At 44.3% G+C, this 72089-nt stretch overlaps 2 protein-coding genes across 3 annotated transcripts in view; both read right to left on the minus strand.

Annotated features, from left to right (window-relative positions):
• Nucleotides 1-2899, minus strand: part of LOC106603127 (stress-induced-phosphoprotein 1) — a 16533-nt gene extending 13634 nt beyond the window's left edge. Inside the window, exons 1-6 of the mRNA XM_014196401.3 lie at nt 2609-2899; nt 1415-1624; nt 1176-1317; nt 915-1056; nt 511-676; nt 67-193 (exon numbers count right to left, since the gene is read on the minus strand). Of these exons, the coding sequence (XP_014051876.3) occupies nt 67-193; nt 511-676; nt 915-1056; nt 1176-1317; nt 1415-1624; nt 2609-2617 (796 nt within the window). The 5' untranslated portion in view covers nt 2618-2899. The remainder of the gene's footprint in view (nt 1-66; nt 194-510; nt 677-914; nt 1057-1175; nt 1318-1414; nt 1625-2608) is intronic.
• A 14500-nt stretch (nt 2900-17399) lies between these two features.
• On the minus strand, nt 17400-51820 carry flrt1a (fibronectin leucine rich transmembrane protein 1a). 2 transcript variants are annotated; one of them, XM_014196399.3, is made up of 2 exons: nt 50824-51820; nt 17400-23084 (listed from the first exon to the last, which is right to left on the minus strand). In XM_014196399.3, exon 2 carries the CDS (start codon nt 22945-22947, stop codon nt 20866-20868), a length of 2082 nt encoding a protein of 693 aa, XP_014051874.1. In that variant the 5' UTR covers nt 22948-23084; nt 50824-51820; the 3' UTR covers nt 17400-20865. The 2 variants fall into 2 exon arrangements, 1 of the variants encoding a protein (XP_014051874.1); XR_014392152.1 differs by lacking the exon at nt 17400-23084 and adding an exon at nt 28835-30629.
• Between the last annotated feature and the right edge of the window lie 20269 nt (nt 51821-72089).

A 72089-nucleotide genomic window follows, 5' to 3' on the forward strand; every position in this document is an offset into this window, starting at 1 on the left:
GTTGTAGAAGATTCTAGAATTCACTCACACACTATCGTCTCTGTGTGTGTAGTGATGATTCTATACCTGCTTGATTTGAAATATATGTCATGTTGGTTGGGTCGTGCATGAGGGCTTCTTCATAATGTTTCAGTGCAGTGGCAAAGTCTTTCTTCTTGTATGCCTCGTTCCCCAGGTCCTTCTCCTTCAGAGCCTGTGAAAGCAGAATGGACATTTAAGCTGTAAAAGACAGTGCTGAGAGGGCAATAAATATTGCAAATCTGTCTGGGTGCAGAGGAGATGCATGCATGAATTACTATTTCCCCCAGACTGAAGGTCTACAGCCCTCAAACTCAACTCTGGACCCCGAAGCTAGTTCCACTAGGTTTTTTTAATTGTTCCCCTCTAATCAGGGACTGGTTTAGACCTGGGACACCGGGTGTGTGCAATTAATTATCTGGTAGAACAGAAAAGCAGCAGGCTCCGGAACTTGTAGGGTAGGAGTTGAATACCCCTGGTCCATCTATTTACCTGTCTCTTGTTCTCGGGTAAGTCTTCCTCCTTGGGAGGAGGTGGCTGAGTCTCTTTGGGTTTGGGAGGAGGGGGTGGAGTGGGCTCGTCGTCTTCATCCATGCCTGCCAAGTCTAACCCCAGCAGGACTGACAGGGTGGTCATTACTCTCGGGTCCTGGAGCTTCCTACGGGAAGAGGGACAGAGGCAAAGAGTGTATTTGATTCAGATCACAGAAAAGTAATAGGAGATACAAATGAATTTAGTGTTCTGGGGCATATTACTAGAACCAGACAGTCTGGCATGATGATCTTTGTGCCGAATTAATTTTGCATTAGGGAGGGGACTGCATGAAAGTATGCAGTATATTTCTAAATGTACAGATGTAGTGCAACAAGACCAGTGGTATCCATGGAAACACTCACGAGCCAAGCTCAGACGGTTTATCCCTGAGCTGCTCCAGTAGCGCTCTGTACTCTGGATCTTTCATCAGGGCATGGGTTCGAGAGTCACTCTCCAGCTTCGCAAACATGTTGGGCATGGCAAAGGGGTTCATCATCTTTTTTTCTGGTGAGTCAAGATGAGGTGAAATTCACCACAGGCCAAATAAAGAATGGTGCGCAAACAAGATCCCATTGTGTTTCCTTATAGTCATGTGAGGGAGTGTGATGTTCAAATGTTTCTACCTGCTAGCCGGGCTTCTATGTTCTGCAGTCCCTCCTTGAGCTGCTGATTAGTGGGTTCTTGTCTGAATCCCTCTTGGTAAGTCGCTTTGGCATCCTCAAACCTTCCAAGAAACTCCTGGGCTGCTGCTTTCCTTGAGTAGCCCTGTGCAAGCAAAGATCATGGTAATGGAGGCATGTCACTTTTGACAACAGCTAGTGCAAATCTAAGACACCCTCTCTGGACAACTGTGCTGTCTCACCTTCCCCCAGTCAGGTTTGATCTTGATGGTCTGACAGGCGTCCTCCAGAGCGCTCTCGTAGTTACCATTCTTGGCATGGGCAGCCGAGCGATTGCTGAAGAGGACATGGTTTGAGGGGTCGAGGGCCAATGCTTCGGTGTAGCAGCGTATGGCCTCGTCAATTTTCCCTGCACTCAGTGCCTTGTTGCCCTGATCTTTCAACTGTGACACCTGTGAGTGGAAAAAGCGACTTTGATTAATTCACTTTAGCAAAATTGTAAACATATTGCCTGGTATAGTACTTCTTTACTTGTGAGTTTAGTGAAAAAAACGTACTTGATTTGGCCTATATGAGATCTGTAAACATCAATCTGATTCCTAAAGCAGACAGGGTCTGTAGGAACTAAGCCGTCCCAAGTCAGTCACCTGTTCCTGACACTTATATGCCATGAGGATGAACGCAGAAACCTATCCTTTACCATGATGCACATTAGCCATGTTTCAGCTAAACCATGTAGGTTAACGCACATTTGAAAGATGATTTACTGAGGTGAACTGCTGCTATGATAGCTAGCTAGTAAATTTGATTTCTGACTGTCTTGTAGTCCTGCCCAAACGCGAACTGTTAGCTAGTTAGCTGGTTAACTTGTCAGCCATGCCCTCTTGCTAGCTAACCAGTACCCTAGCTAGCTTGCTAGATAGTCATGTTAACGTTAGTAAACTTGAATTAGCGAGCTACCTAGCTAGCAGTAATATTAGCAATTTCAGAGCATAAAGTCATCGTGACTGCACCGGATCGACAGAACAGGCCTATGTTAGCTAGTTAACGTTATATTAGCTAGGTACATATATAGCTACCAGTAACGTTGGTTAGCTAACTATATAATCGGCTGGCTAAACTGGCTGGTAATACTCACTGTAAATTACATCCGCTCCGGACAAAAATATTTGCCGTCTAAATTTGATTCGATTGTAGATACAATTGAACTCGATTGTTAGCCGCCTAATATTATAGTAACATTACCGGTTAGCTAGCTAACAATAGCACTTGAGTCCGCATAGTAAAATATCTAGCTACTGCTTTCTGTCAATCGTAAAATAAGTCAAACACCCCTTATTGACCACCAATACCGTTATAAACGGTGCGGAAATACTGTAAATATCGCAGAGAAAATAGTTTGACCATAACATTGATGACAATTGCTAGATACTCACTTTCTCCATGTTGTAACCATGAGGTTCCAGAAACTACTGTGAGACGACAGGATGAGAGCTCCACCCCCTGCAGAATATGAATCAAGGTTGCCAGAATCTTTGCAAGAAAATCTTTACTTGTCTAAATCCAACAATCTGTTTGTGTTATTTATATGGTATGTATTAGAAAATGTATCAATATAAAAAGTGTTACTAAAGATGAGGTTGAGAACCAAACTGTGCTCATACACTAATCTTATGATCACTCCGGAATGCATTGCAACGACAGTGCTTTGCCATATATATATATATATATCCGAAATATTGCGTTACGATGTATGATTGGTTCAGTTTCGTTACTCGAGGAAATCTCAGCAAACCAGAGGCTAGTTCGCGTTGAGTACGATGAGCAAAACAAGCATCAAGTTACATTGTTCTAGAAGGCTCTAGGTTTTTTTATTTAACTCGGCAAGTCAGTTAAGAACACATTTTTATTTACAATGACGGCCTACCCTGGCCAAACCCGGATGACGCTGGGCCAATAGTGCATAAGTGTTTAAGTATTTACTAAATAAACTAAAGTAAACAAATAAATGATTTAAAAAAAAATATTAAACGAAAAATACCATTAAGGACTGTTCACTACATGTTTTCTATTGAACTTTTATTTAGGGATCTGGAACCTCTTCATTAGATGTGCCGGATAGGAGGGAGGTGAAATATGGCACATTTTTGCTTTCTGGTGTTTTTTAATGTTCCCTAAATGGGTTAATATCCTAAGAATGATCTAGAAATAATATCTAGACATATTGCTAAACACTTGTGGTTGTTCTTATCAGTCATCAGTTGAGTGTGATATGTTGTCAGTTGTCCTGATATGACAAATGGACAAAATTATTTAGAGCCAAATCTCCTCTTAGAAAGCCCTGAGTATATAATAAAGAATGGAATACAGATGTGATGCAGGAAAACTTCAATTCGTTTTATCTAATTTCTACGAGCATGTCACATGTGCAACCAGAGTAAAAAAACTCTAGACCACCTTTACTTCACACACAGAGACACATACAAAGCTCCCCCTCGCCCCCCATTTGGCAAATCTGACCGGAATTCTATCCTGACTCCTGCTTACAAGGAAAAACTAAAGCAGGAAGTACCAGTGTCTCGCTCAATACGGAAGTGGTCAGACAACAGGACTGTTTTGCTAGCACAGACTGGAATATGCAGTGGTGTAAAGTAAATCATTTCAAGTACTACTTATGTCGTTTTTTGGGATATCTGTACTTTACTATTTATTTTTTTGACTACTTTTAATTGTACTATACTACATTCCTTGAAAATAATGTACTTTTTACTCCATACATTTTCCCTGACACCCAAAAGTACTCGTTACATTTTGAATGCTTAGCAGGACAGGAAAATTGTAAAATTCATGCACTTATCAAGAGAACACGTGGTCATCCCTACTGCCTCTGATCTGCTGGGCTCAATAAACACAAATGCATAATTGGTCGATTGTGTCTGCATGTTTGGGTGTGCCCCTAGCTAGCCGTAAATTTTAAAAACAATAAAATGGTGCCATCTGGTTTGCTTAATATAAGGAATTTGAAGTGATTTATACTTTTCCATTTGATAATAAGTATATTTAGAACCAAATACTTTTAGACTTTTAATCAAGTAATATTTTACTGGGTGACTTTCTATTAAGGTATCTATACTTTTACTTAAGTATCACAATTTGTTACGTTTCCCACCACTGGGAATATGTTCCGGGATTCATCCGATGGCATTGAGAAGACTACCACATCAGTCACCTGCTTCCTCAATAAGTGCATCAATGACGTCATCCCCACAGTGACCATACGTACATATCCCAACCAGAAGCCATGGATTACAGGCAATATCTGCACTGAGCTAAAGGCTAGAGCTGCCACTTTCAAGGAGTGGGACTCTAATCCGGACGCTTATAAGAAATCCTGCTATGCCCTCCGATGAACCATCAAACAGGCAAAGCATCAATACAGGACTAAGATTGAATCCTACTACATCGGCTCTGACTCTCTTTGGATGTGGCAGGGCTTGCAAACTATTACGGATTACAAAAGGAAACCCAGTCGCAAGCTGCCCAGTTACACAAGCCTACCAGATGAGCTAAATACCTTCTGTGTTCGCTTCGCGGCAAGCAACACTGAACCATGCATGAGAACACCACCTGATCCGGACGACTGTATTATCACACTCTCTGTAGCCGATGTGAATAAGACCTTAAAACAGGCCAACATTCACAAGGCTGCAGGGCCAGATGGATATCCAACATGAGACATGTTGACTGAAAATGGCGCTGACAGAGAAGAATTCCGTGCATACAGCTCTTAGGAAACTTTGCAGTATTTAGTTTTTTATGTATTATTTCTTACATTATTAGCCCAGAATTTTTTTTGTGTTATTACATATAGCTGGAAAGAACTATTTGATATCAGAGCGGCGATAACTCACCAGCACGACCAACATTACGACCAGGAATACGACTTTCCCGAATCAGATCCTTTGTTCGCAACCCCCAGGGTAATTGAACTGATTCCAGAAGCCTACTCAAAACACTGCCAGTGGAGGAGAGGTACTCGGAGTGGATTTCTAGTCCGACTTAGGAGGCGTGCACACTACCCACCGCTTCCAAGAATAATACTCGCCAATGTTCAGTCTCTGTTTCATGGAAACATGGTTCTTTCGGGATATACTGTCTGAGTCCAACCAGCCAGTTGGGTTCTCAGTTCATCGCGCAAACAGGAATAAATAGAGAAGAAGGGTGGGGCTGTATGTTTCATGGTTAACGACTAATGGTGTTATTGTGATAACATACAGGAACTCAAGTCCTTTTGTTCATCCGACCTAGAATACCACACAATCAAATGCTGACCATATTATCTCCCAAGAGAATTCTCTTTGGTTATAGTCACAACCGTGTATATCCCCCCTCAAGCCGATACCACAACGGCCCTCAAAGAACTTCACTGGACTTTATGCAAACTGGAAACCACATATCCTGAGGCTGCATTTATTGTAGCTGGGGATTTTAACAAAGCAAATTTGAGAAAAAGGCTGCCGAATTTCTATCAACACATTGACTGTAGTACTCGCGATGCTAAAACACTCGACCACTGCTACTCCAACTTCCGGGATGCCAACAAGGCCCTCCCCCGCCCTCCTTTCTGGAAATCTGACCACGACTCCATTTTGCTCCTCCCTTCCTATAGGCAGAAAGTCAAACAGAAAGTACCCATGCTAAGAACTATTCAATGCTGGTCTGACCAATCGGAATCCACACTTCAAGATTATTTTGATAACGCTGACTGGGATATGTTCCGGGTAGCCTCTGATAATAATACTGACGAATATACTGATACGGGGACTGAGTTTATCAGGAAGTGTATAGGAGATGTTGTACCCACTGTGACTATTAAAACCTACCCTAACCAGGAACCGTGGATAGATAGCAGCATTCGCGCAAACTGAAAGCACGAACCACCGCATTTAACCATGGCAAGGTGACTGGGAATATGGCAGAATACAAACAGTGTAGTTATTCCCTCCAAGGCAATCAAACAAGCAAAACGTCAGTATAGAGACAAAGTGTAGTCGCAATTCAACAGCTCAGACACGGTTCAGGCGTATGTGGCAGGGTCTACAGACAATCATGGACTACAAAAGAAAAACCAGCCACATCCCGGACACCGATGTCTTGCTTCATGACAAGCTAAACACTTTCTTTGCCCGCTTTGAAGATAACACAGTGTCACCGACACGGCCCGCTACCAAGGACTGTGGGTTCTCCTTCTCCATGGCTGACGTGAGTAAGACATTTTAAGCGTGTTAACCCTCGCAAGGCTGCTGGCCCAGACGGCATCCCTAACCGCATCCTCAGAGCATGCGCAGACCAGATGTCTGGTGTGTTTACGGACATATTCAATTTCTCCCTATCCCAGTCTGCTGTCCCCACATGCTTCAAGATGGCCACCATTGTTCCTATACCCAAGAAAGCGAAGGTAACTGAACTAAAAGACTATTGCCCCATAGCACTCACTTCTGTCATCATGTAGTGTTTTGAGAGACTAGTCAAGGATCATATCACCTCTACCTTACCTGTCTCCCTAGACCCACTTCAATTTGCTTACCGCCCCAACAGATCCACAGAAGATACAATTGCCATCACACTGCACCCTGCCCTATCCCATCTGAACAAGAGGAATACCTATGTAAGAATGCTGTTCATTGACTCCAGCTCAGCATTCAACACTATAGTACCCTCCAAACTCATCATTAAGCTCGAGGCTCTGGGTCTGAACCCTGCCCTGTGCAACTGGGTCCTGGACCCAGGTGGTGAAGGTAGGAAACAACACCTCCACTTCTCTGATCCTCAACACTGAGGCCCCACAAGGGTGCATACTCAGCCCCCTCCTGTACTCCCTGTTCACCCATGATTACGTGGCCACGCAGGCCTCCAAATCAATCATCAAGTTTGCAGACGACACAACAGTAGTAGGCTTGATTACCAACAATGACGAGACGGCCTACAGGGAGGAGGTGAGGGCTCTGGGAGTGTGATGCTAGGAAAATAACCTCTCACTCAACATCAACAAAGCAAAGGAGATGATCATGGACTTCAGGAAACAGCTGCTGGAGCACTCCCCTATCCACATCGACGGGACTGCAGTGGAGAAGGTGGAAAACTTCAAGTTCCTTGGCGTACACATCACTGACAAACTGAAATGGTCCACGCACACAGGTGTGTGGTGAAGAAGGCGCAACAGCAACCTCAGGAGGCTGAAGAAATGGGGCTTGGCACCTAAAACCCTCAAAAACTTTTACAGATGCAGAACTGAGAGCATCCTGTCGAGCTGTATCACCACCTGGTACGGCAACTGCACCGCCCGCAACCACAGGGCTCTCCAGAGGGTGGTGCTGTTTGCACAATGCATCACAGGGGGCAAACTACCTGCCCTCCAGGACACCTACAGCACCCGATGTCACAGGAAGTCCAAAAAGATCATCAAGGACAGCAACCACTCAAGCCACTGCCCGTTCACCCCGCTATCATCCAGAAGGCGAGGTCAGTACAGGTGCATCAAAGCTGGGACCGAGAGACTAAAAAACAGCTTCTATCTCAACTCCTTCAGACTGTTAAATAGCCATCCCTAGCACATTAGAGGCTGCTGCCTATATACATAGATTTGAAATCACTGGCCACTATAATAAATGGAACACTAGTCACTTTAATAATGTTTACATATTTTGCATTACTCATCTCATATGTATATACTGTATTCTATTCTACTGTATCTTTGTCTATGCCGCTCTGACATTGCTCGTCCATATATTTCTATATACTTAATTCCATTACTTTACTTAGATTTATGTGTGTTGGGTATATGTTGTGAAATTGTTAGATATTACTTGTTAGATATTACTGCACTGTCGGAGCTAGAAAACACAAGCATTTCGTTAAACCCACAATAACATCTGCTAAACACGTGTATGTGACCAATAAAATGTGATTTGAAGTGTCTTCCCTGACGTTTTCAACATTTTCAATGTTTCAAGCAGACCACCATAGTCCCTGTGCCCAACAACAAGGTAACCTGGCTAAATGACTACCGCCCCGTAGCATACATATCTGTAGCCATGAAGTGCTTTGAAAGGATGGTCATGGCTCACATCAACACCATCATCCCAGAAACCCTAGACCCATTACAATTCGCAATGAAGCAATCTCTATTGCACTCCATACTGCCCTTTCCCACCTGGACAAAAGGAACAACTACGTGAGAATGCTGTTCGTTGACTACAGCTCAGCGTTCAACACAATAGTGCCCTCAAAGCTCATCACAAAGCTAAGGACCCTGGGACTAAACACCTCCCTCTGCAACTGGATCCTGGACTACTTGACGGGGCCGTCCCCAGGTGGTAAGGGCAGGCAACAACACATCTGCCACACTGATCCTCAACACGGGGGGGCTCTTCAGCGGTGCATGCTTAGTCCCCTCCAGTACTCCCTGTTCACCCATGACTGCATGGCCAAGCATGACTCCAACACCATCATTACATTTGCAGACGACACAACGTTGGTAGGCCTGATCACAGACAACGATGAGACAGCCTATAGGGAGGAGGTCAGAGACCTGGCAGTGTGGTGCCAGGACAACCTCTCCCTCAACGATCGTGGATTACAGGAAAAGGAGGGGCGAAGACACATTCACATCGACGGGGCTGTAGTGGAACAGGTCGAGAGCTTCAAGTTCCTTGGTGTCCACATCACAAACAAACTATCATGTTCCAAACACACCAAGACAGTCGTGGTAACCTGCCTAAATGACTAGCGACCCATAGCTCTCACATCTGTAGCCACAAAGTGCTTTGAAAGGCTGGTCATGGCTCACATCAACACCATCATCACATAAACCCTAGACCCACTTCAATTTGCACACCCTCCCAACAGATCCACAATCTCTATTGCACTCAAAACTGCCCTTTCCCACCTGGACAAAAGGAACACCAACACCATCATTACGTTTTCCGACGACACAGCGGTGGTCCGTCTGATCACCGACAACGATGAGACAGCTTATAGGGAGGAGTGTGTGGTGCCAGGACAACAACCTCTCCCTCAACGTGATCAAGACACAGGAGATGATCGTGGAATACAGGGAAAGGAGGGCCGAGCACCCCCCCCCCACTCTCATAGACGGGGATGTAGTGGAGTTGAGAGCTTCAAGTTCCTTGGTGTCCACATCACCAACAAACTATTATGGTCCAGAAACACCAAAACAATCGTGAAGAGGGCACAACCACGCCTATTCCCACTCAGGAGACTGAAAAGATTTGGCATGGGTCCTCAGATCCTCAAAAAGTTATACAGCTGCACCATCGAGAGCATCCAGACTAGTTGCATCACCGCCTGGTATGGCAACTGCTCGGCCTTCGATCGCAAGTCGCTACAGAGGGTAGTGCATACAGCCCAGTACGTCACTGGGGCCAAGCTTTCTGCCATCCAGGACCTCTATACCAGGCAGTGTCAGAGGAAGGCTCTAAAAATTGCCAAAGACTCCAGCCACCCTAGTCATAGACTGTTATCTTTGCTACCGCACGGCAAGCGGTACCAGAGCGCCAAGTCTAAGTCCAAAAGACTTCTTAACAGCTTCTACCCCAAGCCATAAGACTGTTGAACAGCTAATCAAATGGCTACCAGGACTATTTGCATTGACCCCCCCCCCCCCTTTTTTTACGCTTCTGCTACTCGCTGTTTATAATCTATGCATAGTCACTATACCCCAACCTACGTGTACATATTACCTCAATTATCTCGACTAACCTGTACCCCCGCACATTCACTCGGTACCGGTACCCCCTGTATTTAGCCTAATTATTGTTGCTCTTTTATTTTTTACTTTAGTTTATTTAGTCATATTTTTCTTAACTCTTATTTTTCTTAAAACTGCATTGTTGGTTAAGGGCTTGTAAGTAAGCATTTCACGGTGTTGTATTCGGCGCATGTGACAAATACAATTTCATTTGAAGAGTGCACGGCAACGCCTATACCCCCTCAGGAGACTGATTTGGCATGGGTCCTCAGATCCTCAAATAAGTTCTACAGCTGCACCATCGAGAGCATCCTGACTTGTTGCATCACTGCTTGGTATGGCAACTGCTCTGCATCCGACACCAAGGCACTACAAAATACTGTGTGTAAGCTTCCTGCCATCCACAACCACTATACCAGGCGGTGTCAGAGTATGGCCCTAAAAATGTTCAAATTCTTCAGCCACCCAAGTCATAGACTATTCTTTCTGCTACCGCATGGCAAGCAGTACCGGAGCGCCAGGTCTATGTCCAAAGGCTCCTTAACAGCTTCTACCCCCAAGCTAAACAGTTAATCAAATGGTTACCCTATTTGTATTGAACCCCTTTTTTACGCTGCTGCTACTAGCTGTTTATTATGTATGCATAGTCATTTAACTCCTACTTACCTACATGTACATATTACCTCAACTAACCTGTACCGACGCACGTTGACTCGGTACTGCTATCCCCTATATATTTAACCTCATTATTGTTATTTTATTGTATTACTTTTTTTTAAGTAGCAAATATTTTATTCGTTTTTTTTTTTTAAACTCTGCATTGTTGGTTAAGGGCTTGTAAATAAGCATGTCACGGTAAGGTCTACACTTGTTGTATTTGGCGCATGTGACAAATTCATATTTGATTCCTTTCCTATTGATATAACTAAATACATTCATTAATAGCAATGAACATGAGAAAATATTGATGTACCGATAAACTATTTTAGAATAGTGCTATAAATATTCTAGTGTTATAAAACATTAAAGTTGTTTAATTTCATTAATTAATCTGAATTTATACTTAAAATAGCATTATTACAAGTCTATTAATATTATCATACTGTCTTCAGTATTTCTGATGGGTGTACAATATATCCTATTTACACTAGATATGAAATCCACAGTGACATGGAACTCACAGTATGTTCAACTTGAACTCAAAGGGTTAAGGATTTTGTATTTTGGTGTCACATAGACATAATAGGTAAACAAGTAGCCTACATCAATATTTAATGTAACATGCTGACCACACTGCTCGGGTCGCGTGCACGAGCTTTGCAAATTAATTGTACACACAAATGTTATTCAATCATTGCACCCACACTTCTCGCGCGTAAACGAGCGTCTGCGTTGCCAGGCGCTAAAATAGAACTTGGTTGCTAGGCTTGATGCGCTACAAGTCCCGCCTCTCCCATCTCCTCATTGGTTTTTAGGAGCATATACCCACGTGGGTGATTGAAAGATGAACTGAGGTACACACTCCAGTCCAATAACAACCCAAATGTTTATATCCCAGGACAAATTAGCTAGCAACAGCAAGCTAGCTAATTTGCCATAAATGTTTAATGCTTTTCGACCTATCCCCAAATTCATATAGTTGGTTCAGAGTTGGTTTTGATATTTCAACCTGCGTGTTCTGATCATGTCTGGTGTGGGTGGACAAAATCAACATGGGCACGATTGCGCACGCACGCGAGAGGTCTGGCCAGCTTGTAAGGGTTATTAAGGTGATCTTCCCATTATTAAACTCAACCCTGTAATGGTCATATCCTGATTCCTCTTCCATATTCACATCATGATGATTGTGATTACCCACCCTTATAGGAGACCACTGCAGCACCAGAGATGCCTGATTGAGCTGCAGCGTTTCTCATACTGCTTACAGGCCTTTCATTTCACCCGTGCCAATCAATACTATAGGCACAGTGGCTCCTTACATGCAACCTATTCTGCTTGAATCAGACTCATCTCCAGGAGTTTCGGGACATGTTGATGAGCACATTTAAAGTAATGTTGATATGCCTTATTTCACTAAATGTTTAGAATGTGTATGTTTTGGGAGGTTATCATCTGATCATAATACATATCATGCCTTCATTTATATGCTTGCCATCAAAGTTCAGTGATTTTATACGGCACCTGTTGCTGGGCTGCAACCTGGACTCAGGACTAGACGTGACACTTTAATTAGTATGATATGTTACATTTTGTATGGTATTAATTGATTTGTGGATGTCCATCATCCATTTTGTATGATATGTTATGAATTATAATTCATATGATATGTTCTTTATATTTAAAAAATTGCAATCCATACAATATTCTATGAATTTGCTAAACGTATGATGTGTTATGAATTCCAATTTGTTGTTGTTAATGTTAGCTAGGTGGATACAGTGAGGGGAAAAAAGTATTTGATCCCATGCTGATTTTGTACGTTTGCCCACTGACAAAGAAATTATCAGTCTATAATTGTAATGGTAGGTTTATTTGAACAGTGAGAGACAGAATAACAACAAAAAAATCCAGAAAAACGCATGTCAAAAATGTTATAAATTGATTTGCATTTTAATGAGGGAAATAAGTATTTGACCCCTCTGCAAAACATGGCTTAGTACTTGGAGGCAAAACCCTTGTTGGCAATCACAGAGGTCAGCCATTTCTTGTAGTTGGCCACCAGGTTTGCACACATCTCAGGAGGGATTTTGTCCCACTCCTCTTTGCAGATCTTCTCCAAGTCATTAAGGTTTCGAGGCTGACATTTGGCAACTCGAACCTTCACCTCCCTCCACAGATTTTCTATGGGATTAAGGTCTGGAGACTGGCTAGGCCACTCCAGGACCTTAATGTGCTTCTTCTTGAGCCACTCCTTTGTTGCCTTGGCTGTGTGTTTTGGGTCATTGTCATGCTGGAATATCCATCCACGACCCATTTTCAATGCCCTGGCTGAGGGAAGGAGATCTCACCCAAGATTTGATGGTACATGGCCCCGTCCATCGTCCCTTTGATGCGGTGAAGTTGTCCGGTCCCCTTAGCAGAAAAACATCCCCAAATCATAATGTTTCCACCTCCATGTTTGACGGTGGGGATGGTGTTCTTGGGGTCATAGGCAGCATTCCTCCTCCTCCAAACACGGCGAGTTGAGTTGATGCCAAAGAGTTCCATTTTGGTCTCATCTGACCACAACACTTTCACCCAGTTGTCCTCTGAATCATTCAGATGTTCATTGGCAAACTTCAGACGGGCATGTATATGTGCTTTCTTGAGCAGGGGGACGTTGCGGGCGCTGCAGGATTTCAGTCCTTCACGGCGTAGTGTGTTACCAATTGTTTTCTTGGTGACTATGGTCCCAGCTGCCTTGAGATCATTGACAAGATCCTCCCGTGTAGTTCTGGGCTGATTCCTCACCTTTCTCATGATCATTGCAACTCCACGAGGTGAGATCTTGCATGGAGCCCCAGGCCAAGGGAGATTGACAGTTCTTTTGTGTTTCTTCCATTTGCGAATAATCGCACCAACTGTTGTCACCTTCTCACCAAGCTACTTGGCGATGGTCTTGTAGCCCATTCCAGCCTTGTGTAAGTCTACAATCTTGTCCCTGACATCCTTGGAGAGCTCTTTGGTCTTGTCCATGGTGGAGAGTTTGGAATCTGACTGATTGATTGCTTCTGTGGACAGGTGTCTTTTAAACAGGTAACAAGCTGAGATTAGGAGCACTCCCTTTCGCGGTCTGCAATGTTGTCGAGACATTCCCTAGCGGAACGCCTAGCTATAACAGGTTTTAAGAGTATGCTCCTAATCGCAGCTCGTTACCTGTATAAAAGACACCTGGGAGCCAGAAATCTTTCTGATCGAGAGCGGGTCAAATACTTCTTTCCCTCATTAAAATGCAAATCAATTTATAACATTTTTGACATGTTTTTCTGGATTATTTTGTTGTTATTCTGTCTCTCACTGTTCAAATAAACTTACCATTAAAATTATAGACTGATATTTTCTTTGTCAGTGGGCAAACATACAAAATCAGCAGGGGATCAAATACTTTTTCCCCTCACTGTATCCACCTAGCTAACATTAACAACAACAAATTGGAATTCATAACACATCATACGTTTAGCAAAATCATAGAATATTGTAGGGATTGAAATTTTTTTAATATAAAGAACATATATGAATTATGAGGTGTCTAACATTAGTTAGGCTAGGGGTTAGGGTTAGCGGTTAAGGTTAGGTTAAAAGGTTAGGGTTAGGGGAAAGACTAGCTATCGTGCTAAGTTGCAAAGTATCTAAAAAGTAGTAAGTAGTTGCAAAGTTGCTAATTAGCTAAAATTGTGCATGATGAGATTCCAACACGCAACCTTTGGGTTGCTAGACGTTTGTGTTATACACCCACCCATCCATCCCAACCAACCTAAGTAACCTGCTGTTTTATGTAACCATACCAAATGTAACATATAATACTCATTTAGGTGTCTCAGATGAACATTTACTATGGTATGTCTAGTCTATGAGACCAGGCTGGTCCTGATCAAGGATCTTTGATCCTTTGTGAAGCCTTGCTGCCGAGTTGCCCCTGTATGTCAGCAGATGGCAGCAAGAGCTCAGCATACACACTGCCTTGCTGAATTAATTCATGATGGCCGAAAGAGATTGTGTGTGTGTGAATGTGTCTGTGCGAAGTTGGTGCGAGGGGGACATAAACCATGAGCGAGGCTGTCTCCTGCTGCTATACGTCAGTAGTCTAAATGATCCCATCCTAAATGTATTGTTGTGTCATTCCAAGCACTTTCAAAAAACCTACTGAATAGCTTGTCAGAAAAAATAACTGACAATGGCAATTACAGAACTGCAGAGATGAAGAATACAGACAGGGTATTGGGTTTGGCTCTGCATGAGATGAATATTGTAAAAAAAAAAGCTTGACATGTCCATGACTCACTGCATATTCATCAAAATGTCATATGTCCCATCACTCCGATGCCCCAAATACTGCTGAATCAACCTACAGAACTGCACTTTGCAGGGAGGTAACATTTCCTTTCAAAATGTTTTCCCATAAACCTTATTCAGTCACCTCTGAATCACATTATTTGTATGCGATAGTCGATGAATTTGTAGAGCATACTGTACGCGTGTGAGAGTGTCAGCATAAAAGTGTGTCTATATATACATATTCCTGTATGTGTTTGCACGTGCGCATATTGATGTGCGTGTGTTTGTGAGTGATGGAGAGTGAGGGGAGAGTCTTTCACAGCTCACTGCACAGCTAGATTGCCTGCAGAAGAGGTGACAGCAATGAGAGAAAAATGAGAGCGGCAGAGCCAAAAGAGAAGAGGGCAACACCCTAAGAAGGGGTAAGTATGGGAGGAAAGATATGTGATATGTATACCTCGTTTTAGACAGAGAAACAGTACGTGTTAGAAAGACACAACAGCAATTGTGAAATTACATGGCACTTGATGTGGTGCTATCTAATGACATGAAGCAAACACATGAATCACTAAGAGAGGAGGACAGAGGGTGAATAGAGGATTTTGAAAGAGTGGCGCTTTCGGGGTTGGAGGAGGGACTCTAAAGACTAATGACAAAGGGGTAGAGGGGAGGTCATTCTGAGAGCTGGGGAGAGGAACAATAACAGGGAAGGTTGTGGGTAGGGGACAGGGGACAGGGGTGGGGGGGACGGAGAATCAGTTTGTGTGGCGGAGGCATCGATTGATTTATTCCGGCTGTATCGATTAACCGACAGCCCTGTCCCGTGAAGGAAAGCATGAGGATTAAGGCACTGGCTTGTGTAATGAATGGGGTACCTGGAGTGGGGAGAGAGGGGCTGGCACTAAATCAGTGCGGTGTTGAGCATCCACATGGGCCCAAGACACATGAACTAGGTATAACAAGGTGTGTGTGTGTGTGCTTAGGCAGTAGCAATGAGCTGTCTAAATCAGTGTGCAGTCAGATCAGGCAACAGCAGTCGCTTCCCAATGAGTCAGTCCCCATGCAGAGACTGCCTGCTTGTGCCGGGTGGCCTTAACCCACAATAGAGACAAACACAGAGCTGATTGCATGCTTATTATGACAATCGCATTTGATGCGGTTGAGAACTTGTACCTGCGCTTCATTTCTCCTAACTGGACTTCTTTACACCTAATTGGCTGCATTGTATCTAAGAATCAAACAGAATTATACATCTTAATTCAATCCACAATGACTATCGTAAAGTGATTTGGAATGTAATTAGACAGCGGATTCCGTTACTTTTCCAGGGCTATGGCTCGAAGTCGAGTCCGTTGGGCTTTGAGCAGAATGAAATTGGATTGACTGATTGATTTATGTATGTCAAATGAAGGACACACAGACAGAGAAGTTCCACGCAGAGCAAGAGAAGGAAAGAGGAGGGGAATCACGGATGGATGAACGGATGAAGCAGAGGCAGTGGATTAGGGTGGTGGGGTATAGAAAGAGACAGAGACAAATGGAGTGTGAGAGACACGAGGGAAAGAAAGTCAGACTCATGCCTGCTGACCTCACCTCTACTCTCAGCTAATCAATACAGGGGGGATGGGGGGAGGGCTGTTTGTGTCACTCCCAATAAAGATCGGAAATACAGTGACATTGTGCTCGCCCGTCTCACCCCCCCCCCCCCCTCCAACCTTGTGACATGTTTCTATTTAATATGGTATCCTGGTAATCCTATGAAAGACAAGAGGCCTGGAGCACTTAGTCTGTAGACTCTAGAGGAGGGAGGGGATGGGGGACAAATGATTGTTTCCCCGGGCCTACAAGTCTGTTTCCTTCCTTTCCAGTCAAGTGTGTTCATTAAAATGGACTAAATCTACAGGAATGCATACAGTATATGCTAGCGTACATCTCTGCCTGAGAAGATAAAACCCAAAATGGTTACTTCCTCCTTCGGAGAACTAAGCACAGAACCGAGGAAAGAGACATTCCTTTTTTGAGCTAAATTAGTTCCTTGGAAGGTGCCTACTGTTCTTAGCAGCTTATTGTCCCAGCAGACAAATTCCCTTGTTATTCACGTTCTTATAGTCAGCAGAATTGCTGTGATAATGTCCCTTCAGTATTAGGGTGTCCAGTAGCATTAGACGTAGTTTAAAGATGCTCATAAACAGGCCAGTGAGAACAGGTTAACTGTTCTAGGAGCTGTGTGTGTTTGAACAGAGGAAATAAAGAACAGAAGACCATGAGTAATGGTAATCATTGTGGGTCTATCAGCTGTGTGCGTGCGCACGCGCGTGTGTGTATTTGCCTGTGGGATATGAGGGGGCAGAAGCAGTGGAAATCAAAACATCTATACCACAGCTAACAGAGCTGCTTGGCTTCTGTTGAGAACAACTGTGCTAGGTAGACAACTTTAACAAGGAACACACACACACACACAAAAACCGGGCTCTGGACTCCACAAGGCTTTGCACGTCTCCTTTAATCACATAGAAAAAGAGACATCTTTATACAAAATAGTTAATTGTTCCTCAGTATAACACAGAGTCCAACAAAGGAGGATGTTTCAACAGCAGCAACCTACAAAAAGTACACAGGAAAAATATGTAAGGGCAGACCAAAAAAAAGAACAGAAAACACACTACTGATAACAGTCAAAATAATTCCTCGCTCTGATTCTTAAACCATCAAACCACGGACCCTTGTGTTAGTTGGCGCCTGAAACCTGGATCCACTCAGCATACCAAAGGCATCCACCTCCTGTGTGGGTTGGGTGATGGGCACTCCACGAAGGGAAGGGGCATGAAGAGAGCGCGCAGAATGTGGATTTAAATGTGCAATAAAGGATGATAATTATGATAAATGATGAGAGCACCATTTCACCCGGAAAGCTTAAACAAAAGTGTGCTGGGTGACGACTCCCAAGCTGACCCCGTTTGCGCTCTCTGTTATCATGCGGTTCGCATCGGTCTGAGCACAGACAGAAGAAGTATATTCTTTTGACAGAAACACCGACTCGGCAAACAAGGTCTTTCTGTGAAGCTAGAGCAAGGGGAGGAGACGTCTGTGTTAATGGGCTGCAGGTGGAACAACTGCTACTCTGATTCGTTCAGGAGCCACACGATTTGACACACACACACACACACACACACACACACACTACACACACTACACACACACATACATACAGTACACACACACACACCAACTGCTGGTCCAGTCAGCAGGAGCAGTAAAATATGCAGAGGGTCAAAATAACTAAACAAAATGACCGGAAGTGCTGCCTGCTCTTATGGCAGTGCACACAATCTGCATACTTACTAAGGTTCTGTGTAGCTCAGTTGGTAGAGCATGGTGCTTGCAACACCACGGTTGTGGGTTCGATTCCCATGGGGGACCAGTATGAAAATGTATAAAAGTGTCAGCTGAAATGGTACTTTCTCTCTCTCAATTTTGCCCAAACATACACATCGAGGCATGCAAGCTCAACTAGGAACAATATTTGCACACCAAAGAAATGCAATGTGTTTTATAGAAGAGTGGGGGAGTAATAGAGGTGACAGGGAATTAACAGTGAAATATGCAGGCCTGGTTTCTGTATGTAAGCTGGTTACCTGTGATATGATTCTTCCCCTCACTAATACCCCAATGTGTGGTTACTTTCAGATCAGGAAAACTATATTTTAACAGTTTTTTGTACTCTTGCATGAGGTGAAATGGCGACATTGTTGCTGTAATGTGATCGATTATACTTTAATTGTGACCCCTCTGTAAGAATGGATTTCTAAGCAGGTGTACACTTAATAGGGACACTACCACAAAAAATTGTACACTTTTAAAAGGCTCAGTATTTTTGTTTTTCCTGTAGAGACAGGTGTGGATGGTATCTCAAAGTGGAAATGAGTGATTGTCATGTTAACAGCATAAAATGAATAACATTAAATTGCTATAATTTCTATCAACATTTTCCAAAATATAAACCTGCCACCAACCATGTTGGTTGTTCCAGTTTCACATTTTGTATTTAAAATAAAATGAACACTCCTCAGACATATTGTCTGACATTCGGCCTACTATGAAATCCTATCAGACAGAACAGCCAAGGAAGCACGATTCGTTTCCACCTTGGAAACAGTAAAGTGATAAACAAGCAATGGAAAATATTACAGCAATGTGGAGTAGCAGGGTATGACAAATAGGTTTATGCACGGATGAACTCCGTCGTTCCAGAGCCATCATTTCTGTGCCGTCTTCTGCATTTGAATCTGTCTCTCGCTTTTCCTCTGTGTCTCTCAAGGTCTATCTCTCTGCCCTCCTCCCTCCCTCTTACGTTGCTGTAAGTGCTGATTCATTTACATTTGTAGTGCTACTTGGAAGGAGAAGTGGACTGAGTTAAGGACTATCACTAGTACCTACACAAAGTAAAATAAAACTCCCCCACTGTCGTCTCACCCCCACCTCAGATCCTTCACCTCACTCACCCCCACCTCAGATCCTTCACCTCCCTCACCCCCACCTCAGATCCTTCACCTCCCTCACCCCCTCCCACAGTGCAGGTCCACAGTGTTATGGTTTTGATCATCTACCTGATATATCTCGCTGTTTACACACTCATTTTCCCAATTCATGTTTACGACTGCTGTGTCTGTCCACAGGATGCTCCACAGAAGTCCTCTGTCCTGTTGGGAATCGGCCCACTGGGGAACAACACAGAATGAGTGAGGGAGGCTCCCCTTCTCAACCGAATACCACCACCTTCTAAGGTAACTGGATAAGTACACAGGCACAAGAGGGAGAATGGAGGTTGGACTCTTGTGTCTCAAAAGAGTGATTTGTCAGTTGGGGGGGGGGGGGCTCTATTATTAACCAACTTCTGTATAGTAATCGTACAATGTATCTTTTGCTTCAGATAGTGTCATTAAAAAGAGGTGTACATAAACATTCAAGCTGGTGCAGTCAAGAAAATGTTAACCATCAGTTGGACCTCAGGAGGTGTTTTGTATCTTCTTCTTGCTCAAAAAAAAGAACGAAGGAGTAACTTCCCCATCACAAAAGTCAAGGTCCAGTGTGAGTCATCCCCCCCCAAAAAAAAAATCACAAAAAACAAAACCAATAAATAAGGGTAGCAGTGAGGGACTGATCAAAGAAACAAGCAGGGAACAATGACTTCTCCAAACACAGTCCAGTGGATGTCTATCTAAGTCAAGTATCTACAAGCCTGGGCTGCATTGAATTCAATGCATTGTTCCGTTATAGAACCTTGTGAAAGTCATCAAGGACCCTCACCCCTGACAAGACCCTCACCCTGTGGAACCACTGGATCAGGCCACAACTAGTCTGCTAGTCACAGCTTTACAGAGCCCTGTCTTCATGTAACTGATAGGACAAACTGGGCACATCAGGATAGTTGAGGCATTTAAACGGATGAGAGAAGAGGGCAAAATATGGCCAGTGGGCAAGTGATGCGTATCTAAGAAGTTTGTCTCTCTGACTCTTTCAGGACTTTTTAACCTTATATCTTAGTGTCTCATGAGGCTTGCCATACATAAGCCCTGGAATGGAACTGTACCGTAAGTGAAAATATCCTGCCGTTTCAACACAGAGTGCACATTCTTCTCTCTTGTCTCACTGAGAAAGGGAGCAGTGACAGAAAACATCCACTGATCATTACTAAGGGTGTGAAGAAGCAGTCTGTATCAACACCTGTAATGGGCCGTTCGTTCGCTCCTGCTGCTGTGTACCAACGAGCTGTTTCCTGCAGGCATCCCAGCCAATTATTCAAATAGTGTCAGTGCAGTGAACAGCTGGCTTAGTTGGAATGGGAGACTAGAAGAGGAAGGCACAAAGTGGTTCTTCAGAAGAACCCATGCGGACAAAATACAGTATCCATACAGTACATCTAGAACAGTGTGGAACGGGCCAGGACTATCACGTGTAACAGTAGTCTATATCTGGGATCCCTCTTTCTCTATAGCCACGGTTGGTGCCATACCCTGCATTGGACACTTGGTGGGCACCTTTGTAGAGGCCGGTGCCATTGGAGGGGAATATAGTGTGGATGATGTAATCCTCCCGGAGGGGCTTGGGCGGCTGGTGGGTAACCATGGGCGTCATCTGGAACCCTGGGCCTCGGATCTCCAGGATGGTGGTGTCCTTCTTTGTGCCTGACTCAATGTAGTCATCGTAGTGCTTGCTCTTTCTGGAGCTGCCACGGCTGTATTGATCACGAGAAGACAGGCGTCCGGCCCGATGCCCGTACCAGCAGAAGATGGCGAATATGAGGGCCAGAGAAACAATGACAGTAGCTCCTCCAATGATCCCAGCCAGAGGCAGAGTAGCCATGTGTTCAGGGTCCTGGTTGTCCTCCTGGCCCACATCTGGCTGACTGGGGTCTGACGTCTCAGCTTTAGCGCACACTGGAGCTTCATCTGAGTCAGTGTCTCCGGCTGTCATGGCTCCTTTACCCCCGGAGCTGGTTGCCAGGGGGACCATGCAGATGATGTAGCTGGAGCGGGGGTGCAGGGAGGTGAGCAGGTACTCTCTGCGGTCTCCTCTCACCAGGGTCTCTGTGATGGAGCCCATCGCAGCGCTGGTTCCCAGCCGCAGCCAGCTAAGTCTAAAGGAGGAGGTGGGCTGGGCCACGCTCCAGGTGACACGGATGCTGTCGTGGGCCAGGGGCTTGACATTCAGGGCCAGGCTCTTACCCACTCCACTGCTACCCAGGGTGTAGTCTAGACCAGAGTCTGGGAGCCCCAGGCCGGGCCGCTTGGAGCGCAGGGTGAAGAGAGAGCCCTGTGGAGGGGAAAGGGTAGTGGAACTAGCAGCAACTCCTCCTACTCCACCCACTCTGTCTCTGGTCCCACTGCCTGTGGCTCCAGCCCCGGCCCCAGCAGGCACTACCCCTGTGACTTCACACTCCTCCATCTGGCTGGTCAGGTCCTTGAGGGCCATGTCTCGGACCTTTTCGGGCGCCTGGCAGGTAAGGCCCCTCACCGTGATGGAGTTACCCCTAGCGTGCAGCCAGTCATGTAGCCAGCGCAGGTTACAGCCACAGTGCCAGGGATTCCCCCGCACTAGCAGTTGTCCCAGGCTGTCCAGGTCTTTGAACAGGCCCCGAGGCAGGGTGGTCAGGTTGTTGCCAGACAGGTCTAGTCTCTGGAGCCTCCTCATGCCGTCCAAGGAGCCACGGGGCATGTGGATCAGAGCATTGTCCTGCAGGGAGAGACGTTGCAGATGGGCACTGGGCAGGTTGACTGGCGGGGTCAGGAGGGAGTTACGCACCAGGGAAAGCTCCGTCAGGTTGGAGAGGCGGGAGAAGGTGTCGTCTGCAATGCGCTGATTGGCCAGGAGGTTTCCGTCCAGGACGAGACGTCGCAGGGAGGAGAGGCCGCGGAAGGCGTGGGTGGGGATGGTGGAGATGCGGTTGTCGTCCAGCCTCAGCTCCTCCAGAGAGGCCGGGAGCCCAGAGGGGATGCTGGACAGGTGGTTACGGGACAGGAAGAGCAGACGCAGCCGCGGGTTGTCAACGAAGGCCTTGTCTTCGATGCTGACGGTGGAGACAGAGTTGTCGTCCAGGTGCAATTTCTCCAGCAGTGGCATGCGGGCCAGGGTGGCGCGGGGAAGCGTACGGATGTTGTTATCCTGCAGGTGCAGCTCCCGGAGGGAAGGGGGCAGGTGCATGGGGAAGTCATCCAGCTCGTTATCGTACAGGTAGACCACTAGGACGGTTAGGTGTCGCTCCAGGGAGGTGGGAAGCCCGGCGTTGTCTATGTGGTTGTTCTGAAGGTAGAGCACAGTGGCAGAGAGGGGCAGAGGGGGGATAGAGCTCAGGCCACGGTCGTTGCAGTAGATGAAGTCCTCATCACATCGGCACACTGAGGGGCACACCAAGTCTTCCTCCTCATCGTACCCTGTGGCTGCAGCAACCTCCAGCACCTCGGCCAACAGAGTCAGGCAGAGCATCAGCAGGAACAGCCAATCACGCAGCTCGGCCACTCCCTCCGGCGCCATGGTGCTGATAATCGACTTCCCTTCCTCTCGGTCTCAACTTCCCTTCCTCTCGGTCTCAACTTCCCTTCCTCTCGGTCTCAACGTCTTAGCTCCTTGAATCCTAATGATGAGCTCAAATCAGGTCGGCTCCTTCAGCCCTAGAAAGAATGAAAAGGAGACAGGTTTTAGTTAACAATCCGCTCAAGTGACCAGATTACTAAGGTTTCATTGAAATTCCAAAATCACTTCAAATTGGCAGGATATAACAAGCTTGACAATGTACCCTTATTTAATTCTGCCTAAACCATATCCAACAAATGATTCATGGTCACATGGAAATTGAACTGCTACAGTATACTAATCCCTTTTAATATCTCGACTTCAATCCCCTTGTCATGGTGAAGTGGCAGTATTGTAATCTGCTTCCAGCAGGAGTTGGAGGAGAGTATTTTTCTTGAAATCAATTTCAGTAAAAGAAACAATGAAACATATCAAATATATCAAATCATTTTGAGAAATTGAGTCAGACAGTAAAGGGAAATTACAACACAATCCATACAGTTTTGTGATCTGTCTACTGAAAGAACCGGGCCTGGTTAAATCCAATAACTAGGGTCTGTTATTGCTGGTCTGACCACATGTTCAGGGACATCTCCTGGCCCTATAACATACACAATAGTGTATTTGTTTGAATTCTCCCAGAGCGCACTGGCCAAGCAGATTGTGTAAACAGAACATCCCACAGTTTTTACATGAACTATTCCGTGTGTGTGTGTGTGTGTGTGTGTGTGTGTGTGTGTGTGTGTGTGTGTGTGTGTGTGTGTGGTGTGTGTGTGTGTGTGTGTGTGTGTGTGTGTATATGTGTGTGTGTAAGCATGAGTGTACAGTATGTGTTTGTGGCAGAGTAGAGCGAGGCACTGTGTGTATTTTTGAGTCTGAGCAGCTGTGCAAATAAGTCTATCAAACAGAGTGTATTTGGGTCAGTCCCTTTAAAGGCAAGATTGATTGATGTGGCAGAGAGAGTGGGAGGGATTAGGGGAACATATTGAGTTGTGATTGGGTGGATTATGCAGGCGTCAGAAATAATGGCACATAGTTTATCTATCTTAAGTACTTCCAACAGTTATATTAGTTTGTCCATTCCATGGTTACTCATTTGGCTTACGCTTTCAGGGCTGGTCCAATCCACAGAAAATTACCTAATTTACAGCTATGGTACAGATGCATTAAGGTTGTGAGAGACTGTGTGTGTGTCCGTGTATAATTGTAGGGGTACAAGCTGTGTGGCAGTGTACAGTCACAGATGTCTATAGACGTGTGTGAGCATGAGCCAAGCTGTACACGACACGTACTGCATGTGTCCACACACGTTGCTGCAGTCAAAGTTACAGTCATCTGTATTCGGGAGACGTCGGGCAATGTGGGGCTGCGTGAAGGGAATGGGGAGGGTGTTTGTGTGGAAATGGGCTGGCCAGACAGGCAGTCGCCTAAGGCAGGGTACAGTACACAAAACAGCCCTACACTTTCCAATACTGGAACTGGAGCAAGATGGAGAGGACAGCCGGATCAATTTACATGGAGAAAACGAGAGAGACAGAGAGAGAGAGAGAGAGAGAGAGAGAGAGAGAGAGAGAGAGAGAGAGAGAGAGAGAGAGAGAGAGAGAGAGAGAGAGAGAGAGAGAGAGAGAGAGAGAGAGGAGAAACAGAGGAGGGAGAGAGAGGGAGGGAGGAGGGAGAGAGAGACAGAGGAGAGAGACAGGAGAGAGAGAGAGAGAGAGAGAGAGAGAGAGAGAGAGAGAGAGAGAGACATAGGAGGGAGAGAGAGAGAGCAGTTCTAGAATAAGCGCATTGACTGTTGCTATCTTCACCATGATATCCACCACAGAAACCATATCTAGCAGCACTCACATCCACATATTCATGATAAGGAAAATCTGGGAATGATAACCAAAGACGATGGCAGTGTATCGGGAAATCCCCTCGATTGATGGCAGAGTGGAGATAATACTGGCACGAAGCTTATCTTATCTTACATGCCCATGTCCTTGAATCTAATTTCAAATTTAGGGATTGGTGCAGAGGAAGGCGTGATGCAAACAAGAGATGGCTAAGGTGATGAAGGAAATAAATAAATCAAAGGATGGTCAAAATAGAGGAGGCTGAAAAGAAAAAAAAAGATTCCCCATATACTTTTGCTATGCTACAATGTGGCCCGATTCAGTCATCCTTGTACTATCAACTCTCCAAAATGTAATGCCCATAGATTATTGTTTGTATGCATCTCAATATAGGATGAATGAACCATTCTGCAAGGCCTTGTCTTTGGCAGTAATGTACAGTATATAGTATTTTCTGTGAGAGAGAAACTATTAGAACCCCATTCATTGTGCTTGAGTCAGCAGAGTCCAATCAGTGAGCTTCATTGCTTGTCTGGAAAAGACCCTAGGCCTCTTCAGAGTCATTAGTTCTGAACGGATGCTACTGCTAGTAAATCTGAATCAGCTGCCTTCAAAATGTCCTGTAGTCTACAAACGAACGTGACAGAAACACATGATTGTATTAAACACGTTAAAAATATATCATTATTAATGGCTTTGAAAGATGCACACCAATTTATAAATAATTACATGAACGTATCTAATCCACTCAATTTATAAATTCAGAGCAGATGCTTAAAATCAAAGTAACGTGCAGACGGTACTGTTACCATATCTTACATTTCATCTGAATACTGTCCCTTAGGGCCAAATCCTAACATGGAGATGCGCACATTCAACTTTAAGTCAAATCTCCCAGTGACAGTACTACATGATTTCTGTGAACATTTCAGTAACAGCCATGAATGTTAGGTTAGAATGTTACCCATGAGTCATTGAGGTTAAGTGCCTTGATGTGAGCACTACACCACTATGCATGTTCCACCTGGGATTTGAGACAGTATCCATCTTGTTGCTAGTCCATTTCCCTACCCACTCTGCTGCTGCTGTTACTACTGTCGCTGCTGCTGCTCTATGAATTCATTTGGCTCCATGTCTCTTCCCCAGGAACCCCAGATTAAAAGTAAATCCTGTAAGCATTAACAGAGGAGTCGTGGCCCCCCTGCAGCAGAATGCTGCCACATGGAGTGGAGGGCCACTCTGACACATGAGCAGAGACGAATACCAAATACATCAGATTATATAAAATAGGAATATATGAATATGAAATGGTGCATGTGATTTTCTGGTGCTGACGATTTCAGTGAATTCCTGACTGTGATATGTCCAGGTTGGCTGTTAGATCTGAATTGAAAGAGGTGCTACATCATCATGGACGTTTTGCCATGTTAGCACTTCACTCTCTCTGTTATTGCATTTCCCAGCCAGACTAGAAGTACTGTAGTGGATAAACACACAACCTGCTATAGATTCCACTAGCTTATAAGGCAATACTGCACAAACAAGGGTTTTTAGAAAACTCAATATCTATGCATTAACTTTTTTTTTATCCACTTATGTTACTTGGCAATTACAGGAAAGACTCTAGATTTAAAACTCTCAAGTTCTCTTTCTCTCTCTCTCTCTCTCTCTCTGACTCTATATCTCTCTTTCCGTCTCACATACACTGCTCCAAAAAATAAAGGGAACACTTAAACCACACAATGTAACTCCAAGTCAATCACACTTCTGTGAAATCAAACTGTCCACTTAGGAAGCAACACTGATTGACAATACATTTCACATGCTGTTGTGCAAATGGAATAGACAACAGGTGGAAATTATAGGCAATTAGCAAGACACCCCCAATAAAGGAGTGGTTCTGCAGGTGGTGACCACAGACCACTTCTCAGTTCCTATGCTTCCTGGCTGATGTTTTGGTCACTTTTGAATGCTGGTGGTGCTTTCACTCTAGTGGTAGCATGAGACGGAGTCTACAACCCACACAAGTGGCTCAGGTAGTGCAGCTCATCCAAGATGGCACATCAATGCGAGCTGTGGCAAGAAGGTTTGCTGTGTCTGTCAGCGTAGTGTCCAGAGCATGGAGGCGCTACCAGGAGACAGGCCAGTACATCAGGAGACGTGGAGGAGGCCGTAGGAGGGCAACAACCCAGCAGCAGGACCGCTACCTCCGCCTTTGTGCAAGGAGGAGCAGGAGGAGCACTGCCAGAGCCCTGCAAAATGACCTCCAGCAGGCCACAAATGTGCATGTGTCTGCTCAAACGATCAGAAACAGACTCCATGAGGGTGGTATGAGGGCCCAACGTCCACAGGTGGGGGTTGTGCTTATAGCCCAACACCGTGCAGGATGTTTGGCATTTGCCAGAGAACACCAAGATTGGCAAATTCGCCACTGGCACCCTGTGCTCTTCACAGATGAAAGCAGGTTCACACTGAGCACATGTGACAGACGTGACAGAGTCTGGAGACGCCGTGGAGAACGTTCTGCTGCCTGCAACATCCTCCAGCATGACCGGTTTGGCGGTGGGTCAGTCATGGTGTGGGGTGGCATTTCTTTGGGGGGCCGAACAGCCCTCCATGTGCTCGCCAGAGGTAGTCTGACTGCCATTAGGTACCGAGATGAGATCCTCAGACCCCTTGTGAGACCATATGCTGGTGCGGTTGGCCCTGGGTTCCTCCTAATGCAAGACAATGCTCGACCTCATGTGGCTGGAGTGTGTCAGCAGTTCCTGCAAGAGGAAGGCAATGATGCTATGGACTGGCCCGCCCGTTCCCCAGACCTGAATCCAATTGAGCACACCTGGGACATCATGTCTCGCTCCATCCACCAACGCCACGTTGCACCACAGACTGTCCAGGAGTTGGCGGATGCTTTAGTCCAGGTCTGGGAGGAGATCCCTCAGGAGACCATCCGCCACCTCATCAGGAGCATGCCCAGGCGTTGTAGGGAGGTCATACAGGCACGTGGAGGCCACACACACTACTGAGCCTCATTTTGACTTGTTTTAAGGACATTACATCAAAGTTGGATCAGCCTGTAGTGTGGTTTTCCACTTTAATTTTGAGTGTGACTCCAAATCCAGACCTCCATGGGTTGATAAATTGGATTTCCATTGATTATTTTTGTGTGATTTTGTTGTCAGCACATTCAACTATGTAAAGAAAAAAGTATTTAATAAGATTATTTCATTCATTCAGATCTAGGATGTGTTATTTTAGTGTTCCCTTTATTTTTTTGAGCTGTGTACTTCTATTCCGGGAGTACATCCGGGAGTAAATTTTTTATTAGTTGAGTTGGCAACACTTTTAACCAAAGTAGAAATTAAAAGCAGAGAATACCCATTAATAAATCAAATCCACAATTTAGATTTCAGGATGGGGGGGTGTAATGGTCGGATGGGGGCAGAATATATATTTTAGACGGATTAGTGTACATGAAATCGTTTTTTGCTGCCGTCACTCTGACCCTGCTTCTCAGTTTGAGCATGGTGGTGGTTTGGAGCGGTTGAATTGGACGTGCAGAGGCCAGGCAGAACCAGAGCCCAGGCAGAACCAGAGGCCAAGCAGAACCAGAGCCAGCCTGTATCATCTGTTGAGGCTATAAGCCACCCCCTCCTCCTGCTCATCCTCCCTCCCCATCTCTGTTGGCATACAGTACACTGCCCAATTTAGAGATAAAATAGACATACAAATTACACAGGAAATGACCTGTGTGTATGTCATAGGCTGGTGGGAGGACTTATAGGAGGACGGGCTCACTGTAATGGCTGGAATAGACTCAATGGAACGGTATCAAACACATCAAACATATGGAACACATGTTTTACTCCGTTCCATTAATTCCATTCCAGCCATTACAATGAGCCCGTCCTCCTATAAGTCCTCCCACCAGCCTCCACTGTATGTGTGTCCACATCTGCGTGCACATATTTGCCGTTGTTTATGCATGTGTGGGGAGGACTCAAGCCAATGTTCTAGTGTGCAATATAAAGAGAGAGGTTTGTGTAACATGTCTAATTGAAGACACCGTCTCTCTCTCTCTCTCTCTCTCTCTCTCTTTCCTTTCCTCCCTCTCTTTCTCCCTCTGCCTTCCTTGTCACACTCCTCTCCTGCACGTGCCCTGCGTGAGCAATGAGGTGGCTGATTGAGTCACAATTTCTCCCTGGTTTTCACTCTCTCTCGCTCTCTCTCTCTCCCTCCCTCCCTCTTTCACCATGCTTCCCTGTTTCACAACCTCTCTTCCCTCTCTCCCCTACACTTGCTATTCACACCGTTCCCTCTTCCTCTCCCTACACTTCTATGTATTTATATCAAAACATGTCTTAATCCTTCATTCTCTGTTTTATGAGTAAGTCGCTCTTTTTATCGCCTGCTCCTCGTCTTCCTTTGATTCTTCCATTTCATCTGTCCCTCTTCCTCTCTCTGCATATTTCTATGCATCCTTTGGTGTGTGACCAGTGCACTACTCGCTCCTCTCTTCCCGTACCTCTCTCTCTTTTTCTCTCTCCCTCTCGTTCTGTCTCTTTCTCTCTGGTCTACGCCGGTGGTTCTTTAATCCCGTCTTACACTGTCCCTTTCTCCTTCAGCTGATGAATACCTAAAAGAGAAAGAACATGGAAACCCTCTCTCTGACAAACGCTCTCTCTGACAAACCCTCTCTATGTCAGACCCTCCCAATAAACAAATGCTGGATAATAACCTTCAGCATCTCTTCCAGTCCCGTACACTAATTATTATTGCACCAATCAGGTTACAATACAATTCAATTCATCAATCTGTTAGCCTATTACAGGCTGATGTGCTATCTAAATGCGTTACTTTGAATAAAAAAAGCCCTTTGTGTTGTAAATTATACAGATTTGTGTTAGCGAGAAAGTGCTAATTAAATCCATGGCTAATTGTTAGTGGAGATGATGTGAACACAGCTCTCTCACCTTGTCTTGTCCAAGCTGGAGCTGTGAGTCTGTCTCCCCTGGAGCCTGTGGGTCCTGGTGCAGTGGATATATAGATACAGTCCACCTCCAGGATTCAGACTGCTCCCAGGCAGCCCTACTGTACACTTGCCTTAGGCCTTGGTGTGGGCTTGGATTTTCCCAAGAAAAAAATCCTTCAGAGAAAATGCTGCTGGCTGTGGGAGTAACAGAGTGTGCTCTATCTCAGTAGAGCCCTCGCTTCGATTCCCGGAATGTCTGATCTCAAAGCCATATCCCAATCGAGTCCACATCATCCCATCCGTTTCCCTCTCAGAGCTGGGCAGAACGGGATGGAATATACTAAGGAGACTGAATATTTCGACTGATCTAAAAATAATAAAAGTAGGTTTAGCCTAAGATCCTGTTGCCCTATTCTATTCTATTCTATTCTATTCTATGCCTCAGTTCCTTTACTAAAACTGAATCCCACATATATTAGTATATATATTAGTCATATATTAGTCTTCTAGGAGACAGAAAAGTGTTCTTGAACAAACAACATTGCGAGCATTAAACCATTATTGGGCTTTGGTATTTGAAAATAATTAACTGAGGCCAATCATAAGACATGATACTCAGTCCCATTCAAAGACTCGGTATCTTCATGCCGACTCCAGCCTTGCTTCTTTGAGGGTAGCGTTCTGGAAACTTTTGAAAATCTTTTTAGGTCGACCTGTTCTGACGTAAGTAGAGACAGATTCCTCTCTGTGTTGATCAGAGGAGATGAAATCCCTCTCCAGTCACACCTGTCGTTTGGTGCGCCGCTGTAGCCTCAGCCTTTCACAGTTACTCTCTGTGAAGAAAACAGGAAAAGCCATGCGTGATGCCCAACCGTATCATATAAATACAGTAACAATGACGTACAGTCATGATAAATAACACTTGAACTTGATGAAAGGGAAAGGGTCACAGGATATAATGTTTATCGTGACAACATGATGTGTTCCTATGATTAAAGAACGATGAAAAGCAGAACAAGATAGCGCATAAATCTGAATAAATACTATGGAATAATTTGACCATCTATCCATCCATTCATGAATCAATATGTACAGTATCTATCGGTTGTATTTAAAGCAGGGTCGGGGGTCAATTTGAATTGACAGTTAATTCAGAAGTAAACTAAAACTCCAATTGAATAATAATTAAAAAAAAGACATTTATTGTCAATTGTTTCTCAATAAAGGAGAAGCTATTCATTTAAAACGATTCAAGTTTTTAGTTCACTTCCAGAGTCGAGTGTTTTGAATTGGAATTGACCCCAACCCTGATTTACAGTGTAAACCCTCCAGGTGTCTGTTATAACACCCTGTTATAACACCACATATGAAGCTCTGGAGGAAGCCATTGATGTGAGAGCAGAAACAGCCGGGATACAACAACAATCAGAATCTCATCACATAGGTATTGTCAATTATGCTCCAGGGATTTAGTAGAACGTAAATACACATAAACGCCCTTCGTACACCTTTTTATACGTTCAACAGCATTTATCCTACGCACCTATGGGTAATGGGTCATGCTGGGTGAGGAACGATGAGCACGTTGGAGGATTAACATTCAAAGGTATGCAAAATGTAGACCCTGTGTCTCACATTGGACTGTCGCGATGTGTGAGAAAAACAGCTGCGATAACACCCTTCCAAAGCAGTGGGAAGTATGAGAGACCTTGCTGAAGTGTGAATAACATTCACATATGGGTGTGTGAAATCTCTGTGTGAATAATACTACATTTATGTAGGGTTATAGCTGTGTGTGTGTGTGTGTGTGTGTGTGTGTGTGTGTGTGTGTGTGTGTGTGTGTGTGTGTGTGTGTGTGTGTGTGTGTGTGTGTGTGTGTGTGTGTGTGTGTGTGTGTGTGTGTGTGTGTGTGTGTGTGTGTGTGTGTGTGTGTGTGTACGGCTCAGTGTGTTCCTCCCTCTAGCTCTTCAACTATTCTACACACACCATCACCTCATCTCTGCCTCTCAATTTATCATTTAGTGAGGGATGTGGGAGGTGGGAAGAGAGAGGGAGAGGGAGATGACAGGGAAGAGAGGAGAGGAGGGGAGGGGTCATGAACTCATTGGAGAATAGGTTGGAAGCAGGAATTACTGTCAGCCTGAGCAACGGTTCAATTAGGCTGAACTCAACTAGTGACAGGGAAGGGACACTGGTCAATCCTAAGGAGAACCCAAGCATGCTCAAACACAAACCCTCCCTAACGTGTGTGTGTGTGTGTGTGTGTGTGTGTGTGTGTGTGTGTGTGTGTGTGTGTGTGTGTGTGTGTGTGTGTGTGTGTGTGTGTGTGTGTAAGGGTATTATGAATGTGATTTTGAGGATTATTGCGTTTGTATTTGTTGAGTGTGTGTGTGTGTGCTCGGAATGTGTGATCAGACGCCGTGTACGCTTGCATCTTTTTCTCCACGTGGGTCTTCTGCAGCTTCGTGTGATTGTGAATACATGAATGTGATAATGTTGTGATTGGCTGAATTAGGCCATCTGTCAGGATGTGAATTGTGGGTATGATGTGTGGGTACTGGATGCAGAACAGCCACCAAGAGACGGCCAACAGTCCCAAGTCCGCAGTAAAATGGGAAGATGCGCCGGCTGTATTGCTCTGTGTTCATTAGCTTATTGTATTATTAAAATTGCATTGAAGCATCACAGCCCTTTTCCCTTCTGCCTGCCTTCCTCTTCCACTCTCTCCATTTTGCCTTTTATTGTTCCCAAAGGTATTAGCGAAAGGAAAATCCTATACCGTTTTGACAAAGATGTGTCGAGTACATAAACAAAGAATACAATGCAGTGTGTGTCCGTTTGTTAGTCACTCTGATTTAATATGAATCAGTCACTGGAGACAGCGGAGACGCAGTAACCTGAAATGATTGGACACACACATACTCTCTCGCACAGACACGGTGCGATGTGACTGGACTTTTAACACTGTGCTGCACATAACATCTATTCACTGGCAGTGGCGAGAGAGAGAGAGAGGAGAGAGAGAGGAGAGAGAGAGAGAGAGAGAGAGAGAGAGAGAGGAGAGAGAGAGAGAGGAGAGAGAGAGAGAGGAGAGAGAGAGGAGAGAGAGAGAGAGAGAGAGAGAGAGAGAGAGAGAGAGAGAGAGAGAGAGAGGAGAGAGAGAGAGAGGAGAGAGAGAGAGAGAGAGAGAGAGAGAGAGAGAGAGAGAGAGAGAGGAGAGAGAGAGAGAGGAGAGAGAGAGAGAGAGAGAGAGAGAGAGAGGAGAGAGAGAGAGGAGAGAGAGAGAGAGAGAGAGAGGAGAGAGAGAGAGAGAGGAGAGAGAGAGGAGAGAGAGGAGAGAGAGGAGAGAGAGAGAGGAGAGAGAGAGAGAGAGAGAGAGGAGAGAGAGAGGAGAGAGAGGAGAGAGAGGAGAGAGAGAGAGGAGAGAGAGAGAGAGAGAGAGGAGAGAGAGAGGAGAGAGAGGAGAGAGAGGAGAGAGAGAGAGGAGAGAGAGAGAGAGAGCAGTGGAGTGGGGGAATAACAACAATTATAAATACAGAGCGAAGAGAGAAAGTATGTGAGAGTATCTCACATTATCAGATGGCCCCAAACTTTTCTTCTTTCACACCTAGGACAACATTTACAGTAAACTCCTCCTTATTCCCTGTCTCTGTGTCTCTGAGGCTGGGCTCGGCGGGCAGCTGAAAGAGAGTGTTTTCTCTTCCTCCCTTCACTGTAGAGCATCAGTCCTAATAAGAAAGCTTTTAGCACAGTTAATTAAGAGACCCATATGCAGCATGTGATGCTCAATTTACCCTCTCTCCTTCTCTCTGTCTCTCTCGTTCTCTCGGTCTCTCTCGTTCTCTCGGTCTCTCTCCTTCTCTCGGTCTCTCTCCTTCTCTCAGTCTCTCTCCTTCTCTCGGTCTCTCTCATTCTCTCTGTCTCTCGTTCTCTCGGTCTCTCTCCTTCTCTCGGTCTCTCTCTTTCTCTCGGTCTCTCTCCTTCTCTCGGTCTCTCTCCTTCTCTCGGTCTCTCTCCTTCTCTCGGTCTCTCTCCTTCTCTCGGTCTCTCTCATTCTCTCTGTCTCTCTCATTCTCTCTGTCTCTCTCGTTCTCTCGGTCTCTCTCGTTCTCTCGGTCTCTCTCTTTCTCTCGGTCTCTCTCCTTCTCTCGGTCTCTCTCCTTCTCTCGGTCTCTCTCCTTCTCTCGGTCTCTCTCCTTCTCTCGGTCTCTCTCATTCTCTCTGTCTCTCTCATTCTCTCTGTCTCTCTCGTTCTCTCGGTCTCTCTCGTTCTCTCTGTCTCTCTCATTCTCTCTGTCTCTCTCTCTCGTTCTCTCTGTCTCTCTCGTTCTCTCTGTCTCTCTCGTTCTCTCTGTCTCTCTCATTCTCTCGGTCTCTCTCGTTCTCGCTGTCTCTCTCATTCTCTCTGTCTCTCTCTCTCATTCTCTCTGTCTCTCTCTCTCATTCTCTCTGTCTCTCTCGTTCTCTCTGTCTCTCTCGTTCTCTCTGTCTCTCTCATTCTCTCTGTCTCTCTCATTCTCTGTCTCTCTCATTCTCTCTGTCTCTCTCATTCTCTCTGTCTCTCACCCGCTCTGCCTCTCTCATTCTCTCTGTCTCTCTCCCCAGCTCTCCCTCCCTCTAATCTCATTCAAAATCGTTCTCTGTGACTCCCTTTCTCCTCATTTGCGGATTTCTCTCCATAAATCTCTCCTTCCATCCCTCTGCTCTGTCTGCAGTCTGGCCTTTCTGTTTCATGTACCCTTTTGTGCCGGTGCCATTTTGAGCCCTTCAGACAGTTCTCTATTCTGCGATCAGCCGTCTCTCTAAATGCTTAACTAGATGAGATTGGACGTGCCTTATTCAGGCGGAGGAGAGAGGGTGAAGAAGAAAGTGGTTGCAGGGGAAATGTGAAAAAACTAAAAAGGCGGGGGAAATATTAATTGACGAGATAGCGGCAGGAAAGCAGTCTTCATCGGAAATACAAATATTGGTGCGGACTGAGCCAAATAGAGTAGCAAGTGAGACTAATGTCAAGAGAAGAGGGACTATATAGGGGGGGGGGGGTAAAAAAGAGGGACAGAGAATGATGTGGGTGTGGAGGGTCAAGAAGGACAGACAGTCTGTAACGTGGGTTGTATAAAGGGAACCAAGGCGCGGCGTGTGAAGTGCTCACATTTTCTTTAATGAAAACACTTAACAAAAAACCACAAAAACGACAGCCAACAGTTCCGTCAGGTACATGGACAAAACGGAAAACAACTACCCACAAAAACCCAGGAAGAAAAACCCCTACTTAAATATGATCTCCAATCAGAGACAACGAGGACCAGCTGCCTCCAATTGGAGATCAACCCAAAAAACAACAACATAGAAACAGAAAACCTAGAACACAAACATAGGAATAGAAAACATAGAAAAACACAAATCACCCCCTGTCACGCCCTGACCTACTCTACTATAGAAAATGACATCTTACTGGGGTCAGGACGTGACATAGGCCATGTTTTAAAGGATATGAGAGAGGAAGTTAGGAAATGAGAAAGGTGACATAGATAGGAGGGGAGAGAATCAGAGGGGGTGACGGAGGGAGAGATTTTTAAACGTTCATCCTTGTGATGCAGCTCTAATTAAAAACATTCTCAGGTTCATGATCAGATGATTCATTATTTCACTGGCCATAAAAGGGCTGTGTGAGCATCCCCGGGGGACGAGGACAGGTCACTAAACCTGTCACTAAACACACACACTACTGTCCATGTGCCACACGCTAATATACGGTGCACACAGAGGTGAGCGTGCCAGTAAGATTTGTGGATGAAGAGACCACCCCCCTTTTATAAGGATCAGAGTGTGATCGCTCTGCTTCAAGCATGTGATCAGGTTGACACGTCCACTTGTTTTTATTGGCTCATTTGGATCCATTAGCTTTTGCAGAAGCAGCAGCTACTCTTATTCTAATCAAATTAGCATTTTTCCTCCATTTTACAGGATTGGCTATTCACTAGTTCAGGGTTTCCCAAACTCGGTCCTGCACTCAGCAAAGTAATTCAAGAGAATATGACTAAAAAGATTCACCATTCACTCTACATACAGTGTTTTTTCTACCTGTGTAGTACCAGTGTAATAACACTTTAGTAACAACATTTATCATCAACATGTTCTCCAATAAACAGATATGTAGCTAAGTACATGAGAAAAAGGACATTACCAATCATACATGTAAAGCTATAAGAATGCATATGGCTGGAAAGTGCACAATACCCATTTGTCCCTATCTTATGATGTGTAGTGGGAGACAGATTGCAGAGTTGCAGGCAGAAGTTGTTCGTGCCCTCAGCTGAGTTTGATCAATTCTGTCTGCTGATCTCCACTAATCACTGGAGCCTGTCACGGGCACAGACACGCCCCTTTCTCCCCCGAGAGGAAAGATTCTGCTGCCGACACACACACACACACACACACACACACTCACACACACACACACACACACACACACACACACACACACACACACACACACACACACACACACACACACACACACACACACACACACGGTGTGCATCACTGACCACCTAACCACATCATCCCTCTATACCCCCTCTTGCACATGGTAAAGTATCCTCTCCATGTCTCCCCAGTAACAAAACAAATCTAGACCACATCCCTCTTCTCTATCCTCTATCTCCTTGTGCTCTTTCTGGATAACACGCTCAGATACAAACATGTCCATGACACACTCACACACACACACACACTCTCTGCTCTTTCTCTCTCCTGCTCTCTGTATCAGTGTAATTGATGCAATGACTGGAAATAAACAGGCAATTTAAGTGCTGGACACCTCACTGCTCTCTCTCTCTCTCCCTCCTCTCTCTCATCCTCCTCTCTGCTCCCCCTCTCTGCTCCCCGTCTCTCTACCACCTCTCTGCTCCCCCTCCCTCTGCTCCCCCTCTCTCTACCTCCTCTCTGCTCCCCCTCTCTCTACCTGCTCTCTGCTCCACCTCTCTCTCTCTCCTCTCTGTTCCCCCTCTCTCTCCCTCCTCTCTGCTCCCCCTCCCTCTGCTCCCCCTCTCTCTACCTCCTCTCTGTTCCCCCTCTCTCTACCTCCTCTCTGCTCCCCCTCTCTCTACCTCCTCTCTGCTCCCTCTCTCTCCCTCCTCTCTGCTCCCCCCTTTCTGCTCCCCCCTCCCTCTGCTTCCCCTCTCTCTCCCTCCTCTCTGCTCCCCCTTTCTGCTCCCCCTTTTTGCTCCCCCCTCCCTCTGCTTCCCCTCTCTCTCCCTCCTCTCTGCTCCCCCCTCTCTCCCCCTCCTCTCTGCTCCCCCCTCTCTGCTCCACCTCTCTCTCCCTCCTCTCTCCCCCTCCTCTCTGCTCCCCCCTCTCTGCTCCCCCTCTCTCTGCTCCCCCTCTCTCTGCTCCCCCCTCTCTGCTCCCCCTCTCTGCTCCCCCCCTCTCTACCTATATGCTTCCTCTCTACCTCCATTATCTAATGCAGAAGTCCCACAGTCACACACAAGTGGAGGAAGGGGGGAACAAGGTAGATGCACAGAGAAAAAGTGGTGAGAGGGAGAGGGACAGAGGGCGATCAGAGAACACAGGCTAATCTCATCTGTGACTCATATTTGGATGACACCTTTAAATGACATCTTCAAACCCCTCAGGAGGGCAACAGGGTGTCACCCACTAAACCATTGTCGCCACCTCTGTTCCCTGGTTGTTTGATCAATATAGACTCTGTTTTTGGTCAATTCCACATTTGGGAGGGTGTGAAAAATGACATGGCGGCTTTGATTGATGGCGCAGCAAGGTAGAGAGGGAGGAGAGCTGAGTGAGCAGCACTCGGTCTGTGACTTCCATTTAAAAAGTCTCCGCAGTTTGAATGATGGGTCACCCTGTCCTAACCACTCAGCCCAATGAACTGTGCTAGCCTCCAACCTCTGAAAGCCTGCAGGCAGCTAGCTCTGACAACAAAGACACAAACAACCACCCAGTCTGAGCTAACCAGCCACATCAACCCCACCAACCTCCGAATGCTGAGTCGATGGAGGACGCTCTGCAAGTGTGTGTGTGTGTGTGTTTCTCTCATCCCAGTTCCCCCTGTTAGTATCACTTCTGTTCAGTCAGACTGCATGAATATTAAAAGGTTGCAGCCCCAGTTATGTGTGCTTCTGAGTTAATAATAAATAGACTCTAATGATTTAATGGGTTCGCATGTTGACACATCCCATAGGCTTTGGGCCACTTGAGCCACCATACTCTACATACACGCGCTAATGGAGAAAGAGAATGAGGGATAGAAAGAGACAGCAGAGAGGGACAAATGGAAAGAGACGGCAGTAAAGAGAGAAGAGGGGGACATTGGCAGAGCTCCCATTTAATTCTCGAGGTCTTGATCCTCTCTCTCTTTGACAGAACATCTCTAATGCTGTTTCTTCTCCATCGCAGTCTCCACATTCCCACTTGATTTCGAATTTGTCACTCTCCCTCTGTCTCTCCTCTTGTTCCTTTGGCTTTTCCTATTTCTCTCTCAATTGCTTTTCTTTCTGCCGGCCACTCCACCAATCCCCCGCTCTACCTCAACACCCGTCCAGATGCACGCACACACACTCTCTCTCTGTGTCAACCTTCATCTTGTGGGTCCTTTCCCAAACTGACCACAAGGCAATATTCCATTAGCTATATTGCCTATTTTACAATTGAAAGTGAGTGCAGCTTCCATTGTCTCCCGTTAGCCCTTCAAAAGCGTCTTGTCATAAACCCACTCCCTTAATAACACCGCCACAAAGGGCAATAACTTCACTTCCGCCTTGAGACAACTTCCTATGTTTGCCAAGCCAGTATTTCTCGAAAAATCCCTTTTTCCCCTCTCTCCTTTCTTTCCAGACGGCGTGTATGCTGGAACAAATCCACACCCATATGGTTCCCTATGAGTGTCCTCCACTGAAGCCTTCTAGTTGTCAGACACTTTGCCAAATTGCATATCAAGAATTCAAGGTGGCACTCTGACAATGCTTCTGTATTATTTCAGTAGGACTGTGAAAAGGCGTCTGTTACTCAGACAACGCCCCCCCCCCCCTTCCCAGCAAGATGAGTCGCACAGTGACAGGCCTGTACAATACACTCTCATAGATATTCTTTTGATCCACGTTAGTTTTTACCAATGCGTCACCTGAACCCGACTACACACTGGAACCTTTGTATTTGAGTATTAACTCTATTCACGGCCTGAAAGCAGCCAGACTACCATAGAAACGCAATAGACTGAGGTAGAAACAATTAGTGGTTAGCCGTTCCATTCCGAAGCCTTGTTAAAATTGCACTCTGGCTATACAAGGACAGAGAGGAGAGAGAAAAAAAACTGCCAGGAGACTCAACAAAACTCTATTTGAACCCCAGCACTACTGATGATCCTAGTTCATTTCACAAACGAGATGACAGAGCCTGAAGCACAGAGAGGACTTCTCAGTGGCAGGAGGCAACTAGGGAGGGAGGGAGGGAGGGAGGGAGAGAGAGAGGGATGAACCTGTCCAAGCTGCTGGAGAGACAGGTCTGTGTGCACATGGGCCTGTTTGTACTCGACACACACACACACACACACACGCGCACACACACACACGCACACACACATGCACACACATACACGCACACACACGCACACACACACACACACACACACACACACACACACACACACACACACACACACACACACACACACACACACACACACACACACACACACACACACACACACACACACACCTCCCAGGTGCAGCTTTCTGGAAGGCCATCCACCTGCACCTGATCCAGTCTCATCTTTACAACAAACCGTATGTGTGTTTAAATGGGACTTATTTCATTCAAGCCTTCCTCTGTTGTTGTGAATGCGGCCTGCTAATGTAATCCAATTAGGTGCGGTCCTCTGCCTTATCTCATTACGTTAAGATCCCCGTGACGGCTCGTCTGCCGCTTAACGCACATCATCCACTAAGACATGATTGATTGAGGGGTTGAATTGAAGGATTGATTGATTGGTCGGTTGATAGAGAAAATGTCCCCATATGGCTAGTAAAACACAAGTGTGGGTTTAATTTCTTTAGAGTTCAGATGAAGGGCATCATTTGAGGTAATCCACACACAGACATCTCAGGGGTGCTATAAAACAGCTGGGACTGGCTGTGGGCTCAGTTACCTCTGAATATCTCTTTAGTCTACACTCAGTCTCCTGTCAGTTCCTCAAACTGTGGCTCAGAACGGGTCTCTCTGGAAAATGGTAGAGAAATAACCAGCGATATAGGGTAACCGGTACGGAGGTGGCACCACAGGTTCAAAAGTGTTGTGGCAAAACTCGGAAGTGTCTTTCTGTGGCCTGGAGTTTTTCCTGATCTCGTGACCTGGTAAGGTAAAACTCTGGGTCCTATTTGTAGGCTATGACAAAATGTTATTAGTATAGATAGCTTCCCTTTTTATTTGTGCTGTGACTATAGGGCTGAGGTTTTTCATGTCGGGTCATGTGAATTGGAAACACTCCTGGTCTAATGTGGATCAAGCCCTTTCAAACTACCCCAAACCTTGTTAATATTCATTCTGAATCTGATATATATATATATATATTAAAAAGCCAAAGACAACTTCAATGGAGAACATATACTCTGTAGTTTTGTGAACTACTATAGCAGAGCTGAGCAATATGCAAAGAATGCCTTTAAAGGCCCAGTGCACTCAAAAACGTGATTTGTCTGTGTTTTATATATACAGTATTTACACACTATGAGTTTGGAACAATAGTGTGAAATTGTGAACGTTATGATAATGCCCTTTTAGTGTAAGAGCTGTTTGAAAAGACTGCCTGGAATTTCAGCCTGTTTTGGTGGGATGGAGTTTTGGCCAGCCTGGTGCCACCACCAATTAGTTAATAGACCAATAAGAAAGAGAGTTACAACCCACTGGGCAAAAACTGGTTTAATCAATGTTGTTTCCACGTCATGTGCCGTGTGAATCAATGTGGAAAACTGATAACATTTGAAAAAAAGTCATCAATGTAAGGGAATTTCATCATCTTTTCACCCAACTTTTACCTTAAATCCAAAGACGTTAGTTGACAAGTCAACCAAATGTAAATCAAAACTATACCTTGAACTGCCATCTGTACCCAGTGGGAAACCTCTCTGCCAATAACAGCTAGTTTGGGGGAGATACTATGTCAACTTGCCCAATAAGAAACGCCTGCTTTCTTTTTCGTTGCAAAACGTTTTTCTATGTTTTTCTATGACGTGAACTAATGAATATGTCTGGTAAACGAGTTTGGTGCTGCTGCTTTGAAAGTGGTGCGCCACACCAGATTGAAAAGGTACATGGGTAAATTCTGTCTCACAACACATTTTCCCGGCGGCTCTGAACTGATGGAATCCAAGAAACCATTGTGCTACATTGCTCACCTGATTTAAGAGAATACAGAAAATGTTACTTTGTGATTGGATTAATGGATGCTTCTTTCCCAGACACTTTATAACCAGGCACAGGGGAATAAATAATTGATCTACCATTTCCTTCGAAAGAAAACAAAAATACTTAGTACATTTGTTTTATGAACACATCCTTTAAGTTTTGACCTGTCAGAGTTGTAAACATACAGCATTTGATCTATATGTTTAACCCAAAAACCTGTAGTTCCCTCAAGGAGTAGAGGAACTGGAAGCCTCACGGGAGAAATCCATGATGCAACTCACAACATCAGAAAACCAAGCTAGCCAATTTAGAGCAAACATGCCAGCTCGCCTGTCATTAATTAATGTTGATGATTAAAATAGCGGTCACAAAGAAATCCATCTGATAGGATGGCTGGAAGGCATGCAAACTGTCTCACACTTTCACAGAGCCCTGACAAATCCTGCTCTCTCTCTCTCACAAGTCTTCCTCCCTCTCTATTCATTACTGAATCCACGCTCTTGTCCCTGTGTTTTCATCTTCAGCTTGATCCTGTTCGTCTACTTCATTTTCTTTCTATTTCTGCCTCCCTCTAATCTGCTACTGCATTGTGTGCGTGGCTTTAATATGAAGTGTTGGACAAGCACTGCCCGTAATAATCCCAGATTACACATAGCTATTGAATGCATGTGTTTACGTGTGTGTTTTATATGTGGAAACTCACGTAGATGTGTTTCCGGGCACAACTGTAAAAATGTGTAGGGGTGTTTATATGTGTGAGAGAAAGTGTGTGTGTGAGACCATGCATGGTCCTAATCTTGTACTATAATCTTGTCTGCGGCCGCTCTGTATTTGCGTAGCCATAATCTCATGTGTTTGCAATGGCTGGCATCTGTACTTTCATAATCTGGTGGAGAGGTCTGTAACCCAGCCCTCCAGAAAGCCCAGAGTGATCAGATCAACGATTTTTTAAACCTTCAGCCCCCTCACAAACATCAAACCAACCCAAATGTCATGTCCCATTTGGGGAAGAGGGCTCAAACCTATCTCTGGGAATTTGAAATCAACAGTCTGTCAGAATTTTGATATGAAAACTTTGCCATGAAGTGTTGATGAAATATCATTATCAGAACCAGAAAGAGTCTGTGGAGACCTTTCCTTAACGATACCTTTACAGAGTTGTCTGCAGGTTTGATCAAAGAAATGTAACCATATTTTATGATCTGAAATAAAAGATCACAGACATTTTCCATACACATAAAAAGCTTTTTCTTAAAATGTTTGAGCACAAATTTGTTTACATCCCTGTTAGTGAGCATTTCTCCTTTGCCAAGATAATCCATCCACCTGACAGGTGTGGCATATCAAGAAGCTGATTAAACAGCATGATCATTACACAGGTGCAGATTGTGCTGGGGATAATAAAAGGCCACTCTAAAATGTGCAGTTTTGTCACACAACAACATTGGCATGCTGACTGTAGGAATGTCCACCAGAGCTGTTGCCAAAAAATGTAATGTTAATTTCTCTACCATAAGCCGCCTTCAAAGAATTTGGCAGTGCGTCCAACCGGCCTCACAACCGCGGACCGCGTGTAACCACGCCAGCCCAGCACTTCCACATCTGGCTTCTTCACCTGGGGCGGCAGCGTAGCCTGGTGGTTAGAGTGTTGGACTAGTAACCGAAAGGTTGCAAGTTTGAATCCCCGAGCTGACAAGGTACAAATCTGTTGTTCTGCCCCTGAACAAGGCAGTTAACCCACTGTTCCTAGGCCATCATTGAAAATAAGAATTTGTTCTTAACTGACTTGCCTAGTTAAATAAAGGTAAAATAAATCTGAGACCAGCCACCTGGACAGCTGATGAAACTGTGGGTTTGCACAACCAAATAATTTCTGCACAACCAAAGAATTTCTGCACAAACTGTCAGAAACCATCTCAGGGAAGCTCATCTGCGTGCTCATCGTCCTCACCAGGGTCTTGACCTGACTGTGGTTTGGTGTCATAACTGACTTCAGTGGGCAAATTCTCACCTTCTATGGTCGCTGGAGAAGTGTGCTTTTCACGGATGAATCCCGGTTTCAACTGTACTGGGCATATGGGGTCATGTGGGCTAGCAGTTTGCTGATGTCAATGTTGTGAACAGAGTGCCCCATGTTGGCGGTGGGGTAAGGGTATGGGCAGGCATAAATTATGGACAACTAACACAATGACATTTTAATCTATGGCAATTTGAATGCACAGAAATACCGTGACGAGATCCTGAGGCCCATCATCGCGCCATTCATCCGTCGCCACCACTTCATGTTTCAGCATGATAATGCACGGCCCCATGTTGCAAGGATCTGTAGACAATTGCTGGAAGCTGAACATTTCCCAGTTCTTCCATGGCCTGCATACTCACCAGACATGTCACCCATTGAGCATGTTTAGGATGCTCTGGATCAACATGTACGACAGCGTGTTCCAGTTCCCACCAATATCCAGAAACTTCTCACAGCCATTGAAGAGTATTGGGAAACCATTCCACAGGCGACAATCAACAGCCTGATAAACTCTATGCGAAGGAGATATGTCGCAATGCATGAGGCAAATGGTGGTCATGCCAGATACTGACCGGTTTTCTGATCCACGCCCCAGTCATGTGAAATCCATAGATTAGAACCTAATGAATGTATTTCAATTGACTGATTTCCTTATATGAACTGTAACTCAGTAACATATTAGAAATTGTTGGATGTTGTGTTTATATTTTTGCTCAGTGTAATTTCTAATCTTTAATAAAATATCTCATTGTGCTTCTCTTCTTGGTTTTTGTGTGGGTTTTTTAGTAAAGGTCTGGTTCTGAATGTATTACAGTACCAGTCGAAAGTTTGGACACACCTACTCATTCAAAGGTTTTCTTGATTTGTACTATTTTCTACACCGTAGAATAATAGTGAAGACATCAAAACTATGAAATGACACATATAGAATCATGTAGTAACCAAGAAAGTGTTAAACAAATAAAAAATATATATATTTGAGATTCTTCAAAGTAGCCACCCTTTGCATTGAAGACAGCTTTGCACACTCTTGGCATTCTCTCAACCAGCTTCATGAGGTAGTCACCTGGAATGCATTTCAATTAACAGGTGTGCCTTGTCAAAAGTTAATTTGTGGAATTTCTTTCCTTCTTAATGCGTTTGAGCCAATCAGTTGCATTGTGACATATTATGGCAAGAACAGCTCAACTAATCAAAGAGAAACGCCAGACCATCATTACTTTAAGACATGAAGGTCAGTCAATCCGGAAAATGTCAAGAAATGCAGTCGCATAAAACATCAAGCGCTATGATGACACTGTCTATCATGAGGACCACCAGAGGAAAGGTAGACCCAGAGTTACCTCTGCCGCAGAGGATAAGTTCATTAGAGTTACCAGCCTAAGAAATTGCAGCCCAAATAAATGCTTCACAGAGTTCAAGTAACAGACACATACCAACATCAACTATTCAGAGGAGATTGCGTGAATCAGGCCTTTATGGTCGAATTGTTGCAAAGAAACCACTACAAAAGGACACCAATAAGAACAAGAGACTTTCTTGGGCCAAGAAACACGAGCAATGGACATTAGACCGGTGGAAATCTGTCCTTTGGTCTGATGAGTCCAAATTTGAGATTTTTGGTTCCAACCGCTGTGTCTTTGTGAGACACAGAGTATGTGAACGGATGATCTCCGCATGTGTGGTTCCCACCGTGAAGCATGGAGGAGAAGGTGTGATGGTGTGGGGTGCTTTGCTGGTGACACTGTCAGTGATTTATTTAAAATTCAAGGCACACTTAACCAACATGGCTACCACAGCATTCAGCAGCGATATGCCATCCCATCTGGTTTGCGCTTAGTGGGACTATCATTTGTTTTTCAACAGGACAATGACCCAAAACACACCTCCATGCTGTGTAAGGGCTATTTGACCAAGAAGTAGAGTGATGGAGTGCTGCATCAGATGACCTGGCATCCACAATCACCCGACCTCAACCCAAATAAGATGGTTTTGGATGAGTTGAAGCGCAGCCAACAAAGCAGCCAACAAGTGCTCAGCATATGTGGGAACTCCTTCAAGACTGTTGGAAAAGCATTCCAGATTAAGCTGGTTGAGAGAATGCCAAGAGTGTACAAAGCGGTCATCAAGGCAAAGGGTGGCTACTTTGAAGAATCTAAAATCTAAATATCTTTTGATTTATTTAATACCTTTTTTGTTACTACATGATTCTATATGTGTTATATCATAGTTTTGATGTCTTCCCTATTATTCTACAATGTAGAAAATAGTAAAAATAAAGAAAAACCCTTGAAATAGTAGGTGTGTCCAAACTTTTGACTGGTTCTGTTTGTTGCTGTGTTATATCAAGAAATGCCTTCTTACTTTTTGTTTTCACTCGGGAGCATCTAAAATAGTATGCCAATTATACAGTATTTCTTCTGATTTGTATGCAAGTCTCAAAACACTTGAGGGTTTCAGAGTCAAAATGCCTTAAGTGCTGAATTACCATTTCAGGCCAACATGCACCACTGATATGTATTTAGGCTAATTATGGAAATATATTCTCACCTCCGCAGCAGCAATGATGGTTTGGTAATTGTCATCCACCGAAAACAAAACTCCACTCATTTTCATTGGGAACACTATTTCCCCGAAAGTCTTCTTAAAACCAGTGCAGAGGTTTGAAGAAGTGTGACTGTAAGTGTGACACACCAATTAAAAATAAACAACCAACAGCAGGTTCTTTTTTTAATCCTACACTTAATCAAAAGTTATTGTGCATTCTTCAAAAGTCGGACTTTCCTGGACTAATTAACCAGGACGGCTGTGGAATAACCTAAAAAGAACTGTGCTGTTGGACTTCAAGGACCCGAGACACTACATGATGTGCAGAATGGCCTGTAGCATGCTAAAGTGATCGGAGCACGTGTTCCTTGTGTAAATTGTTGAATTAAATGGGGTCAATGCTCTAAAGGACTAGACCAGGAGAGCGATGTACACTCTGTCAGGGCTTTAGGAGGAAGGAGATGCTCAGCTCAGCTATTGTGGTCTTAATACACTGACTGCATTTTTATCAACAATTAGAGTACACTGAATCCTGTTACTGTAATCCAGTTTCTCAATATGGTGCAGCGTATTGACTGTGGGCTTTACGTAATATGAATATGTACGCTCCATTGAGTGTGTGAGAAAAAGGGAGAGTGAGTGAAAGAGAGAGAGCTGTGTGTGAATTAGTCATGTTCTATATGTATGTCTCTGTGAGTTGGCAAATGTCTGCACTTGTGCTGGCATGTCCACTGTGCCCTACTGGCTGCCAGCTGTCACTGAGTGAGAGAAGAGGATGGAGGAGAAGAGAGGGATCGAGGGAGGGGTGTCAATGTGAGGACACAAACCCTAAGGCTCTCGTTCTCTCTTGCCTCTTATTTTTCCCCTTCCTGATGACATAGGCAACATGGCTGCTCAGAGGCAGATACACTAGAGCCTGTCCTTTCCAATGGAAGTAAATTAATCAGAGTGGGCAGAGCCAAGCACAAACTAGTGAGATCCTATTGGTGCATTCTAGCATTCATTTGAATATTTCCGTTAGGGAACAACTACTCTGTGAAGTGCACGTGTGCAATAACTAAATTCACCCTTGCACTCTTAAACAATGCACTTTTAAAAAACTTTGGCAAAGGCTAATGTCTACAAAACGCAGTCCACCCTATTTGTTACAGATTCTAGTTTTGGAAACAGAAAACTGTATTGAGATCAAATCTTTCATCGATGAAAAAAAATGTGCAGAATGTCAGCCAAAATCCATCTCTCACCATCTTCTCCCACTGCCAGCCACTGTGCTTCATCTCATCACCATACAGTACTTGGTAGAGAGCGGAAACGCCAACCGGATGCTTCGGTTGGGAAGGGGGGCAAAGAATGGTTTGACAGAAAGTTGCAACTGCCTATTGCTAATGCTAACCATACTGAAAAGGAAAGGGAAAAGGGGGTACCTAGTCAGTTGTACAAATGAATGCCTTCAACTGAAATGTGTCTTCCGCATTTAACCCAACCCCTCTGATTCAGAGAGGTGTGGGGGGCGCTGCCTTAATCAACATCCACGTCTTCAGCGCCCGGGGAACAGTGGGTTAACTGCCTTGCTCAGTGGCAGAACAACAGATTTTGACCTTGTCAGCTCGGGGATTCGATCCAGCAACCTTGCGGTTACTGGCCTATCGCTCTAACCACCACACTGAGTAGTAATGTAATTAGCATATCATAGTACTGGTAAATGCATATGCTAATGACAACAATACTGAACATTGAGTAGTAATGTAATTAGCATATCATAGTACTGGTAAATGCATATGCTAATGACAACAATACTGAACATTGAGTAGTAATGTAATTAGGGTGGCTGGTAAATGCATATGCTGATTATACTGTACGTTCATGTTTGCAGAGGCCCTCAGTAAAGATAATAACAATATACTATCATTATGCACACATTTTCATCACTGTGTTTGCAGAGGAAGTACGTGTTAAACCTCTCTCAGTTAATGTGCCCATGCCATATTCAAATGACTTCACTGAGTAATAAGGATAAACTGCCCAAGAATACATTTGGCTTCGTTCTCTGTATAAATAGAAAAGCCCAGGATTCTTAAAAAAAGGTTTTGCCTCAAATGACACCAGGAAAACTCTGCCATAATAACCCAGTTAAAAATGGGAGGAATTTACACTGAACAAAAAATATAAAACACAACATGCAGCAATATCAAAATTACAGTTCATAAGGAAATCAGTCAAATTGAAAAACATTTATTAGGCCCTAATCTATGGATTTCACATGACTGGGAATACAGATATGCATCTGTTGGTCACAGATACCTTTTAAAATAAGGTAGGGGCGTGGATCAGAAAATCAGCCAGTATCTGGTGTGAACACCATTTCCCTCATGCAGCACGACACATCTCCTTCACATAGAGTTGATCAGGTTGTTGATTGTGACCTGTGGAATGTTGTCCCACTCCTCTTCAATGGCTGTGCAAAGTTGCTGGATATTGGTGGGAACTGGAACATGCTGTCGTACATGTCGATCCAGAGCATCCCAAATATGCTTAATGGGTGACATGTCTGGTGAGTATGGAGGCCATGGAAGAAGTGGGACATTTTCAGATTCCAGGAATCGTATACAGATCCTTGCGACATGGGGCCATGAATTATCACGCTGAAACATGAGGTGATGGCGGCAGATGAATGACACGACAATGGGCCTCAGGATCTTGTCACAGTATCTATGTGCATTCAAAATAGGCCATTGATAAAATGAAATTGTGTTCGTGGTCCATAGCTTATGCCTGCCCATATCATAACCCCACCGCCACCATGATGCACTCTGTTCACAACGCTGACATCAGCAAACCGCTAGCTCACGTGCTGTTTGCCATCTCCCAGGTACAGTTGAAACTGGGATTAATCCGTGAAGAGCACGGTTTCTGACAGTTTGTGCCGAAATTCTTTGGTTGTGCAAACCCAAAGTTTCATCACCTGGTCTCAGATCATCCCGCAAGTGAAAAAAACGGATGTGGAGGTCCTGGGCTGGCATAGTTACACGTGGTCTGCAGTTGTGAGGCTGGTTGGACATACTGCCAAATTCTCTCAAACGATGTTGGAGGTGGCTTATAGTAGATAAATGAACATTCAATTCTCTGGCAACCGCTCTGAATGACATTCCTGCAGTCAGCATGCTAATTGCACGCTCCCTCAAAACTTGAGACATCTGTGGCGTTGTGTTGTGTGACTAAACTGCACATTTTACAGTGGCACAAGGTGAACATTTGAGAGAAATAAGCTTTTTGTGCGTATGTCTTGGATCTTTTATCTCAGCTCATGATACATGGGACCAACACAGTTGCGTTTATATTTTTGTTCCGTGCATATTCTGAGTCAGAGAGTACAGCAAGGTATATATTTGCATGAAGAAATCAAGACCCATTCCCAAATGATTCATTCGTTCCTGCGTGCCTCCAACCAGATCCTTGTATACTCCATTTAGGTAAGGAAGGAAGAAAAGAGTGTGATTGATCACTCATAATGGTACCTGCTGTTCTGCCCCTCAATGGATGAGGCGCTATACTTCTGTCTTAAGTCATTGTCAATACCTGGGGAATTTTTCTCTGACTTTAAGACCATCCTCCAACAGCCATAAATGATGCATGTACCCATCGACAGAGAAAAAGACAAGAGGTAAAGAGAGAGAGGAGAGACGAAAGGAGGTAGAGCAAATTAGAAAGAGCGAAATGGAGAGGGTAGGCTGATGGGTCCAGTAGAGAGAGGGGGCTCAGGGGGGAACTCAGCCTCTAAAAGGATAGATAAATCATTACACTGCAACTCTAATACATCTACAGGCATTTAGAGCTGCTCTGTTGTGATGGAAAACCTAAGAAGCGCCTAAGCTCGCGCCACATGCGACGTAAAAATGTCAAGGAAAAGCAATCTCACAAAGAATGAGTTCCTCGTTGGGCTGTATCCCTGTTTTCTAAAGCTAAACCGGTGGAGTCAGTGTCAGTCAATCTCCCCGATGTGATTTGCCAAGTCGAGGAAATAGCACAAATGTCTGATTAAGGGGTGGGACTGACTGAGCAGATGAGATATTGTGTGAGGCTGAAATATATAGAGACGGTAATCTTTAAACCACAAGTGAGCCTAGGGAATCCATGGGATAGGCCTAGCTGCCAAGAGCTTATTGGTATTTGTCATAATTTATACATTGATATTTTAGTTAGTTGGTTTAGTCAGGTAAATGTTATAGGTATATTTGGGTTTTTGCTGGCCAGAACATGTGTAAGTGGGATATTCTAAATGTACTATGTGGGCAGACCCACTTCATTGAGCCTTTCAACCTTTACTGGCACCCTAGTATAGCCTACCCAAAGGGCCTGATATCACACCTGTCATAGAGGGGAGAATGCCAGAAAAAGAGAATACAGCAGTATCACTGAAAATTAGTGCCACAACCAAATCCATTTTATCCATAGGCTATAGCACCCTGGTTGGCTGTCTTATCTGCTAATGTTCTGCATTTATAGCGACACGCACACTGGCACAAGCACGCAAACACAAACACACAAGCAGAATTTGTCACGCACAGGTAACCTACACGGGAAGTAACCACTCTCCCAACCTGTTAGCTCTGCCATCAGCACCTCAATAGGCTAAATGCACGAAATGTAGCCTAACTCCAACGTTTTATAGGTAATTCAACTGTGCATTAATTTGCTATTGAAAGTGCATCCATCAATTGGTCCTCTGGTAGGCTATATACCTTTAGTATGCTATTCATATGAAAGAATCGCTTGATTTTGGGGGGATGCAAAACCGAGAAGCTAACCACATTTACAACCTTATCGATTGTTTTACCTTCCACATGATTTTTTGGTGGATGTTTACCTTCCAAACAAGTTTTGTGCGTTTAGTAGGCCTACTTTAGACAACACTGTAGTTTTGACTTGTTAGACTATCTGCACGCAAGCCTCACCCAAACTAATCCATAATGAAGTACCAAGCTAGGCTACTGACAATCCTCCCCTGGCAAAACGATCAACATTCACCTTACCTCTATAGCAGTCGTCCTTTGCTCCGCTTTCTTTCTTCCGAGCCTGATAAAAGGCGCCACTTGGAGCATTGTTCGGGAAATTTGCAGGTTCCTCCCGATGCCTTCCAGAAGCAGACGAAAATAAAATATTGCCCTTGCTGAATTGTAGTTCCAAATTAAAGTCGCCAGCGCAATTTGAATGCGTGGATCAGTCACTCACTCAGCATCATTATAATAATGTGCTGCCAAGGCTATCTCCCTCTCTCTCAGCAGCCTACCCCCCTCTGCCTTTTTCAATATCCTCCCGCTGCGACATAGCTAGTCTACAGTAAACGTGCAATTAACCCGAAATAAATGAAATATGCCGACAGCTGGACCGCTGACGAACTTGTGCGTTGTGTTATAATAATTTGTGTTTCCTCCTTTTCCTTCTTTACTGCCTATGTTGTTTTCTTCTATGTTCTCATCATCCTCTATTTTTCGAAGGAATAAATTGCACTGAAACGTGATTTATTTCCCCAAATTGCTCGTCATCTCTCTGCGCTGACGCTCGCTGGTAAGCGTTTCGGGGATGTAGGGGAGAGAGGGAGAATAGGATGGAAAGTGGTGCTGAAGGAAAGCAAAAGCGGCTCTGCTGTCGCGAGGAGAGAGGGAACTCAACCGAGAGAGGTGACTTCTCAGCATGCCTTCGAGGGAGAGTGAAGAGTGCTGTTGACAAAGCCCATGTTCTGTGCCTGAAAACAGATGTGACCTCTCTCTATCGTACACACACACACGAAAAGACATGCACAATGTTGTGAATCATATCCATGTCTCTAGTTGTTTTTCACATAGACGCAGATGAATAAAGCGCAAGGTAGCACCAACCTCTGGCCCACACTCGTTTGTACTTGAGTAAAGTTTGCGTCTGCTATTTTCAGAAGGAAATGACAAAAAAAATCAAAAACAAAAAGCTGAAAACATGCACACCATAATATCTTCTAATTCTAACCACAACAATGCCTTATTTTTCTTTGATGATAAAACACAAGCTTCACATTGTAAACTAGCTTTCACATATCTAGAGAGGAAGGGAAAAAAGGAAGGGTGCAGTTTGAGAGCATTGGAACAGGACAGGTCCCTTGTGGATGATGAATGTGGATGATAGATTCACCACCATGGCGGTCAGTCAGAGCTTGAAAAGGGTGTTTTCGAGGTTAATAGAGAGGTTGGACATATCTTGCAGTCCCCTGATTGGGTTGGACCTCAGAACACCGAAGACTCTGTTTGGCTCACCAGGTGGGCTGAGCTTTCCAGTAAAGTGTATGTTGTGAACCCCACAGGTGGCAGCATGCTCACACAGCAATTTTATTGAATTTTTTTTGCAGTTGAGTGAACGCTTCAATACCTGATACATTACCAGCGGTAGATGTGGGCCATGTTTTTATCCGCACTGCTATCAGAATGCTATTGGACTACTTTATTTCCCATTGGGAATCAAACGTAATCCCATTAGACCCTATAGGATTCTTGCAATCCTATAGAATTTGTGTCACCTCTATCAGAATCCCATTGAACTACACTTTTTCCTATTGTAAATCAAAAGTAATCCGATTGGAAAACTGGACACAGACATTTTATGAGACTCCTGTTTCCACAAATCTAGGATAAAGACAGTATCACCAAGATAAGGTTGGTCGACAATTCTCTGTGCTACACCAAACGGTACCTGTCAGTACTCCCTAGTAATGATACCAAACATATTTAGTTAAATCACATTATCTGGTGTAAAAATCTGTAGCTAGGTCCAACATCATTGTGACTTTGTTGCAGTAGTATCTATTGACGACCATCCAGCCCAGACTGTGTGACTGCATGTTCCTGCTTTCAACTTGAGAAGGGCCAGTTTTGATGCAATTAGTCTGGAAATAAGATACGTAGCGTTCCTAAAATGTCCTTAGGGCATATTGCATGCATACTGTTACTGCTGGAGTCTACGACTAACTTCCTGTAATAGAACGTCATCAGATATATTCATGAATAATTACAGCGTTGACCATTATTATGCAACATTGAAATGCAATAATTCAATTTACTGATGAAATATTCAGAATGAGAAGAGATAAACAACACATGACAAGATTAAACCCATTACACTCAATATTACACACACACACAGTTTAAGGGATTTAATATGCATATAATTACAGTTAGTAGGATTGAATGCTCTGGTTGTTACGTACAATTGAAACAAAGTATGAGGAACTTGTTTTTAACATGGTTTTAACCCTTTATGGCACAGTAGAGTCACAATGGGACACTGTATAAGTTTTCCTCCATTACAAAGCTTTGAAAATATGTTTGAGTGTGTTGGCTGTTGTAACCCAGAGTGGTACACCTAATTGACAATGCTTCACTTGATGTCCATCTAGTAACCTATGCCATATTTTCCCATAGCATTTGAATGATCAAAAGTATATGTGCTGCAAGCACTTACTGTTAGCTATGTCATAGGCCTGCCTAGTATGTCGTCCAATGGGGAGACGTTCAGAGACATCAGCCTGTTTGCCTGAGTGATTATATAAATGCATTTGTCTCTTCTCCTCCCTCTATTCTTTCTCTCACTGTTTGCTTGTTTCTCTCTGCAGCAGGAATGCATAGGGGAGGAAAAGAGAGAGGAAAAGAAAAGATTCGCTGTGGCACCATTTTTTTTTCTTCCTCCTGTTATGTCAGAACTTAAAGAGTGGACTTGACAATGCAAGCAATTAAGCTGAGAGCGGTAGCAGCAGCTGCAGAGGGAGGAGGAAAAGATGGATGGAAGAACGGAGGCTAGGACTTATAAATATTACATCACAGGAACATTTTGGTAATAGTCTCAATGGGCATGTAAAAAAGGGAGAGAAAGAACGAGAGAGACAGACACACACACACACAGTGAGAGGGAGAGAGAAATTGACACAAGGGCCTAAACAACAAGCCTCCAATATAATTGTCTTACGTAAAGTTAAGTGTAAATAAAGACAGTTTCATGGTTTAGCTATGCTTTTCTTATTCATTTCTGTAACAATACATGTAAATGCTAAATCCTCACACTGTTGAGTACATTCAGACCCTCAGTCCATGCTGTGAGACGGTCTTCCATGTCCAAGGTAATAGCAGCATCTTATTTCATCATCTTCCTCTCTCCCTCTTACTCAGTCTGTACTTTTGCCCTCTGTCTCCGTCTTCATCGCTCCTTTCATTCATTTAAACCATTTTTTACCACTTGTCAGTATTGCTGTGACAGAGTGAAGGGGAAAAGAGAGGTGCCACCAGAGACAGATACATCTCCATTCTCTCCATAATTAACTTGGTTTCAGTGGCTATCCTTTAGGCCTCGGCGTTGCCATAGCTACCTCATCCCCATTTTTTTTCATCTGTGTGTCTGACTGTGTATGTGCTTGGATACTCCCTCCCTGTCTCTATCACACTTCCCCCCTCCCCCCTCTATTTTGATTCCTGTCACACAGACACAGACCCACACACACACACACACACACACACACACACACACACACACACACACACACACACACACAGAAAACTCACTTGCACATACACACCAACATACTTGTAGCCCGCCAATCATTTTAATAAGGATTCAGAACACATCAAACCTAAGCCTAGTCTTTGGACTCATGTAGTTTTGAATCTCTGCAAAGCGCCGGTAGGTCACCGTCTACCTCAGCCTATTATACACTAGATCATGTTTGTGTACAAATGGGCTTTTGAACTATACTAGAGAACTTCAAAGTAAAATAAAAATGAACATGATAATGATAGTATTATTGCACAGGATGTTATTTGTTTGTACGAATCTGTGTATATAATCTCCCAATCTTCTCTCTGGTGTCTAGGTTACATAATGTTGTGTATTTCCATACAAAGGGTCCATAGTGGCCACGGTGGCTATGCAAAAAAATGACATCAAAAGGACGACACTAGATAAAGGATGATGTCAGTCCATTTTATTTCCATCTCTTTCATGTACCCCAATCTACATCTCATCTGGGGTTTTGTTAAAGGAAATGTTCACCAGGGGGGTGGAGGGTTACAGAGGCTGGGAATCCAATCAGAGCATCAGATACACAGCTGTTGAGCTAGTCGCTGATTGGCTGGCAAAGGTACAGCAATAATGTGGATGGCTAGATTGGGAAGTAAACCAGGGGGTCTTGATTACTGTAACACCCTTCCTCCCTGTCAAGGGACCTTTAATGACCACAGTTAGGACATCTGAATGACATTTCTAAAGGACATGCTGTAAAGCCAATAGGGCTGATGATAGTGAGTATCAACCTCTGCATGAATAGTGTAAATTAAAGCAATGATGCATGTGCTACACTACATGACCAAAAGTATGTGGACACCTGCTCGTCGAACATCTCATTCCAAAATGATGGGTATTAATATCGACTTGGTCCCTCTTTTGCTGCAATAACAGCCTCCACTCTTCTGGGAAGGCTTTCAACTAAATACTGGAACATTGCTACAGGATTGCTTCCGTTCAGCCACAAGAGCATTAGTGTATGGACCTCGCTTTGTACACAGGGGTATTGTCATGCTGAAAAAGGAAAGGGCCTTCCCCAAACTGTTGCAACAATGTTGGAAGCACAGAATTGTCCAGAATGTCATTGCTGTAGAGTTAAGATTTCCATTCACTGGAACTAAGGGGCCTAGCTCGAACCACCTTCTCCACAAAACTTTACAGTTGGCACTATACATTGGGGCAGGTAGCGTTCTCCTGCCATCCTCCAAAACCCAAATTCGTCCGTCGGACTGCCAGATGGTGGCAAGCTTTACACCACTCCAGCTGACACTTGGCATTGCGCATGGTGATCTTAAGCTTGTGTGTGGCTGCTCAGCCTTGGAAACCCATTTCATGAAGCTCCCAACGAACAGTTCTTGTGCTGACGTTGCTTCCAGAGGAAATTTGGAACTTGGTAGTGAGTGTTGCAACCATTGTTGCTCCTAGATGTTTCCACTTCACAATAGCAGCAATAGGGCTGATGACCGGGGCAGATCTAGCAGGGTAGAAATATGATGGCATCCTAAGGTGGCGTCCTATGACGGTGCCATGTTGAAAGTCACTAAGCTCTTTAGTAAGGCCATTCTACTGCCAATGTTTGTCTATGGCGATTGCATGACTGTGTGCTCGATTTTATGCACCTGGTCAGCAACGGGTGTGGCTGAAATACCTGAATCCACTAATTTGAAGGGGTGTCCACATACCTTTGTATACATAGTGTATCTGTACTTCTATGTATGTCACAGTTACTGTGTGGCTCGCTCTGCTTTCTCCCCTCTTCATTTTATTCTGTTCCTTTAGCATGCGTACTGGTAGGTTCTACAGATGGTTTTGCCTGAGGTGCAAGGATGATGGTGTGTCTGATATGGCAAACCCAGGTGCCTGGCTATATAAATGTGCATTAGCAATGAATGAACACATATCTTGGGAGTAGACAAGCTTTCAACAACCGCTCTATTTGTACCTGTGGGTTTTATGTGTGTGGGTTCACAGTATTTGTAGGTTTGAACGAGAGCGAGACAGAGCATGTGTGATGCATCTGTGCAGCAGCAACTTCTTTTGTGTGTCATGTAAGTGTAATTTATGGGTGCAACGCACCGCTGTGTAACTATTAATTAATAGTGGAGTGTTGACTCAGTACTCTTTGGGGTGTTGTGTGTGTGTGTGTGTATGTGTGTGTGTGTGTGGGGGGGGGCTGTTAAGTGCCTTGCTGTGTGCTAATCAATAAAATAAAATGTTATTGGTCGCGTACACGTTTATACCAGTGATAAATCTGCGCTGCTAATTCCTACTCATCAAAACCCATCACTCTCCTCCTCCTCCACCACCTCCCTCGCTTCTGCCTCTCATTGACCTTCTCGCTTATATTTATCTTAGCCTGTCAACTTAGTTTTGCCAATATTGAGAAATTCCTCTAGACAAAGTATGTTCTCCACTTCGTCATGTCGAAGCTCTCATTTGGTAAATTGGTGAAGGAAAGCTACGTTTATTGGGCTTGCCTTACATCCTGGCATGTTTGGCTACTGCAGAGATACTGTTGCAATGGCAGATGCATTTGTATTTATTTTGCTGCTGGGAGTTTGTCTTTGGAACCCAGTGGTGGGAATAGTAAACACTGGCATGGTGGTGGTGCTCTGCAGTGTGCCTGTAAGATAGTGAGTCAACTCCTTGAAGAGGCATTCAAGAGCATGCTGCTCTTTTTCAGGAGTGATATCTTCCCAGTAGTACCTATGCAGTACCTATGCGATTTGGCACTGCAGGCTTTTTGAACACAGTACGGTGGTATTATTTGTGTCTATGTTTGCGATGGTCATTGTCAGTAACTGTGACCATATGTTTCAAAGCGAGCTCTGTTTCAGTTCCTGCCGTTACTGTGGCCAATTGTATAGATTTCTGTTTCCATGTGTGACTCAGACTCTTGTTGTGCCTCAGAGGTTTTGTAATTAAGTCACATTTACAGACAGTACAGGCTTTCTAGTTGGATGTCGTACTAAAAGCCCATACACATTCCATTCTGCCCATCTATCTATGCAAGCAAACTCACTGACGGAGATTGTATGAGTATTCTCTGTTCAGAGGGGAAAAGATCAGCATTTGAACTGACGTTTCTATTGATGGAACATGTACTTTATCAACAACACTAGTTTCAGTAATGCCTTGATGGTTACTGGTCATGTACCTGGAGACGGAGTGAAAAGTACATCATCCCTACATCCCTCGCTCTCTTTCTCATGTCCTCCTGGGTTTTGCTGAGAGCAGACAAGCGTAGAACCTTGGTGTTAATTATTGAGGGACAGAGAGAGAAGAGAGGAGATCATTTCCAAGGGATACAGTATGCCTGATGAAGCGAGAGAGAGAGGGGATGGGGAGTGAAAGGTAGAGCGGGAGGAAAGAGAGCTATGAAAGAGAGTCTGTGAGAGAGACAGAGTGAAGTTGTGATAAAACATCAGGGAAAGTCAGCAAGACATGTTGGCACCGACAGCCAAACTATTCAGAAGATAGCAATGTAGAAAATATATCTATCTATCTATCTATCTATCTATCTATCTATCTATCTATCTATCTATCTATCTATCTATATATATATATATATATATATATATATGTGTGTGCCAGGTTTATAAATAAGGTCTCACAACTGGTTGCAGGCTCCGGGCCTTGTTGGCTACTTAGTGCTTGGCCTATTTGCACCTGCTAATGAGCCTGTGTGTATGGGTTTATATATATGTGTGCGTGTGTGTGTGTGTGAGTGTGTGTCTGTGTGTGTGTGCGCATTGTGCGTATGTGAATCGGAGGTGTAGGATGTGTGTGACACAGAGAAGCCCATGATCCCCAAGGCCACCGCTGCTCTCACACTGACTCACTGAGCGCCACACTGCACAGCCCCTCAATCAACTCTAACATGTCTGCTCTCTCTTCCTTTCTCTCCCTCCGTCCTCTACACCCCACAGGTCCCTCGCTTGCTGTTTCCCCCTAGATAATCTCTCTCTTCCATTTTATACACTTTTTTTAACATGACCAGTTGTATTTGTCGCTCTCGTCCAGTTTTGTTGTCTTTCGTCTTGCTCTTACTGCAGTGTTGATTTTCCCTCATCCTTGCCATGTTTATACCACTGTGTTTTTGTTCACGTACACTGAAAAAAATGAAGGTTCTTAAAATGGCTCTTTCTCAACTCTTATTAAGGTTCCTTGGAGAACTCTTGCCCGATAAATAACCTTTGAGTTAAGTGTGGGGTTCTTGACGTGGCATCGACGGTTCTTCAGAATTCGAAAAGGTTCTTGAAATTTGTGGAAGCTTGCAAATGTGTCCCTTTCATAGCACACAGCAAATTGGCCAGTGTTAACTAGTGTTGATTTTTCAGTGAAACATTTCTAGCATTGATTCAGTAGTTAAATTAACACTAGAATCCCAGTGTTGCCATTAATAACCAAAGTTGAACTAAAACCACGCCCGTCATTATCATATTTTCCAGCATGCAGGTTGATCTTGATTAATCTTACGCTACTCAGATATTACGCTACTCAGATATAAATAACATACAGGTTTCTAAACTATTCCAATCTGTTCCTTGTACTTAACGCACCCGTTACTGAAATGGTTGTTCCAGTTTATATGTTTAAGTTTAGTCTCATATCTTAGTCTTCCCAATCTGACAGTCATTCTGAATGCAGGTTGCAGGTGAATAAAAATCCCAAATGTTGAATATCCTCACTCTGGCTGGATTCCAATAGTAATTATACATCACTTTGCAAGCCAGCATAATGTGACTTGCAGGCCTGGTGTGGCCTGTTAAACTATGCCACTGTATTAAGGTAAAACTAGGCCCTTAAATGAAGGCTTTATTAAATATGTATAGTGCTGTCTTCAGTGATGGGAAGTTCAACTATTTTTACTGACTTGGATCTTTCCAACTCGTTCAGTCAAAATAACAAATTATTTATAAAAGTGTGCATCAAACAATACACTTTTGTGTTTGCTAGGCATACAAATAAGATTAGTTCTTGATACCTTTGAAACAAGGTCTATTTGCGGCCGCAGCCGGACTAGATTGTGAACAATTTTTGTTAGAATGCAATTGCTTGACTGCCGAGAGGGAGATTAGCACAATATCGTTTGCGAACTGCAGCAGCCCCGCAAAACGAATGATTCGTTATGGAGTTCGACCTTGTTAAACAGAGTCAGGCTATAGGTTTTGGTTCTACAAAGCTTTTTCCATTGATAACATAAAATAATCAATTCATTGCATTAATTCTTGCACCATGCGATCAATTAATGTACATGATCATATATTTTTATTCTCTATGCTGCCTGCATGATCCATTTTTCTTTCCTTATATATATATATATGTTAGTCTGGAGCTGCTGAGCCAGAAGAGTGAGTATTAATCCTGCTGTATTCATTGCGTCCAGCAGATCAAACAAAAATGACTTAAATTAATGAGTCACATGAAAACAAAAACATGACTCTCAAGTCAATAAAAAGAGTCGTGAATCGTTTGTGAACTGCACATTATTAATTGTCTTAATTTTAATGACAACATATTCACTTAGGATCTCACTTCTGAAGGCTGCAGGACTGAAAATGAATAAACACAACCACCATGTCTCTGTCACTAGCAAACACGTCATGGGTGGTACTGGTAACTCTAAAATAGACTCGAAAGGCACCCTGGGAAACATGCAAGTAACATGCTGACCAAACCACACACGCAAGTTGTTTGTTCACCCACACCAGGTTGAAACACACAGGTTGAACCAATTATATTAATTTGGGTTCAGGTCAAAAAGCATGAAAAATGTATAGCAATTTAGCTGGCTAGCTAATTTGTCCTGGGTTGTTATTTTACCTGAAAAAAGATCCTCTACTCCGACAATTAATCCACAGATAAAACGGTAAACAGAATTCTCCTCCTTCCTTCAGGCTTCTTTTTCTTCTTTGGACTTTATATGGCGGTTGGCAACCAACTTTACAACATTACTACAATGGCCAATTTGCTGGGGCAGTAGGTAGCCTAGTGGTTAGGGCCAGTAACCGAAAGGTTGCTAGATCGAATCCCTGAGCTGACAAGGTTAAATCTGTCGTCCTGCCCTTGAACAAGGCAGTTAACCCACTGATCCTAAGCCGTCATTGTAAATAAGAATTTGTTATTAACTGACTTGCCTAGTAAAATAAACTGACCGGAGTGTGGTCCTCAGTTCATCTTTCAATCACCCACGTGGGTATATGCTCCTAAAAATCAATAAGGAGATGGGAGAGGCCGGACTTGCAGCGGCGTTGAGCGTCACAAATAAAACCAATTTCTATTTTAGCGCCTGGCCACAAAGACGCTCGCGAGCAGTATGGTTGCAACGATTAAATGTGTACATTTATTTTGCACGAGTCACCATGAAAGGCTTAAAACCATACAGCAGGGCTATTCAAATCCGGCCCTGAACGGCCGAAACATTTCTGGTTTGCGATTTTCTTATGGTTCCTTAAAGAACCATCCCATTTATGGTTGGTTCTTCAGAGACCCTAAAATGGTTTCCCTATGACATAGCTCTCAATAACCTTATTTGGTTCTTATTGCACCTTTATTTTTAAGAGTGTACTACATCAACTCATCCTCATCTTATCTCTCCCTCAAGTCTTTGTGGGGTCTCCCCCTCTAGTCAGCCTGATGGAACTATGTCTTATTTGATTGGCTGTCATCATTATCCTTGGAGTGTGAGTGGCATGAATAATCCTCTCTTTGATTACTGATTGAGCATGCTCAAGCCCTTTGGTTCCTGCCTGATTATATCAAACTATTATTCTACCTGCAGGGCAGCAAAGATCAATTGCACCCCCCCCCCCCCCCCCAAAAAAAATGTGCCTGGCCAATCACAGTAAAAAGAAACACATCATAAATGTTACACTTTAAAAAATATATATATTTCACCTTTATTTAACCAGGTAGGCCAGTTGAGAATACGTTCTCATTTAGAACTGCGACCTGGCCAAGATGAAGCAAAGCAGTGCGACACAAACAACAACACAGAGTTACACATGGGATAAACAAACATACAGTCAATAACACAATAGAAAAAATCTATATACAGTGTGTGCAAATGAGGTAAGATTAGGGAGGTAAGACAATAAATAGGCCGTAGTGGCGAAGTAATTACAATTTAGCAATGAAACACTGGAGTGATAGATGTGCAGAAGATGAATGTGCAAGTAGAGATACTGGGGTGCAAAGGAGAAGAAAGAAAAGACAATATGGGGATGAGGTAGTTGGATGGGCTGTTTACAGATGGGCTATGTACAGGTGCAATGATCTGTGAGCTGCTCTGACAGCTGCTTAAAGTTACTTGACATGGGGCTCAGTTTCCTCTGTTTGGATCCCATGACTCTCTGGCTGAACCTACACAAGGCAGTAGCCCTCTTTTCCATAAGCAGTGAGGACACAGCTGTTGTTAATGTGTGTAATACTGATATTATGAATCTGTGCCTTTTATTATGACCTCACATCTGACATAACTCATATAAAGCAGAGTACACATCTGCACAGAAGCCTCAGATACATGCGCAAATAAAACAACCAAATTATTCAGCTCTCGTTTATACTCAACAACAAGATAAACAAAGTTAGTGAATAAATCTACTATCCAATCCCCACTCACAAGGCCCGAGTCAGTTCCCCCTTCATGTTCTTCCCCCACTGCCCTCTCTTTCCCTCCTATCCTATTTATTCCCTCATCCCTCTCTCTCTCCCCTCCGTCTCTCAGTGGGAGTGTGCAGTAATTACACAGTCAGACTGTGTTTACAGATGAAAAAGCTATTTAATTTATTCCAACAGTTAGCAGTAATTCCCCACTTTAATTTATAGCTCCCCCACCCTAGGGAGAGAGAGGGAGAGGGAGAGAGAGGGAGAGAGAGCATACACTGAGTGTACAAAACATTATGAACACCTGCTCTTTCCATGACATAGACTGACCAGGTGAATCCAGGTAAAAGCTATGATCCCTTATTGATGTCACCTGTTAAATCCACTTCAATCAGTATGGCTGAAGGGGAGGAGACGGGTTAAAGAAGGATTTTTAAGCCTAAAAGACAATTGAGACATGGATTGTGTATGTGTGCCATTCAGAGGGTGAATGGGCAAGACAAAATATTTAAGTACCTTTGGACAGGGTATGGTAGTAGGTGCCAGGCGTGCCGGTTTGTGTCAAGAACTGCAATGCTCCTGGGTTTTTCTTGTGCCAGAAGTCAACATAGGCCAGCATCCCTGTGGAACGCTTTCGACACCTTGTAGAGTCCATGCCCCGACAAATTGAGGCTGTTCTGAGGACAAAGGGAGGTTGCAACTCAATATTAGGAAGGTGTTCTTAATGTTTTTCCCACTCAGTGTAAATTATAGTATCTACCCTACACTATACACACTGCTATAATTTAAGAGATCTGAAAATCTGTTTCAGATTTTTTAGGACTTTGCCTTTCAGTTCTATTGAAATATTTTAACCCACAGGAAATTTTAAAGGACTTTACTCTTCTTTTGAAACCAATTGGAATGAGTGGCGTAGGACGCACCCCTACAGCCGGCAACCAAGCTTTAGTGGAAAGGAAAATAACCCAAATGATCTACTTTAACATAACCCATTAATCTGTCCATTCATTCATGTCCCTGGAAGGTATGTGGTGTTTTTGTGCTGACTGCTGTGCAGTGGTGGGAAAAAGTACCCAATTGTCATACTTGAGTAAAAGTAAAGAAACAATAGAAAATGACTCAGTAAAATACTACTTGAGTAAAAGTAAAACAGTATTTGGTTTTGAATATACTGTACTTAAGTATCAAAAGTAAATGTAATTGTAAATGCTATGAATCATTTCAAATTCCTTATATTAAGCAAACCAGACAGAATGATTAAAAAAAAAATCAGGCCAGGGGCACACTCCAACACTCCTGATTTACAAACAAAGTATGTGTGTTTAGTGAATCACCAGATCAGAGACAGTAGCGATGACCACGCGTTATCTTGATAAGTGTGTGAATTTAACAATTTTCCTGACCTGCTAAGCACTCAAAATGTAAGGAGTAAAAAGTAGATATCTTCTTTAGGAACGTAGTGGAGTAAAAGTAAAAGTAGAGATGGCCCCAAAAAACTACTTAAGCAGTACTTAAAAGTATTTTTACTTAGTTACTTCACACCACTCCTCTTAGGCTTCATTATCACCAGTTAACAACATCTCCAGTGTGACAAGCTGGATGGCATGCAAGGACATTTCAGACACTGTGTTCGATGACGTCAAACGCCACGTTTAGCTACAGACCGATCAATAATGGGCGTGTGATGAGCGCAATGTCTGGTCATTATTCACCTCTCCACTTAAAACACATGCGACACCTTTCACTCCGAACAATGCTTTGGCCAAACATTTATATTCAAGGCATTATTTTCTGCTTTAAAAACACCTTCCTCTGCGTATTTGTACAGAGCGCAATAATGGAGTTAAAGATGAGTTATTAACATGTTGTGCTCTATCAATGTGATTCCAAAACAATCAATGACTTTGTGGCCATTAGCATTGTGGTTAATGGTAGTCTTGCTGTGGGAGTTACTACTTCATACACTCAATATTGACAGTCAGAGGACCCACATCCACCACGGAGGCCAGAGCGAACAGCATGAGAGAGAGGCACTCTGTCTGGGCATTAAGTGGTGTCGTCAGTCCAGCCTTTTAGTGTTTGGACTTCATATCTACAGAGAGCCTCTGTCCCCAGGGGGAAAGCGAGAGTGTTATGTACTCATGTTGTGTGTTTTCCATGGGCTCCCAGAGTGTTTGTGTCTAATAGACTTTTGAGTGGGAGATGCATGGTGTATCGCTAGACTGGGGATAACCGTCCTTTACTTTAAGGATGAAGGAGAAGGTAGATTCTCCATTCGGGAAGGAAACTTTTTAGTAGAAGCGTAAGCTTAATCTGGGTCGAGGGAACTGGTCCCAAGATATCCTGTGTCAGACATGGACATGGACATGTAGAGTAGGTGTTCTCTATTCTGGTGTCAGCGTGGATAGAGCCTGGGCTGAGCATGGGGAGAGGGAGAGTTGTCAGTCTGTTAGCAGGCCTGGTGGCCCCTGGAGGGTGTTGTACCACTGCTGGATCGCAGCATGGGGCTGCTCCTAGTGAGGGAGAGGGGCGGTGGGAGGGTAGCAGGAGGGATACTGTATGTGCAGCAGGGAGACATTGTAGTTTAGAGTTGAAAGGCAGTAAAAGACAGGAGGGGTCTGGTCTTGTGTTGATTACTTTTTGGGTGTTCTTGGTAATAGGGATCCCTGAACCTACCTGTGTACCACCGGAAGGCTCACCCCAGTGGAGCAGGGAGAGACGGAGAGAGAAACAAACAGCATTCATCATCAAGGGGACCTGGAGTCTGGTCTCTCTACCGTCTGTGTAATTAACATCAGTGAATGCCCTGGTGGCCTAACACAAACATATCCCCAAGGTTCTTCTCTCTCTCTCTCTCTCTCTCTCTCTCTCTCTCTCTCTCTCTCTCTCTCTCTCTCTCTCTCTCTCTCTCTCTCTCTCTCTCTCTCTCTCTCTCTCTCTCTCTCTCTCTCTCTCTCTCTCTCTCTCTCTCCCCCCCTCTTTTTCTTATTTTTTACAAATGTTTTACTATTTTCTATGAAATAACACATGGAATCATGTAGTAACCAAAAAGTGTTAAACAAATGAAAATATATTTTAGATTCTTCAAAATCTTGAGGAAAGCTTTGCACACTCTTGGCATTCGCTCAACCAGCTTCACGAGGAATGCTTTTCCAACAGTCTTGAAGGAGTTCCCACATATGCTGAGCACTTGTTGGCTGCTTTTCCTTCACTTTGCGGTCCAACTCATCCCAAACCATCTCAATTGGTTTGAGGTCTGGTGATTGTGGAGGCCAGGTCATCTGATGCAGCCCTCCATCACTCTTCTTCTTGGTCAAATAGCCCTTACACAGCCTGGAGATGTGTTGGGTCATTGTCCTGTTAAAAAACAAATGATAGTCCCACTAAGCGCAACCAGATGGGATGGCGCATCACTGCAGAATGCTGTGGTAGCCATGCTGGTTAAGTGTGCCTTGAATTCTAAATAAATCACTGACAGTGTCACCAGCAAAGCACCCCCACACCATCACACCTCCTCCTCCATGCTTCACGGTGGGAACCACACATGTGGAGATCATCCGTTCACCACTCTGCATCTCACAAAGCCACAGCAGTTGGAACCAAAAATCCATTGCTCGTGTTTCTTGGCCCAAGCAAGTCTCTTCTTATTATTGATGTCCTTAAGTAGTGGTTTCTTTGCAGCAATTCAACCATGAAGGCCAGATTCACAGATTTATTTGGGCTGCAATCTGATGTGCAGTTAATAATGAACTTATCCTCTGCAGCAGAGGTAACTCTGGGTCTTCCTTTCCTGTGGTGGTCCTCATGAGAGCCAGTGTCATCGTAGTGCTTGATGGTTTTTGCGACTGCACTTGAAGAAACTTTCAAAGTTCTTTACATTTTCTGGATTGACTGACCTTCATGTCTTAAAGTAATTATGGACTAACGTTTCTCTTTGCCTATTTGAGCTGTTCTTGCCATAATATAGGCAGGGTCTTGTGGCGGATGAATCAGAATTAGTTGGGTAACATAGATAATTAAGATGTTTTATTTGCATAATATGCTTATGTGAGATACTTGTCATTAGAATGTATCCCTTTGGACTCTGGTATCTTTCAGTTGCACTTTTCCCTCAGCTGGGGCTCAGTCACTTGGGGCCCAGAGAGGGGAGAGGTCAGACTTGTCTTTTACATGTCTCTGGTGCTATGCAGAATATCAGAAAGGGAAGAGGACAGAATGGAACATTGTCTACATATGTGTGTGTGTATGTGTGTGTGTGTTTTACTGAGGATGGGCCTCTATGAGATAGCACTGACAGAGGAGATTTACGATGTCTTTTGATAATAACGCCTAAAGAGCATTCCAGAGGACATGAGCTAATGGTTCTGTTCTATACCGTACCAGGGAGAGACGGTTCCAGTTTGGAGTAGGAGGACCAGACACTGGTCTATACAATGAACACTGTTGACACCGCAGTTGCTGTCTGCTATGTATTATAGATATCTTTCATACAAAACTTAACCTTGTGACCCATTCTATGTATCTGTGGTTCGTCATGTACGCTGAGAGGGGTGTATCTTGGCTATAAAAGATCTTTGTACTTTTGTGTAGTCACTTTTCAATGGTTCATTAGAGATAGCGCATCATTGAAAGTCAAGTGCTTTTGCAAAAGCATCTTAATTATTAAAGATGTAGTTTTAAGAATAACTCTGACTGGTGTGTGAAGTTTATAACTCTGGAATGAGTAGGTATGTCCAAACTTTTGACTGGTACTGTATATATATTTTTCAATGCCTCCCGCCATGACACTTAACTATATACTTATCTCAAATGAAACCCCTTCTAAAGCAGGGAACATCAATGATGTTACACATTTAAATGTTGTTAAGAGAAAGAGGACTCCTAAAGTTCTGAAGGGGTGTGGAGACAAATACAGATGTAGGATCTTAATTTGACACAGTTTGCTACAGCTGGAAAATAATCCTGCAGCAACAGGAAATGTGAATTATTATGTGGATTATAATTAATGGACATTTTTGTAAGGGTTGATACATTTTTCTTAAGTCTGAAATTTCAAAGTGGAAATAACAAACCTCAGAAGCCGTTTTAAACCTCAAATACACTACAAGTATAAAATGTCCTGCATTGCAAGAAAGTTCTCCTGCAGCAGGGTGATCAAACTAAGGTCCGACACATATAATGTCATTCATGAAATGCAGATTAGAGCTGTGGTATTGTTATTTTGTTGTCTGTCATGTCACACTGTTGTATTGTTACAATGAGTTATGTAAACTGTGCTCCTCCTGTTAGTCTATAGCTCCTTCCATCAACCCAGGCATTTCATCTGTCCACTTCAGTGTTTTTTAACAGTTTTTTCTCATTCCCTTCATCTACTGTAATCTGTTTTAAAAAAACAATATTCCAGTGGTGAAACAATCAACATACCAACATGAATATTTTTTTCAAATAAAATATACAATATGTACCTATATATATATATATATATACACACCTAATTTACCTTGCGGCAAAACGTCATATAGGCAGCGTGCTTTGCATTGAAATATGCCCTCTCTACCGTTGACTGCATTTTGATATTACATTTTTTTCATTGTTATGGATAGCTTTGAGGGAAACCCCCTCAGAAAAGCATTAAAACCCCTTAAGTCACGAAAGGGCTGGATTTGAATGGATTCAGATGGAAGCAGAAAGAGAGGAGGTATTTAAGCTCCCAGACAGGCAAGACAGAAAGGCCACCAAATCCATCCTTTTAATATTTTAATTATTTATCTCTTTTATTCTCTGGTCTCAACTCAAGTGCCTTTTCTCCTCTTCATATCTGCCTCTTTTCGTTGGCTGGTCACCTGAGAGAAAAATATGGGAGGAGAAGAGACAGGGCTGAGGGGAAGGCAGGACAGTGAAAGAGAACGGCAGGGGTAAAATGAGCAGATAGCCAAAGGGAATGAGGCCAGGGATGCTTTTGTGGCACTGTATGGTCAGTGTGTCTGCTCTGCTGAGCACCAATGGGGAGTGGCGATACTGGTGAGGCCATCTCGCTGTCCCATACCACCACTGACAACAAAAGTAAAACCACTCGCTGCATTATAAATAAACCGGCCTTCTGCAAGCAAATCTGCGCCCGCACACATGCCCTTGAGATGTTTCAATTTGAATTGGTGCTGAGACATAACTGACAACAGCACTACTGAGAGATTCTGTTCACTCTGAATGTGCGGTACACATTTCCATCTCAATCAAATTGATGAGCAAACAATTCGCTAATGCTATCTCACTTCCTCTCCCTTTCACACCTTCTCTCTGACATGCATACACTCTCTCTCTCACGCTCTGTTGATGTATGGCCTAGGTGACAGGTAAAACAAACACAGGGCCAATCGATGCTGTAAACAGGAGTGGAACGAGGTTGTAAATAAGCCGTCGTGGCAGAGGAACAGGACAGCCAGAAAGGGGCGGAGGAGGAGAGGAGTTCCTTTTTCATTTCCTGCTTTAATATCTAATTTGTCTGTCAATGCAATCAATAAAATCACACGCCTCCCCCTTTCATCATCATTTTGCTACGCCGCAGACCTTTTAGAGGACCGGAGGGGACTGAGCAATATCACTGAACCACTCTGATCAAATCTGGTGCCAGAAGTCAAATGAACATTTGACTTGACAGGAAACACTCCAATGAGCAATACAGAACTGAGATTAACAGATAACTAGCATCACGTTCAAAGTATTTTATACCTGTTTAGTATGCAGCCTTGGTGATGTCATCTTGGTGATGTCACCAACCAACCTATGATTAATAGGTTGATATCGTTCATCCCAGCAGGTCCATTGTGTCTGTCCTTGGGACTCTTGTTCCTGCTGTTGTTGTTTCTGGGGGGAGATTAAAAGGCGTCACACTGGAACTGCTATAGTAAGGTAGGGACAGGGGGGTGAGAGGGACAGGGAGTTGTGTTGAGTCAGTCTTGCCTGGCAGTTTATTTTTAATTTTATTGTAATTTTTTTTTACCCCTTTTTCTCCTCAATTTCGTGGTATCCAATTAGTAGTTACAGTCTTGTCTCATTGCTGCAACTCCCGTACGGACTCGGGAGAGGTGGAGGTCGAGAGCCTTGCGTCCTCCGAAACACAACCCAACCAAGCCGCACTGCTTCTTGACACAATGCCCACTTAACCCAGAGCCAGCCGCACCAATGTGTCAGAGGAAACACCGTACACCTGGCGACCGTGTCAGCGTGCACTGCGCCCGGCCCACCACAGGAGTCACTAATGCATGCGCAATGGGACAAGGACATCCCTGCCGCCCAAACCCTCCCCTAACCCGGATGTCGCTGGGCCAATTGTGCGCCGCCCCATGGGTCTCCCGGTCACGGCCGTCTGCGACAGAGCCTGGACTCAGAACCCAGAATCTCCAGTGGCACAGCTAGCCTTAGACCACTGCACCACTCAGGAGGCCCTTGACTAGCAGTTTATACGAACCCACCAATCATCACACAGAGGCTAACATAAACCAGACATATGCATGCAGCATCCACACAGCCACTGAGTGAAGACACAACAGAGACAGAAGGGCCTGAGGTCGGTACAAGCAGACAAACAGCAGAAAAGGAGAGAACCAGCAAAATGGAGAGAAGCACAGGGCAGAGGCGACAGTGGAGGTGCAGAGAGACATGCATCTCAGAACCACCACACCCTGTGTGTTTGTGGGTTATCGTCACCCCACCCTGTGTGTTTGTGGGTTATCGTCACCACTCGCCTGTCTGGGTGGTGAGTTATTCTCAACACAGGGCTCATCCCCCACAGACTCCAAAGACGTGTGAAATTACTAATCACGGATTCCTTCTTGAAGATTCCCAATTAGAGATCTAATTTTCCACACCACTGGGTCGACTTGCTCCGTCACGGAGCATAGGGGATGGAAATATCGAAGGTGGAGAAGGTTGGAGGAGTTGCCATAGATACATATGGTTAGACGTGCTGTGTGTATCTATTGAGAAGAAAACCTCCGATGATGGCACTTGAATGCATTCAGATATACAGTCCAGAACAGGATTGACTGTACCTCGTAGGGTAAAAAAAGAGGTCCATTGGGAATACGACACAACCGCTCTAATCAGTCCTTCAGAGTGCAGTCCTAGCTGGCAGAGTGAGGGAGTGTCTGAAATCCCTCTGACCTGTTTCCTGTTGGGCACAACTGTTACGATGACTGCCCCAAACTATTTTATCCTGACACATACTAGATTGTGAGAGCAGAGACAACGATGATAATGATGATGGGGGGGGGGGGGGGGGGGGGCTGACTGGTTCTGAACGACGAGGTTGCACTCCACTCCAACTGTTTGCTAGGCACGGTTCCCTTCTACTCTACATGTCCACTACTCCCCACTCCGCCCTGCCTCGTAACCCTGGTGTGAATCACCTCAGTGGTAATCATGAAGCGACACCGACGCTCTGTTTGTTCACAAGGGCGAGAATGTAGTCAGTGCATCTCTCAATGGTTTGAGTCAGCTCCAGCACACAGACAACCTATTAAAGGCATCAGGCCTGTGAGGACTCAGTGACGGTACGCACTGTGAATACGATTCAGCTTTCAGATCAATAGAGATGGAGAGAGAGGACGCTAATAAGAGCAGCGGTGTCTCCACAACGCAGTCGATGGTGGCCCCACACGAAATGGTGGCCCTACGCGAGTCGTCTCTGTGCTTATCGGACTGGACCCTTAAAATGCACACACACGAGAGAGTTGGCCTTGACCTAAATCACAGATGGACACGACAATTCATGACGGTTCATACCTTTTGAATGCTCCACGTCCCAGTAGACAGGCCGACCATTTCACAGCCCCGGAGTCTGATGCCGTCAGGCTTGCATTGAGCTCCTCTTAACGGTCGCCCACATAAGGGACAGTAGGCTACTCATAAAGTACTAATGGGTGGGGCAGCTTATTTATTTGAGAACAGAAATATGTTTGTGTTGGCTAGTTCATCCCACCCCCATCTCCCCCTGACTGTCTGTCCCGTTGTGTTTAACCTTGTCAGAGTTGCACTGCAGCATCCCATTAGTGTCTGTCTGCTGTTTCCAGAGAGGGGTGAGCATTATAAGCTCATTTAGAATGACTTTCACTTTTTAATAAACTGCTCTCGGCCCTGTCGATCAGATACTGGGGGAGGTGCACTTAACAATGACAGAGAGACAGATATGAGTCGTTATTTCGTGGAAATGGTTTAGAAATTATACCAACCAAAGGGCATATGTCTGAAACCCCCTCTCACTTTGTGCCCTTCCTCTTCACCTCTTCTCCTCTAATTTGACATGTTTGACACCTTTAGCTGCCGTCTCATCCTCTCCTCGGTGCTGGCCCTACAGTGCTTTTTCATACCCTCCAGCTAAATGTATTCCTTATTTTTTTTACAGCCATGATTCTGTGTCTGTTCCTCACGCACACACTACACTTCCTCGGCCAACTGGGTCAGTGTGTCAACCGCAGCAGGCCCCACCTGGTGCATTTGTCGGAATGTATGAATATGCATATGAATTAATCAGTGTTTAAGGGACGTTCCGTTAGTGATAACATCAGTTTGCATTTCATTCATTTGACCGGTCAGAGAGAGAGAGAGAGAGACGGCTGGTGGTCGGTCAGGGCAGAGAGGGGCAGGATGAAGATAATTGGTGTTAAGGGTGGGGTTCAATGTAACATCCCAGCCAAGCGACAGAGAGAGTAAGACAGGGGTCATCCCTCTCTCTCACTCTTTCTCTCTCAAATGAACCAGAAATGAAGGGTTAGGAAAAAAGGGGACGGGGGGAAAGAGAGAGCAAAAGAAGAGGGGGATTGTGCCAGAGGGGAGGGCGAGGTTAATGGAATTGCAGGAGTAAAGTGTGTGTGTGTGGGGTGGGGGGGTAAATGGCATGTGAATTCAAAATGCCTTTTTAGCCACTGAATCGATGCACAGCCTCTCTCTGTCTGAGAGCCTGTCACAGTAGGGGATGGGGGTCGACGGGTAGTTATGACTCGTGGTATAGGGGTGAATGGGTGCAGGGTGAAGAGAAACTGCAGGAAACTGCTATTTATATTCAACGAATTAGAAACTAATGTCAACAATCGCATAAATGTATTTTAAATGTATT

This window comes from Salmo salar, chromosome 04 (genome assembly GCF_965601325.2).
Source record: "Salmo salar chromosome 04, fSalSal1, whole genome shotgun sequence".
In the NCBI taxonomy this organism is placed as follows: Eukaryota; Metazoa; Chordata; class Actinopteri; order Salmoniformes; family Salmonidae; genus Salmo; species Salmo salar.

Excerpts from the sequence above, each read along its gene's own strand:
- flrt1a (XM_014196399.3), bottom strand. The coding sequence starts at position 22,947 with ATGGCGCCGGAGGGAGTGGCCGAGCTGCGTGATTGGCTGTTCCTGCTG.